The 71,921-nt window shown below is 46.3% G+C and overlaps 2 protein-coding genes across 2 annotated transcripts in view; both read left to right on the plus strand.

Moving 5' to 3' along the window:
* Nucleotides 1-20,423: 20,423 nt before the first annotated feature.
* On the plus strand, nucleotides 20,424-52,767 carry FAM180A (family with sequence similarity 180 member A). Its single transcript, XM_015429345.1, has 3 exons — nucleotides 20,424-20,499; nucleotides 47,177-47,277; nucleotides 52,414-52,767. The coding sequence occupies exons 1-3, from the start codon at nucleotides 20,424-20,426 to the stop codon at nucleotides 52,765-52,767; spliced, it is 531 nt and encodes a 176-aa protein (XP_015284831.1).
* Nucleotides 52,768-71,910: 19,143 nt separating this feature from the next.
* SLC13A4 (solute carrier family 13 (sodium/sulfate symporter), member 4) overlaps nucleotides 71,911-71,921 on the plus strand; it is an 81,289-nt gene continuing 81,278 nt past the window's right edge. The window contains exon 1 of the mRNA XM_015429315.1: nucleotides 71,911-71,921. This exon is cut by the window's right edge and continues 40 nt beyond it. Coding sequence (XP_015284801.1) covers nucleotides 71,911-71,921 — 11 coding nt within the window.

Genomic DNA, 71,921 nt, shown 5'->3' on the forward strand with positions numbered 1-71,921 from the left:
CCATGCTAAACTCCATAGTAATGCTACCTAGAAATATTTGCGTATTTATAATGAAAGCAGAGATTCTCACACTACTGAGATATTGATTAGAACACTTAGATTCAAGTCCAGTAGCACTTCAGAAACCAACAAGATTTTCAGGGTATAGGTTTTCAAGAGACAAAGTTCCCTTCATCATATACAAATAGGAATGGAGTCTTTATATTAGGTTTCTTTATATCCCAGTCAGAAGATAGGAGGGGTATTGTAGAGCAGGAAGTCAGGATGCAAAGGTACAATGCATATTATCCACTTAATTGCAGCAGAGGGGATCTGCTTGGGGGCAGAAACTATTAGAGTACCAAGTTCAGTGCTTACATGGTGTAGTCGTGAGGTATATGGATTGCACACAGCTCTGCTTATATACTAAAACACTACCTGGAAATGCTTTTACAGAAGGTCTGGTATGAGCTAGAAGCTGAAAGACTCCAAAGAGAAGATGAGACACTAATAGAAGCAATAGAGAATATATCCCATCCCATGCTTGACATATACAAAGATGCCTTTTACTCTTCCTGAGGGTGTAGCTATTAGCAGTGTTCTATATATATATATCCAACTACATACATATATATATAATGATGGAAAAACAGGTGAGCATTTGCCATGTTTCCATTACATTTGCTCTCAAACTTGAAGGTCAGGCACGAGGAGACTGGGGAAATGAAGACAGCACAGGCATTAAGGAAAATCTCAGCCCACACCCACCCCAGCAATGTGAAAGGATTTTTCAGTGTTCTGCCATTAGTACATAGCAACACCAAACTGTCCAACAGGACCACAAAGAACAGACTTTCACTGAGAGCTGGTTAAAATGAGCAGTCCCTGAAAGCACATGGTAGTTACCTTTGAGCGTGCACAGTCAGTCACGTAATTCATGCTCCACATGAGAAGTACTGCTTATGAGGGCTTAGTGCTTGCATTCTAGTCTGCACACTTCGTACTTGTAACACTGGAATACACAAGAGGTGTGAGCATTCTGTGTCTCTTTTCACCTTTCCACACTTCTGGCTTCAGCACTGGTTTGCAATCAATTTCGGTCTCCCGGTAGATCCAAATTGTCATTGTGCATGCATGTCTGTAATTTTGTCCTGATTGAAAAAAGTAGTGATTAGATGCTGGAGCAGTTCTGTGAGAACAAGATGAGTTTACAGTTTTACTTTATTTCCCATTTGAGCCACAGTTCCTGTCTGTGTGCCACATGAACTAACTCATTGAGTGTAGAACCGAGGAGCAGGAGATAAAAAAGGTCTCATAGTGGACAGTCTAGGGATTTCCCCTAGTCTCTTTGGTAAAGGCCATAGAAATTAGGGAAGGCAGCCTCAAGTATCATCTGGAAGTGACATCACATCCTCCCCAAACTCCACCCTTCTCAGGCACCCCTCCCCCCAAAAAAATCTCCCAGCATTTGCAGAGACAATGTTGGGAACCCTATGCTCCAGGTGTGGGTGAGTAGAGACTAGCAGGAATCTTTCAGTATTCATTTAATTTCTTAGGACACCCCAGCAATTCTCTCACAGCATGCGAAGACACCCCAGCAAACACTTAAAAGAATTACCGCTCAACCCTGACAACTTAACTTCTTTATGCTTTGGCTTGTTGCAGAACATCTGGGTCTTGTTTTGACTGTAAAGACCTCGGGGAGGGGATTGTGCCGCTTCTGGTTTCTGTACAGTACCTCGTGTGCTGTTGGCATTACTTAAATGTTTAACTCATGACTGCAGTATGATGTGATGCTGTGCCTCCACTTTTCGCCCTCAGCATCTCCAACTCCTTCAGTGACCTGTGTTGTGCCCCCCTCAACTTTGCTTGGCGGGGAAAGGAGCGGGATATAAGCTGAATAAACAAATAAATAAAACTGAGCTAACAGCCCCGGTGGTCGCTAATTCGGCTGCAGGCTCTCTGCAGGCCGCCTTTTTCTCTGCTCCCCAAGAGACACAGCTTAGACTGGCTTTGTATTGTCCAACTCTGTTTTCTTGTAGTAGATCCAGAGGTCATTTCAGGGGGGAACGCGGGGGAATGCAGTTCCCCCGGGTGAGGTGCAGGGGGGTGGGGCACATGACAAAGCCCCGCCCCCTGCTTCCGGCCGCCCTGCTTCCAGCCCTCGTTCAGCCAGGAGGAGGCAGGAGACGAGGGAAGGTAAGTTGCTTCCTCCCTGCCTCTCCCCACCGCTGCCTGCCTGGGGCCAGGGAGGGCCTTGGCGGGGCTTCCTCGCACTCCCGCTGGCCTTGCAGGTCCACCGCCGGGCCCCTGATGTCAGGGGGTGTGGCATATGTTAATGAGTTATGCTAATGAGTTCCCCTAGCTCTTTTTCTACGAAATGACCCCTGAGTAGATCCCTCACCACCTTCTTTTCTCTCGATCACAAAACTCACACATCCTGCATGTTAGTATTTATTGAAGAGATACTTGGATGCCTTCTGAAGTATTAACAATCAATCTCCTCTGCTGCGAAAATTTCAGCACGGCCTTCGTTGACTTTGCAGGCGGGAAGGCAGGAAATTCTTTGCATTGTTGACCTTCCTTTATGGTTTTAGCAGCCACTGGAGGCCCGGAGCTGCTGTCTGCTTCATTTGGAAACATGTTCCCGTCCATAATGACACGAGATAGCAGCATTTTTGCTCTTTTTCGGTTGCAGCCTTGATGTTTAGATTGGCTTTCTGCCATGGGATTCTTGCTAGAGGGCTCCTGAGGATCCAAACTAACAAATCTGAGCTTCAAAACTCAGAAGGTTTCCTTATCCAAACAAGAGTACTGTAAGTCTCCTCAGCACAAGAAAATGCATGCCACACCTAGGGATGCAATTGAATTTCCCTGGTTCAGCTTGAGGATCTCCATTTTGATTTATGTTCGCCCTTGTGCAAGAGGAACCCATCAGATTTCATTTTCTCACCATTTTCTGTTTCCTCACATCAAATGTCTCTTATGAAACTTAATACTTTTTATTTTTATTTCTGTATCAGCCATATATAAATTACACATAAATGGAATATAATATTTCAAAAGATCTTGAAGTACTCTTTGATCTTCCATTACTCTCTCAGAAACAGTTCAAGCTGTAGCAACGAGTGCCCTTTCAGTTACATCTGAGTAAGATTGTCTTCCTTTCTACACTCAGCCCACATGGTCATTCTAATTAATGCAACCATGGCCTTGAGGCTTGATCACTGCAATGTGCCTAATGCTGGCCTGCCCCAAAGACAAGTCAGAAGCTTCAAATGGTACAAAATACAGAAGAGTATTTACTGATGGGACCTAGGTGCTATGAACATTACCCCTATATTTAAACAATTACATTAGTTGCCTTTTGATTCTGGGCTCAATGCATAGTGTATGTTACCATTAAAATCTTTTATAACCTAGGGCCCACATGTCTGCAGGGTAACCTCTCCTCATATGGTATGGCAAGCATGGTGTAGTGGTTAAGAGCAGCAGACTCTAATCTGGAGAACCGGGTTTGATTCCTCACTCCTCCACATGAAATCAGCTGGGTATCTTCGGGCCAGTCACAGTTCTCTCAGGACTCTCTCGACCCCACCTACTTCACAGGGTGTCTGTTGTGGGGGAGAGGAAGGGAAGGTGATTGTAAGCCCCTCCAAGATTCCTTTGAGTAGTGAAGGGTGGGGTATAAAATGAACTCCTCCTCCTCTTCTTTTTCTTCTTTTTCTTCTTCTTCTTCTTCTTCTTCTTCTTCTTCTTCTTCTTCTTCTTCTTCTTCTTCTTCTTCTTCTTCCATTGTAGAGCAACTGTTTTGTATGTAGGTCAGGGGCATGCACTAGAAAAATCATCACTTTAATTCCATATCATAATTTAAGAGATGGAAGGTGTATTGGTTTTAAGAATTCTCAGAAATGCTGTTGTCATATTGTGAAGACTCATCAGATTCCATTCCTGTTTTCCTTTAGTCTTTGTTTCAGGAGTTGGGATGGATCAGTGTGGCAATGGGCTATGTGGGCCTTACCTTTCTGGGTGCAAACCAGAGGTCATTTCGGGGGGGGTCGCGGGGGATCGCAGTTCCCCTGGGTGAGGTACGGGGGGCGGGGCACATGATGAAGCCCCGCCCCCTGCTTCCGGCCGCCCCGCTTCCGGCCCTCATTCAGCCAGGAGGAGGCAGGAGAAGAGGGAGGGTAAGTTGCTTCCTCCCTGCCTCTCCCCACCCCTGCCTGCCTGGGGCCAGGGAGGGCCTTCGCGGGGCTTCCTTGCATTCCCGCCAGCCTTGCAGGTCCACCGCCGGGCCCCTCATGGGGCTCGGCAGTGGAGCTGCAAGGCCGGCAGTGGCAGCCGGGACCGTTGGGGGCGGGGTGTGTGGCCTTATGACACACTTCCAGTGATGTCAGGGGGTGTGGCATATGCTAATGAGTTATGCTAATGAGCTCCCCTAGCTCTTTTTCTACGAAATGACCCCTGGTGCAAACCATCTCCCCACTGATGGAAGACTGATCCAGTTTGTATATGGCCAAAGAGCACACTCAACTAAGTGGGCTTGTGCATTGGCCCACCTGAGAGTCTGGAATAATCCTGACTCTCAGGATCATAGCAGCACTTCACGCCTGGTTGAGCTGGGGTATAGAGGAAGAGGAACTTGCTGAAGGGTCAAGGATGGGCCAAGTGCCTTGACCTGGATAGCCCAGGCAAGTTCAATCTCATCAGATCTTGGAAACTAAGCAGAGCCAATCCTGGCAAGTACTTGGGCGGGAGACCTCCAAGGAATACCAGGGCCAGGACACAAAGGCTGGCAATAGCAAGCCACTTCTCTGAAATGTGCCTTGCCTCCAATTCCAGCCATGACTTCCAGACACACACTCACACATACACACGCACACATACACATATACACACAGGGGGGAAAACCCCCCAAAAAGGATGGGCCAAGTGACCCAGAGATGAGAAGAAATGGTGAGGAAACGTCAGGATGCATGGCCGGATGGCAAAGGGTCACATTCTTAGAATTTATTCCACTGGGAGCTATGGGGTATAGCCAACCTCAGGCTCAAAATAGAGAGGAAAAGGACATTACTTCAGAGAGAAGAGGGCAGATAAGCCTTAGGAATTCCATGCCCCTGTCAGCAAAGTGAAGGACATGGCATTGACTTGCTGCTTTCTGACACTCCCTCCTTTGTCCTCCACTCTCAGTGTTTGACAGTCCCCTCCAGCTCCTGCTCACAGTCAATGTTTTCTCAAACTTACTGACAGACAGACTACAGGGACACAGAAGGGTATTTCATGCCCGTAGGCTTCTTCGTGGTTCTGGTGTGCGGTGACTGGAGAGCCTGCCTCAATCACAAACCCTTATTGCAAGCAGCTGTACGCTGGTACAAAAGGCTAAGCAAGAGCCATTCCTGATAATGAGATTCAACAGCCAATAATCTGTTTTTCAAATAACGTCTGTTCCCTGGCTGGCTGTGAGTCATTTTTCTAAGGGGTGAACAGTTGCCTTTTGGTTAAGATGTCTGAGTGAAAGTGTCTAAAGGGGGGGGATTATTTTTCTAATCCCCCTTTCTCTGCTGATGTGACAGAGCTGTTGGTATTGGAAGGACTATGGGAAGCGTGGCTGATAGAAGAGGTCAGGAGTGAGGAGTCCGTTATCTTGGGTCGGGCTTCGTTTTGACTGGCTATAGAATCAGCTCTCAAGATTTACCGGATTAAGTTATATGAAACATTCCTATCCCGCTTTATTGCCTCAGACTCAAGGTGGTTTAGGATTGCCAGCCTTCCGGTGGGTTAATACAAATGGGGGGGGGGGGAACTGAGAACAAATTACTATAAATCTATATGTGTCTTGTATTCTGCAATTAATAAAGATGTGTTCATACAATCTATGTCAGGGGTGTCAAACATAAGGTCGGGGGGGCAGAACCGGCCCCTCCAGGGCTCTTATGTGGCCCGCAAGCAACTGGTGTAAGCCAGAGGAGCTGCCTTTTACTATTGGGTAGCCCCATAGCAAGGGCACCCCACTTCTAACCTGATCCAGAGACCCACAAAATTCAGGCCAAGGAAGGCACTCTTGGTTCTGAAACACAGAGCTAGCCACAGCTCTGACAAAGGAGTCTCCATTTTCAGGTGACAGGCAGCCTCAGAGCAAGCCCCCTCCACCCAGCAGAGATTATGGTTATGGAATAACAATGAGTTCTAGCAGGTAAAGTATCTACATTTCTAAAGTCTATTTAATTCTTTGTCTGAATACTTATCTTTTCTACTCTGTCCCTCAAGGTACCGGGATAAACCAATTAAACATTCAAATTATTAATGATCCTTCCTGGCCCTAATCAGGGACGTCTCCCACCTTTTGTTTACCCTGGCCAGGGCCATTAGTGGTCAGATTATCCACTTAACTAGCTGCCCAGCACCTGGCTTCTATTGTTAAATCCAGACCCTGCCCCTCTGGAAACTCATTGGTTACATCTAGGCCTTGCCCATCCTGATGCCCCACACCCCTGGGACTCATCATTGGTCCAGGAAATCTATTGTTCTCACCTGATAGGCCACAATCCATGGACCTCTGCACATCTGAACAGGTTGTATCACCCCTCTATAAGCTACCTCTATAAGCCATCAATCACCTCTGCTTCCTTATAGTTCTATATTGTGTGTCTGTGAATGTTGTGTATTATTGAGTGAAGTGTGTCAGTAAACTATCATTATTATTAAGGAAGTCTGCCTCAGTCTTTCATTGGGAACCTCGGAAACAGTGCCATCCTCCGTAAACATAGACGGAAGAATCCCGATAATAATAACTGTACCAATTGTTTCCATTAAGGAGCAATTTGGCTAACACTGGTTCAAGGGAGGGAACAGGAGACTGCTCGGAGGGGGGGTGTGTTGAAGCCACTCCGATTGTTCCTTCAGCATGGCGGAACAACCTCATCTGCAACAGTCAAACAGAACCCCTTCACTTTAGGGACAGCCTCACTGGTAAGTTGGAGCCACCACAGCCACATTCATGCCTCTCCACTTAACTTGCAGCTCCAGGGTCCTGAATGACTGAATGACTGCAGGGATCAATCTTTGCACATGGGTGTGTGTACAGGCAATCCTCTGTTGGGCCCTTCTGGCAGCCATTTCTGCTGCAGTAATAATGCCCCCCCATGTGGCAGCTCTGCTTTGGGCTGTGAGGGGGGTGTTCTTTGGCAGTTTCTTCCACACATCGGGGGCTTAGTCTTGCCACCGGGCATGCAGCTCAGCATCCGGGCCTCCCTCTCCCATGGGCCACCCCATACATGGCTCGGCCCAACATAGTGACATTTCTGTCAGATCTGGTCCTCATAACAAATGAATTCGACACCTTTGATCCATGTCAATGTAATTCGTACAAAATAGTTCATACAAAAATCAATTCCTATATATATCCCATTTCCATTCAATGTCTCAGCCTGCTGGCCTGTCACAATGTGAATTGAGATATTACTCTCCTGAAAATTGTGCTTGTGAGAACATTGAATATTCATATTGGAGTGATAGTATTGCATGTGTGGGCAATGTCCTATCCCCTCTTTGAAAAGGCTTTTTGGAAATGGTTTGATAACAGGCCGGCAGGCTCTGTCAGAGGTGGAACAGAAGTGTCCTCTCAACAGTGTTCATATATGCACTTTTGAAACTGAACAGAAAACTGAATCATCTGGAAATATTCATCTGCTATATTTTGAAATTGTTGAACCGGAAACATGTATATGACATAGGCACTTTACTCTTTGAGACATTGAATGAGAATGGAATGTGTGTGTGTGTGTGTATTGATTTTTGTATGAATTACTTTGTATGAATTACATTGACATAAAGTGTATGAAATTAGTATTCCATTAACACCAGAAACATATTTACTGAATATGATACCGGACACAATAAAAGATCATAAATACATAATTATATATATATTAACAGCAGCCAGAATCCTTATAGCAAAGAAGTGGAAATCTAAGAATATACCATCCATAACAGAACTTAAATACAAGATCCTAGAAGTAGCAGAAATGGGTAAACTAAATATAACCTTACAAAATAAATCAGATAAGCTCTTTTGGGACAGATGAGGAAAAATTTATACTTGGCTGAAGATGAAAAGGATAAAGTAAAATGAAAGAATACTAGTAAAAGATTTTTGATGTTATATTAGAAAGAAGAATTTTGTGATACAAAATGTATGAATCTTAAATGAATATGTCATTATGAAAAATGAAAATAAATTTACCCCCCCAAAAAGAAAATTTTTTAGGGGGCACTGGCTAAGAGTTGGACACGACTGTGCGACTAAACAACAACAACAACAAACTGGCTAGTCAAATTAAAGGAATACCTGGCTCCTTCCCCACACCTGCTGCTGCTTGGGGGGCCCTGGGCTGGATGGGAAGTTGTGAGGCCTTGCCAGTAAGTCAGGGGGCCTAGCCCCAAGATGCCCCACTGTAGCTAAGGGCCTGGGTCTGAGCATTGTAGAACCTGACGTTTCACCAGTAGCTGTGACTGGCATCTTCAGAGGTATGACACAGAAAGATGGAGTACTCTCTGTGTCGAGGTGAGAAGAAAAATGGTAGGCAGGTAATTTATATCTACTCCAGAAGGTGGGGTTTAGCCTTAGTTTAATCTTAGCTTCTAGGGAGAGTTCAGGATTGATTTGATCTAGAATCCACTTATTTGTCTTTTTGGTGACCCACGGTATATGTAAAACTCTCCTCTAACACTGTCAGCTAAGCCTCTAGCTGCCATGGAGTGAGGGGGTGCCTCTGGAATTTTAAGTTTCTTTTCTTTGTGCCTTCTGTGGTTCTTTATCTCTGTAACATGAGCATTTGGCCTTGGTGTCTAGCACCAGCTTTCTCTTGGGAAAACAGGCCCGTTAGCTTTGGCGGGCTTCAACCTATTCTGTGATTGGCTCCAGGCCACCAGGGGACCCTCTTGAATTATGTATATCAGCTTGCTTTGCGTGCTTATTGCCAGTTCTAACACGAGAGATGTACAGACCGTCTACATACTTCAACGTTTCAATCAACTTTACTTCTTTGCACGATAGTTATTAAGAACTGATTGCTGCAGGAGTCTGACACCACATTTCAAATGAATGAACTTTCTTCATACCAGTTTTCTTCATTGTCCAACTTTCACACCCACACACAGTAATGGGGAACACTATGGCATGAATGATCTTGAACTTGGTCAACAGCAACACATCCTTAAGATCTTTTATTTTCATGCTTTTAGTCTGAAGTCGAATAGATTTAGATCTTTAAGAACAGAAGAACAGAAGAGAATAGGGCTGCCAAATTGGGCCGGGGGCCGGGGAACCCCCCACTTTGGAGGCCTGATTTCTGCCCGGGGGGGACCCTGCCCCCAGCGTGCCTACGTCACTTCCGGGTGACGCGCACTCACCCGACGCCGGCCGGGAGCCCCCCGCTCCCGGCGAAGAATTATTTGGCAACCCTATAAGAGACGCCAATGCTGGATCATGTCAATGGCTCATCCAATCCAGCACTCTATCACACAGTGGCCAAAAATACCAAGTGCCATCAGGAGGTCCATCAGTGGGGCCAGGACACTAGAAGCCCTCCCACTGTTGCCCCCCAAGCACCTGTGAAGCCTGCCAGCCTTGAGGACCTTCTGGTAAAAAGGTGGTCCAGAGATATAGACTGTGGTCACACATGCCAGTTGAATCGGAGGGGAAGAGAGGCTATTTCCTCTGGAGGAATTTGACATGTGGTTGTGAGATCACACAGCCCTTTGAAGCTGCGGGCGCAGCCCGTCACTGTGTGATCAGACACAACTTTGGGTGAGTCATTTTTTTGTGTGTGTGCTGTTTGTTTCCCTTGTGCATAAACGAGGAATTGAGGAATCGCACCTCTGCACTGAGGTCCCCCTATGGAGTATGAGAGGATGTGCCTACTGCAAAGGGGGGGGACACAGAACGGAGTCGGGATGGCCTGGTCACATCGTCCCGAAGGCATGAGAGCGTGCTTGAGCGATCAGACAGGGGAAAGTCTGTCTCTGGCCCATTGGCAATCATTAGGACCAGACTTTCCCCGGTGTCTTTTAACTCCGCTTCCGTGGCAGAGCAGCACGGCTGCCAATGATTGCGGGATGCTTCCCAGATGTTGCTGTCTGATCGCTCCCTTTCGATCCATCAGGCATTCACAGCTGAGTCGGATCTAAAGGAGTGTGTGATCGCAGCCATAGTAAAATGAATAATTTGGACTTGACTTAACTGCAAAGGAAGGAGCTGCGGTGGCTCAAGTGGTTAAGACGCTGAACTGCAGGCTGTGGAAGGTCAGTAGTTCAGCAGTTCGAGACCCAAGTTGCCGCATGACGGAGTGAGCTCCCGTCTCTAGTTCCAGCTCCTGCCAACCTAGCAGTTCGAAAGCAAGAAATTGCAAGTAGATAAATAGGTACCACTTCGGTGGGAAGGTAACAGCGTTCCGTGCGCCTTGGTGTTTAGTCATGCTGGCCACATGACCACGGAAACGTCTTTGGACAGCGCTGGATCTTTGGCTTGGGAACGGAGATGAGCACCGCAATCCTAGAGTCGGATTCGACTGGCTTTCGAGCAAGGGAACCTTTACCTTTACCTTTTTTAACTGCAAAGGAGCTGAGATCTTCCACGATGATCTGTCAGACATAAGAGGAGTAAATCCACACTAGCCTGTGATCAATTAGCTTCAGCTGTGGTGTTGCATCCATCATTCCACAAGAAACTAGCCCATGGTGAGTAGGAAGTGATAACATGGCTGGGTTAACTTGGGAAATCTCTTTCTTCTCCTTGCTGATCTGCGTCTCATTGGTTCCAGTATGGGTGGCTTGTTTTTTGGGAATTTGATCAAAGCTAGTCTATTTCTTTGCAAAGTTCCAGCCCACATTGTGAACAGAAGCAAATACAATACAATACACAAACACATCAAAGTGCATCTGATATTAAAGAAAGATAACCCACAGGGTTGCTTCTAAACTGTTTGTTATTCAAATTCCCCCCTGGATCTCAGAGTTCCAGATCTTTTGGTCTTGCTGTAGAACTGATGCACTTTGTCCCATTCTTTAAAAGAAAAAGAAAAAGTCTGAATTTTATACAGAATGCTCTTTTTGGGCATTTTGCTGTTGCTTTAAATTCCCCTGGGCCGCATTCTGCCTCCTCAGGACCAGTGCATAGGAGTGGTGATAAAATACTGCCAAAAAAAAAAAGCAGTCTCAGTGTGAACATACTGCTGGATCAAAATGAATTTTATGTGTGGTGTTTTACCAGAACTGATGCCCATCTGAACATTGATAAATCATTGCTCAAACAGACTCCTGATGCCATCAGATGGGCTAACAGAGGAGACTACTTTTTTTGGGGGGGGGGCAGAGATTTAGGAATGTGCACAAATGCACCAGCAAGACAGGAGAAGGGAAGGTGCACATGTACTGAATGTTACAGCCAAACCTCGCATGCTGTGATTCCAGAGTTAATTTTTTTAAAGTCCTAGCATTTAGAAAGACAAAACTTTTTGACCTTTTGATTTATTTAGGGCCACTGAAATCTGTTGAAACATCCCTGATAAAATCAGGCTTTCCAAACCAGTGAATGATAACTGTGCTTTTGTGTCTATGTGCAGGACAGATCACAGCATGGACCTCCATTCCTGAAAATCTGGCAAACAGTTTGTGCATATGGACAGAATGCCAAGGTTCTGTCTTTGGTAGGTAACATCAAAATGCTAAAGAAAAATCTCTTGGGGGAAATCTGAGAAATCTATCACAGGCTTTTAAGAAATTATTAGTCTTGATTTATGAAATACTCTTCTATACAATTGCCAGAGCTAGTCAGTGTTTTCCATCTATGCCAACGCTCCCCAAATTGCCTACATGTAGCTATATTAAATGGCAGCAGAGGAACTGAAGCATTCAAGACTTCTTTTTAAGAGTCTATTACTTACTGTTTATGCATTCTTAAAACCACAATGCCCATGGTGCAGTGTGACCATGAATTAAAATATTTGCTTGGGAATGAGAGATGTGTTTATGTAGCTTTAACGTAATAAACTTCATGATGCATTCACTTAGATCCCATGGAGGATTTCTGTAGTCAAAAAGGAGATCCTAAAATGCAGCCCAAATGCTGCTTCAGGGGGGATGGGAGTACAGAGGAGGAAGGAACCAGTAAAAATCCCCCCTTCCACCTGTGAAAATGCTCTGTGGTACCCTTTGTGTTTGTGAGTGAAAATGTGCAAGAACATATGCATGTTGTAGCCCAATGAAACTTAAATAGATTAGCAGGTCTTGCAAAGTTAATAGCTGGCCTTTCTTGCTGAGATCTTGAAGCAGATTACAAAATATGAAAGCAATCTTTTCATTTTCTAGTATTTCCCCCCTTCATGTTTCTAGTATTTCCAATGTGCTCGTTTTTATGCTGGTTTTACAATATTTTTGACAACTGCTATAAGTTACATACCCCATAGACAGTTTATATGCAAACTAATGCAACACACCATTAAAAACTGAATATATTTCACTGGGGAAAATTCAGCATGAGGAAACTGTGACATGAAAATAAAGACTTTCAGATAACATTTGCAATAGGGAGAAACGAATTCCACCTGGGGATTTCTGCACTGAACGATGGGAGGTTGCAATTTCCAGTAGTTTTTAACCTAATGTTTCTTTGAAAGTATGCCTTATGGGTGTGATATGGAATACCCTGAATTAACATTACATGGCTTGTTGGGAATGCTGACGTATCCCCGTCACTGTTATTTCCACTAGTAGTGTGTAAAGGGGAAGTGTTTCCTTCATTATATTTTTAGAAATTATAACCTCGTACAGCGTTTCCTTTCATTGAAATGTGCATGCCTCATTCAGGATCCCCCAAAGAGAACTGCATACTGCATGACTAAGGGGAGTAGTCAAGCAGCAGCTGAACTGAGAAACTGAAGGCTCATTCACTGAGGGTGTTTCCAAAGTAGCTTTTGGCCCAGGATCCAGCTTGCCTGTTTACATGACATTGCCAAGGCTGACCGAGAGACGTGCACAGCATGTGCTGGCAGGTTCCTGAAGGCAAAAGTCCAGTCTAACCCATGTTGACAGTATTGGCAGGGCAAGCCTAAGCAGAGTTACGCCCTTCTAAGTCCCCTGAAGTCAATGGGGCTTAATGTAATAATTGGGTGCCATCAACTCAAAAGCAACTCATGGCCATCCCAGGACCATGGGATTTTCTAGGCAAGAGATGAGCAGAGGTGGTTTGCCATTGCCTTCCTCCATGTAGCAGCACTAGTCTTCCTTGGTGGTCTCCTATCCAAGTACTAACTATTTATTTATTATTTACTAGGAATAAGGCTCGTTGTGGAAATAAATACAATGAGCTCTAGAAAGAGGCTCTGGGAGAGTCCCAAGGCCTTGGGCACTCAGCATCAATTTGCTGTACTGACCTACTCAAACCCCACCCTCTCCAAATTCCACCCCTGAAATCCTCAGGGATTTTCCAACCTGGAGTTGGCAACCCCATCCCCTTCCCAGCTAACCATCAACCTACCATTATCTGGCCCTCTGACTGCAGTTGACGTCTGCCCTCCCTCCTGGAGTTCAGTTGCATTTCTGAGTGATCTCCACCCTTCACCTGGAGATTGGCAACAATGGTTCCCCAGGAGAAAATGTCTGGTTTGGAGGGTGGAATTTATGGCATTGTACCTGTCTGAGGTCCCACCCCTCCTCAAACCTCACCCTCTCCAGGCTCCACCCCTCAAATCTCCCAACCTGGAGTTGGCAACCCTATCTCCTTCCCAGCCAGGCATCAACCTGCCATTATCTGCCCCTCTGATTTCAGCTTTCCATCTCCCCCCCTCCCTCCTGGAGATCAGCTGTAATTCTGAGTGATCTCCACCCCTCACCTGGAGATTGGCGACAGTGGTTCCCCAGGAGGGAATGGCAGGTTTGGAGGGTGGAGTCTATGGCATTGTACGTGTCTGAGGTCCCACCCCTCCTCAAACCTCACCCTCTCCAGATTCCATCCCTCAAATCTCCAGGAATTTCCCACCTGGAGTTGGCAACCTTATCTCCCTCCCAGCCAGTCATCAACCTACCTTTATTTCCTTCTCACTCTTCAGCTTTCCATCTCCCCCCACCACCTGCAGCCTCTTTCTAGAAGAAAAAGTAGTCTTTCTCTGCAATGGGGACTAAAGCAGCTTACATCATTCTCCTCTCCCCCGTTTTACTTGCACAACAACCCTGTGAGGTAGGTTAGGCTGAAAGTCTGTGACTGGTCCAAAATCACCCACTCAGTTTCTACAGCAAGAACCTGGATCTAGCAGACCCTGCTCTGAAGTAATGACTGCTATGCCTAGGGTAGCCAACCTCCAGGTGGAGCCTGAAGATCACCAGGTATCATAACTGAACTCCAGGCAGTAGACCTCTCCATCCCCGGAGGAAATAACTGCTTTGGAAGGTGGGCTTTATGCCATTCTGTTCAGCTGAGGCCTCTCCCCTCCCCAAACCCTGGCTTCCATAGATTCTACCAGAAAATATCCAGGAATCTCCCTACCTGGAGCTGGCAATCCTAGTCAGGACTGGCCACAATGAGTTCCTCACAAAGGCCTGCAAAGGGTTTCCTTCCTGTGTCTGAACCAAGCTTGGTTGCCTACTGTGCTGAAACAGGCTCCAGTTTACAACTCAGCTGGGTGCGCTGGAGTCTATATTGATGCTGCCTTGCCCCTTGGGACAGTCCCTCTTTTCCGGCACTTTTTGACCTGGGGCAGCTGGGAACTGTAGGCCAGCAGATGAGGAACCCCCATTCAACCCAGTGAGTGATACCCCTGCAGGCCCCTCTCTGGAACTACAGCTCAATTAAACCTTATGGGGGAACATTTTAAATAACCAATCACAGATGGCAGCCATCTTTCAAACAGGTTACACCTACCAACAGCCACTGAGGGAAGAGTTAGTCCCACACAGGACGCAAGCAGGAAAAGTGTCTTCATCAAAAGAGAAAGCCATTTGGCACTAATTCTGACAGGGCACAGTGGATGAAGGGGGAGTGGGAGGGGAAGAGGAGCAGACTCAGCACCCGGCCAATGGCACGTGAGTACTCTTGAGTGGCAGCTGATGGGCCAATGACTGAAGGAGAGCATGGAATGTTGCCACTCAGAAATAGAATTATTATATAAGAGAGATTTATTTAATTTGATTTGTATCCCGACCTCGCAGTGTTCCGTGCACCTTGGTGTTTAGTCATGCCCAGGGCTATTTTGGGGCAGGAACGCACAGGAATGGAGTTCCGGCTGGCTTCCAAGTTGGCCACACCCGGCAGGAACTCATTAGCAGAGCAGGCCACACCCAACGGCAGAAACTCATCAGGATTGGCTACATTAGGGATGTGTGGCCTAACATGCAAAGGAGTTCCTGCTAAAAAAAAAGCCCTGGGTTTTGACAACAAACAAGATAAACAGAATAAGAAGCAAAAGGTGGGTGTGGTTGGATGACCAGACTTCTGGTAACATGGGGTGTGTGGCCTAATATGCTAATGAGCTGTACTGTCAGGTGTGTGGCATAATATGCTAATGAGTTTCTGCTGTTGGGTGTGGCCTATTATGCTAATGCGTTCCGGCTGGGCTTCTTCTACAAAAAAATCCCTGGTCATGCCGGACAGCGCTGGCTCTTCGGCTTTGAAACGGAGATGAGCACCGCAACCCTAGAGTCGGACTCGACTGGCTTTTGAGCAAGGGAACCTTTACCTTTACCTTTAATCCCTGCTGAGGCAGGAGATGGCCAACTTTGGTTTAGGCTCCAAGTTCAGGGCTATTTAGTCTGCTCAATGGGGCTTAGAAAGGTATGCTACTTTGGATTGCACTGTTGTGTTCAAGGATCTGAACACGAGTAGGCAGGGATTTCTCCATTCTTGATCATAATAATTCACATTTTGGTAGTCCCTCCTCACTGGGCTTCATGTAAATGACATTAGAAATCCTTATAGTGACCTGCAAGATAGGCCAGTGTTCAAGGCTGTTTACTATCTGTATGATTTTCTCTGGGAGAAAAGTTTGGGGCAGGAGAACTGTGAAAATACTATGAGGGAAGGAGTTTTTTAAACCTTCCCCAAGTCCCTCCCATGGTTATAATTCTGTTATAATTAGCCACCACCACCATCACCCCAACTCTGATGGAAGGATTTCTATCAACTGAGCATGATTTTTTCATCTCCTCCCTTTCTGACGCAGCTAAAAAAAATCTCTAAAATGGTGCTCCAGAGGGGGAAAGTAGCCCCAAGAAAACCTCCTTCTTCGGAGGTTTTCAGACAGAGGCTAGATGGCCATCTGACAGCCCTGTGGATTCTGTGGACTTAGGCAGATCATGAGAAGGGAGGGCAGGGAGGGTTGCATCAGTGCTTAGTTCTTGTGGCCCTTTCATACACACCCAGGGAAATGCTGATTGCCATTTTTGGGGTCAGGAAGCAATTGTTCTCCAGGCCAGTTTGGCCAGGGATCCTGGAGAGTTTGGGGCTTTTTTGCCCTCTTCTGGACATAGAGCAGGGGTCACTGGGGGGAGGGGTTTGGGAATTTCCTGCATTGTGCAAGGGGTTGGACTAGATGACCCTGGAGATCCCTTCCAACTTTATGATTTTATTCTATGATTCTAAAGCAGGGGTCTGTAGCAGGAGGAGGAAATTAGGGGGGGGGGAATATCCCCACATCCATCAGCAGAAATGTGAGACGGGATCCAACCACACCATATCTAGCCGTGCCTTAATTATTTGCATTTATGAAATCAGTGGGGCATCCTGATCTTGGATCTCCCATCTGAACCCATCTAAGTACTAACTTGTTAATGAGTTTTTCATCCTGCTTTTCCATTGGCATGATCAATGTGGCTATAAAAAAAGTCAAAGTCACACAAAGGAATGACAGAATCACAAAAGACACAAAATAGAAAAGTGAGGGCTTGCATCTTCCTCTGCATGGGCAGTGTTATGTCTTGAGAGACATAATGGTAAAGCATAATCTAGCTTCACTCATTATGCGGATTGTAAATACTGACCAATGGTGTGCATTCTGGAGGGAATGGTTTGGATTGGACGTTAACTCTTGATTGTGATTGGATGTAATGTAGCTAATGTGATTGGATGCTGTAAACATTGTAGGTGTGGCTATCCCAGCCAGAATTGTATATAAGTTGCCGTTTTTGCCTATGGAATTTGTCTAGCTGGTCTAGTCCTTACCAGGCTGAGCCTTTATGCTGTTCTCACTGAAATAAAGCTGAAATCACTTGTTGAACTGCTCCTCTGAGTTAAGTCTCATACTTAACAGGCAGTCTTAGCCAATGGGCAACCAGGGCAGCTGGCCTGGTCTTCATGCTGGGGAGGGGTTGAATACACCCCAAATGGAGACCAGGGCAAAAGGACACCAGGGCCCTGTCTGGGGCTCAGGAAGCTGGCTCGAAGCTGACCCATTCTTACTCTTGTGTGACTCTGGGGTGGCATGGAAGGGACCCCATGGGGCTAGCAGTGGTTTGAGAGGCCCATCCTGGATTTTTGCCCTGATCCCCAGAATTACTAAGACCTCCCCTTTCTGGCAAATATAGGAGAGCTAGCTTTGGTCCTGTCTCTGCTGTGGTAGTATACATTCATCATCCTGGCCACTGGGAAGTCAACCATGCATGGGCAGACCTGCCATGAGGAATTCTAAAAGCATGTGGAGGAACATTCCCCCCCTCTCCCTCACACCAGTCTTTTCCTGCCCTTTTCTGAAAAGAGTGGGAATTCTCCCTTGGTTCTTTCTCTGTCACCATGCAGAGAGGTTGCCTGTTTTTATAACTCTGGCTCTAGTCTTGACATATCTTCATCCCCCCCCCCCAGCGAGAAATCTGAAAATTTTTAGTCTTTAGATCTTTTTTGTTGTTCTTTGGTTTGGGGGGGGGGGGCTATAGCCCAAAAGTGTATCTTTTAAAAGTGTGGAGGAACGTGATGTCTCCAGATACCCTGTTTGTCAGCACTTCACATCCAAATAGGGCTGCCAAGTGGGGGTGGGGGGCAAGTAAACCCCCGCTTTGGAGGCCCGATTTCTGCCGCCGCGGAATCGGGCCCCAGGGGGAACTCTGCCCCCCAAAGCGCAGCATCACAGGAAGTGACGTGCACATCGACCACGTTGGGGACATGGCCTGGATCGTCAGAGGGAAAACTCTATGGTTTTCCCTCCGATGATAGTGGCCACGCCCTCAACGTGGTCGATGTTGCACGTCACTTCCTGTGATGTGCTGGCGACGCGTGCATGCACATCTGGGGACAGCTCCCAGAGCCAGCCAAGGCTCCCCCGCCGGTGAGTATTTTGGACTTGGGAACCCTACATCCAAAGCCAGTCAAAACAGGGCTTCTCATTTCAGGTCAGGTCTTTGGAGAAAGGCCCTCTTTGAAAGATGGGCTATCCCACCATCTGAGAAAGAACCAGACTGACAGACCAGATCTGCCCCAGTTCCAATTCCATCTTTGGTTCCGGCGTCAATTCTGCTTCCATCAATTCCGACTGCCTCTATGAACAGTCCATCTCACAGCCTCTCTGAATAAATCCTATTTTAGAAAGAATAGATGAAGTTATGTGAGCTTTACTTCAAGGGCATGCAAAGCATAAAGGAGCAATCTAGATTTAAAAAAAACAAATTAGAGCCGGTATCCATGCAAAAGTGACTCCATGCAACATATTTCTGTTAAAAATTCACCTGTCCAGTTGCATTCCTTCTAGTAAATGAAATGTATATATTGGCAATTACACAAAACCACGGTTTTTAGGACAAAGCAGTATAAACTGGTAGAAATCTTGCAGGTTTGAAAGAAACTGCAGGAGAAAGATTAATACTAAGGGGTTAAGTGTTGTGAGAATTGTTGTTGTTGTTGTTCAGTCGCACAGTCGAGTCCGACTCTTCGCGACCCCGGGGACCACATCACGCCAGGCCCTCCTGTCTTCTGTCGTGCTCCGGAGTTTGCTTAATTTCATGTTTGTTGCCTCAATAACACTGTCTAACAATCTCATCCTTTGCCGTCCCTTTCTTCTTTGACCTTCAATCTTTCCCAGCAACCAGGGTCTTCTCCAGTGAGTGCTCCCTTCTCATTTGGTGGCCAAAGTATTTGAGCTTCAGCTTCAGTATCTGGCCTTCCAGGGAGCAGTTTGTGAGAATTAATATGCCACAATGCTGAAAAATTATTGCGTGCTTCAGCAGTAGTGAGGATGGCACAGATATGATCAAAAATCATTGGAGTCAGATACACCTGCAAATTATTTTCAGTGGAATTCACCATAAACATCAGGATTTAAGAGCATACCTTCCAATGGGGTATAAAATGTGAGAAACATTCTCAGAGCATCTGCCCCCAAAATAGACACAATCCAGCCAAAGTTATGCATCACCTGTGTGGTGTAGTGGTTAGATAGTTGAATCACTCAGCCATAGGAGCTTGCTGGGTGACCCGTCACACACTCTCAGCCTAACCTACCTCCTAGGGCTGTTGTGAGGGTAAAATGGAGGTGAGAATGACATAAGCCACTCTGGGTCCCCATCGGCAAGAAAGCTGGGGCAAAAGGAAGCAAATAATTTCAGTCTTATTGAATTTAACAGGAAAGAATTGAGCCTCAAACTATTTCTGTCCCATTGAAATAATTGAAATTAAGATATGTTTAACTTTGGCTGGGTCACACTGATTTTTTTGGACTGCCTGCTCTGTGAATGTAGATGAATTTCCAAGTGATCTTGGCTGACAGTCTTTTCCAGTGTGCCTGCTTTGTTATTAAATCTTTGTTTTACAAGAATGTACGTCCCAGCGAAGGATTTCCATTGGTACACCTTCCACCCAGTTGTGACCTGATTGGCAAATGCCTCATTCAGTGTTCTCTGTAAAACAAATGGCTACCTTAAAGCACGGAACACTCTCTCAACAAGTGTGCCCCGCTCCCTCATGTACACATCCAAGAAATGTTAATATGTCATTTCAAAGCGTAGCCTTTACCGTGAAGACATGCTCAAATGCATGCATAATAGAGCACAGCCCAAAAGATCAAGGGTTTAATAGTGTTCTTTAACTATAGCTACTTGTGTCTGTTGACACAGGGAAATTCCAACTGGCCCAAACGCTGAATGGAACGGAGCTGCAAAAATGTAATGATATTTATTTCCACAGCTGCCAGCAAACTCACATGCGTCATGAGTCATTCCAGATGTGGGATATAAAGCCGCGCTCGTCTGTGCAAATGAATTCCTGATCCCAAAAGAGAATTGGTTTCGAGTGAGGTGCCGCTGCTTTGATAAAAAAATTGCCCCCAGGAAAGCCAGCAAGATCTCCTATACCAGTGTGTGTGGGGGGGAAGAGGATAAAAATTAGACACCTGTCCCAGGCAATACAAGGCGGTTGGAAAGAAAAGATTTATCCAATAGGAAAGATCTGTATCTCTCTTGGAAAATCAAGGATGCACTGGAAGACTGTGTTGGTGCTCTTGTTATATTACAATGCTCATGCCGCTGTACCTCCCAGGTGGAACCGAGGTAAGAGTTACAAATCTGAATTGTTTATGGCAGAGAAAACAGAAGTACAGAAGAGAGATTTGCAGAAGAGAGATTTTATCAAATGAGTATTTCCATTCACTTCTAAAAGACCTTGGGGGTATATGTGTGTGTGTGTGTGTGTTTTTAATCCTTTCTCATCCATTTACTGTGGGCAAAGGAAAATTAAAACTGATTCTTTTCCATCTGGAAATTCAAACTGTTGAGGTCTTAGGAATGAAGTCCCATAAACGAGGGTTGCTAATTTACCTTGAATGTTTCACATGGACACTCAGGCCATGTTCACACAAACAGAAACACTGCAGGCTGAAGATCTTAATTCACATACAGTTATGTGCTTTGGAGCGGACTGATATGGAAAGGACATAAACACATTGCGTAATGTAAGGGTCCATGGTTTGCTTAGAAGGCAGTGAGACTGGGGATATAGGCAATGGGCCATCTTCCAAACGTGCATATTGTCACTTCGCATTCTGCCAAGTGTTAAAGACAGCTGTACCATTCCCCTGCTTTCCTGGATAATGATTTTTCCTTGCAGGTCTGACACATCTTAACAGCTGCACACTGTGACAGGTAAACACCTACTTAACAATCATCTATGAGTCCCTTTAAAAATTAACCTAGTCACACAGGAGCCATATTTGGCTGCCTCTGGGGTAACAAAAATAAACCAGCCATGTACAGCAGGGTGCAGGTTCCTCAGGAAAGACCCATGCTGTTAGCTTTTGCCTACGTGGCTGAGTTATTTTAATATTATCCCAGCTGTGCTACTCACAGACAGTTCCCACATGGCTAGGATAACCTAATGCAGGATGGATGGGAGGGGAAAGGGTTTATATGTTTGCAACAAGGTTGTGTTCACCTGTTGACGTTGTTAGGATGATGTGGCAGGGCTTGTACTGTACCAAGCCATGAATATATTTTTAATGCAAATGCATAGTCTTTTTTCAAATGATTATTGGGGGTTTTCCTGTCATTTCAGACAGACCTGTTTTAGTAACCAGCTGCTGGCAGGATTTATTTACCTGTTCAGACAAACCCACTTGCGTCAGGTTAACAAAGTGTGGTTGGGCCGCTTTTGAGGAAAACTGCTTTTTTCCCATTTCCATCCCCTTCGTTGTGCTTTTAAATTCCTGTGGTGTGCTGTTTAAAATGTCCATAGCACTTCGTACAGTGCTGCTTTTTCCCCACGCCTTTTCACCGTGCAATATTCCTCAGACCTTTTTTCAACATTCTAAGTTGAGTGCTATAGTGTTAAACCACTATAGCACTTCAGTGCTATAGCAGCACCATTGAGATGCATTGAATGCATCTACTCCATTGAAGTGCTACAGCACTCATCTTAGAATATTCCAAAAAAAAAAAAAAAGTCCGAGGAAGATCACATGGTGAAAAAGAGTGATGGGAAAGCGGCACTTTTTGAAATGACCATAGTGCTTCAGAGACGGCTCATTAACAGAAAGAAATTTGCTGTATGAAATTCCCGTCCTTGTATCGCTTTACTCAGAATTGGAGCAGCAATGAACAACATCTGGTTTAGAATGGTAATGTTAAAAGGGCCACTGTAAATCTTTAAATGGTGATGGAAAGTGCTGTCAAGTTGCTGTCAACTTATGGCAGCCCTGTAGGTTTTTCAAGGCAAGAGATGTTCAGAGATAGTTTGCCACTGCCTGCCTCCACATCACGACCCTGGAGCCTGGACTTCCTTGGTGGTCTGTCTCCCATCCAGATACTAACCAGGGCTGCCCCTGCTTAGCTTCTGAGATCTGACAAGATTGGGCTAGCCTGAGCAATGCAGGCTAAATAAATAGGAGTTAACAAATATATAACAGCTAGTCCTGCCTTGCAGTCTAAGATTAGTGCCTTTGGAGTTGCATTCATCGTAGTGATTTTCTGTGTGTGGTTATGAACACTATAGGGACTAAGTATTTCTAACTTAAGAGAAGATGATGTTGTGGTTCTTCTTGGTATAAATTCAGAAATGTATCAAAGCATAGTTTTGAAGGCACATAATGTGATAAGTGCCGATCTCCCTGTCACAGAATCCTAAATTTCAAATGGGGAGCATTCATATTACTGTATTGCTAGCCAGTAGCAGTTTGAGTGGGAAAAACAGGTTAGTACTTGCTACAAAATGTAAGGCATGTAAAGTTGTGCCAAACAAGATTTTTCTAGGGTGGCCAAAATGCTTCTTGGCTTGTTACATGAGTTATCCTTAAATCCTGTTTTAGCAATGCACATGAATCAAGACATTTTGCTGCTAGTTTTATTGCGTTTTTATTGTATTACTGCTTGTCAATTTGTTGCTGAAAGTCAACTCACAGACATTTATATGGAAAGTTGTGGTCATGGTATCTTAAATAAATGCATGGCACGACTACATCATGCCTGGCTATGGTAGCTGATGACACTAGAACATGATCCCCTTTGGCAGCACCACAGTGGAAGTCTGAATTGGCTCATACTGGAGTGGATCCTTCCCCTATCCTACCATTCCACTGAGCAAAATCTGAGGCCTTCAGCCAGGGTAAGGAGTAGGGATGAGCAGGAACTGGAAAAATGGGGCTTGTGTCGGTTCGTGGTTTGTAGCCGAACCACGAACCAAACCAGGAGGGGCAATAATGTATCTCTGAGTCCCTTTAAACCACTAATTTCTGCTCTACCCACAAACCCCCATGAACTGCTTTAAATTTTAATTTTTCCCTATTCATGGTTCGCAAACCGAAGTTTGTGAGGGATCTACCATCACAAACTTTGGTTTGTGAACCACGAACAAGGCAAAACTCATGATGAATTTTGCTTCATGGTTTGGTTCATGCCCATCTCTACTAAGGAGCCTTCCTTCAACTTAAGCTGGACAATACTTTTACGGTTAGAAGTTAATATGCAAAGCTACAGACCACAATATACTTTAGATGTCATATTTTTGTTTAGTCCTGATTCAGCCTGGATTGAGCTCCCACAAGAAGAAGAAGAAGAGAAGAAGAGATTGGATTTATATCCCGCCCTTCACTACCCAAAGGTGTCTCAGAGCAGCTTACAAACTCCTTTCCCTTCCCCTCCCCGCAACAGACACCCTGTGAGGTAGGTGGGGCTGAGAGAGCTCTGACAGAAACTGCTCTTTTTCAAGAACAGCTGTTATCAGAGCTACGGCTTGCCCAAGGCCATCCAGCCAGGTGCAAGTGGAGGAGTGGGGAATCAAACCCAGTTCTCCCAGATTAAACACTACACCAAACTGGCTCTGTACAAACTGTACAAACTGTACACCAAACTGGCTCTGTACAAACAAGATCTGTACTGCTTTCTGTGTGAGCCAAAAATAAATCTGAGCAACAGCTCAGGCCAGTGTATATTGTTCTCCCCATCTCCATTTTATCCACGCAACAACTCTGTGATGTAGGTTAGGCTTAGCGCTAATAATTGGCCCAAGATCACCCAGTGAACTTCATGTCCGAGTGGGGACTTGAACCTGGCTCTGCCTGAACCCAGTCCAGTAGCCTCACCATAATCAAACCACAGTGACTTTTAGCAATCCCATTACTAGAAACAAAGTAGGGGCTAGAGTTACCCTGAATGAATTTGTTCTACCTTCTGGTGACCAAAAGTATTCTGATCAGCCTGTAGTCTCAAAAAGACCAATAGCAATAATATTTATTGTGACAAAGCAAGAGACAGTGTGGTGTAGTAAACAGATAATCAAACTAGGGAAACCTGAGTTCAATTCCTCACTTAGCCATGAACCTTACTGTGTGACTTTGGATCAATCTTTCTCATCCTGTCCTACCTAACAGAGCTGTTGTGAGAATAAAATAGGGGGAAAGAATCAAGTATCCCATGGTGACCTCTCTAGGAGGTCACTGGGATTACTGAGGATTTGATAAGTACTGAATAAAGGTATGCCCTGGGGAGTGAACAGTTTTTTAAAGTGTACAATACTACAGTTTACAAAAACAGTCCATACATGATCCATCTTTATTTATGTGCAACACCTAGGGGTTCTGAATGAGGTTGCAGATCCACATTGAAAGACTCATGCAGCCTGAGCAGTGAGGACCAGATGAATGTCAACTGTATGTGCAGAAGGCAGCTCCATCTATATACTAATAGTGAAGTCGCCCCCTTGCGTGCGGATACCTAAATCCGTGCATCGGGGGCACCTGGGGGGAGGGAGATTTTCGTGCACACTTGGGGCAGTCCCCAGGTGTGCACAAAAATCTGAAAATCTGAAAAAAATATCAGGGAATACTTAAATCCCCCCAAAAGTGACAGAGCGTCCACTGTGCATGCGCAGGGAACACTCTTGGAACGGCTTCGGCAGCGGCAACAGGAGGGGAGGGGGTGGGGGAAGGCTTGGCCGGCTGGTGGCTGTAAGCCGCAAATCCCTCGCCGCCACCTGGGGGGAAGGAGAAAGTTTGGCGAGTGGAGCTCCGGCCTCGCTGCCACTGCTGGGGGGGCTGAGGGGGGAGAAAGCTTGGCGGCCGACGAAGCCTCGCTGCTGCTGCCAGGGGAAGAGGGAGGGAGAAAGTTCGGCGGGACGACAAGGCCTCGCCGCTGCCACTTGAAAGGGGAAGGTCGAAGGGGGGGGGGGGGGGGGGGGGGGGGGGAGGGGGGGGACCGGGGGGGAGGGGGGGGAAGCTTACCTGCTCCTGCTCGTTCCTCCTCCGCCTGCTCAGTTTGGAGCTCCCCCCCACGAGTTTCGCAGGTCCTCTTTCTTGTCTCTGTCTAATAGCCAAGGTCTGTTTTCCGTGCAGATACTTATTTCCACCAACAGAGGGATCACTCTCCCCCAACAGCTTTTTCTACAAACCAATCATTTCCTCCACAAGAATTACCATTGCCAGCCTCAAGGTGAGGGCTGGAGATCACCCAGTATTACAACTGTTGTCAAGGTGACAGAGATCAGTTACCCTGGATAAAATGGCTGCTTTGGAGGGTTGAGTCTATGGCATTATACCCTGCTGAAGCTGCTTGCGTCCCCAAGCCTCACTGTCCCAATGCTCCACCCCCAAATCTCCAGGAATTACCCAACCTAGCAGCCCTAAGGTGAATTGATCTCTTTAGCTTGGAGGTCTGTTGTGATTCCCAGAGAGCTGCCACTGCTGCTGTGAGGGGAAAGGAAGCAGGTAGGTAGCTGGGAGTACCGCCACTGCCGCTGCTGCTGTGCGGGGTGGGGGAGGAAGCAGCAGGAGGCTGGGAGAGTGATGGAGGCAGAAAAAGAAAATGATGGTGTGGAGGGCAGAAAGAGAGAAATAGTGATGAAGTGGGGAGGCAGAAAAAGAGGATGATGGTGGGTCAGAAAGAGAGAGGAAGTAAAATGCATGGAGAAGAGACAGAGGGTAAGAAAAGGGGGCAGAAGGGAGAAAGAGGGTGAGAGAGGTCGGGGAAGAGGGGAGGAAGCAAAGGTGTGAGGAATATGATAACCATCCCACAAGTGTCTTACAGGTCTCAATTTGTGTTCTTATATTGCACTTACTGGTTTGGGGTGAGAATATTTAACTAGCAAGAATTTCCCTTCTTGTTTCCAGTGATTTTAAAAATGCCACAATGTTGAGGGGCGGGGGAGAACTCCTTGGAAGTTCTTTACAATGTGCTATTCAGTATGACGATTCATTTTTCCTGGTGGTTTATACTGAAAATGTGTGGGTGAGTTTTCAGTCATGAGGGTTTGGTTACTTTGAGGTTACTTTGGTTAAAACCCCAAACCTTTTGGTTAATAATGCCCTATTTCACTGAATCCCTCCACTGTTACTTGTCTCTCACTCTGTGCTTCCTTTAGTAGAACTTTCCTTGACTGGAAAAGGAAAATTCCTCTTAGCAGAGTTTTTGAGACTGGCTCTAAAATCAGAAGCTTTCAAGGGAACATTGGCAAATATTGAGTACAAGCTATATTTATCAGTGTGGGGAGGGGGGGAAATCATTTGGTTGGCTTTGGTATTTTGAAACCCGTCTGTTCTGCTAAAGCGAGCTTGGTTGCTGAAGACCAGCAGTTAACAGCATGTGGAATCTGAACTTTTGAGGGGACCAAGGTCATGGTCACATGGTCATTTTGATCGGGTTTCACAACTGCTCCCTATCGCATTTAAAAGGGCTGATCAGACAGCCGATTCTGTCTCCCGTATCGAAGCGGACTTACCCCCACAATCCTCCCGGTTTTTTAGTGTGTTTTCCAACACTGAGAAAATCAAGTACTTTCCTACTAGTACTGTGAATCAGCAATTTCTCCTATCTGGACAGCCATCTCTCACTATGAATGCGATTAGGTCATTTGTACATCCTTCTTGCGGTAGTTCCCCCCCCCCCCAGCTTTCACTGTTGTGCACATGACCAATCTGCGCTGAATATATTAAACACATGAACGCTCAGGTGCACGTAAAACAGCGCTCAGTTACATGTTGGTAGTTCATTTTGTTCTCTGTGAAAAAACACTGCATCCAAGTGGGAGCCATGGTATGCACATGTGCATATGTGTATATGCGCATATATGTGCATGTGCAAAGAAATTTTTCGTTAAAAATTGTGCCGTCTCCAGGGACAGTAATGTCTTTTCTGTTGCTCCATTTACTTTTTGTGCTCTTCACAGTGTGATCCCAGCCAGTCAGGGATAATGTACAAATGTAATGATGTCACAGCCAATGGAGCCAACTTTGAGTGAGGGCAGAAGTATTAACTCATGACCAAAGCAACGGGGTTGACACTCCCTACTTAGACATACTGCACTGCTCATGACACAGCATAGAAAAAGAGGAAGTGTTTAGTCCCTTGCCAGGGAAGCACACTGCTTTGTTCCTGCTCTTCTCAACCCATTCAGAGTGAGGGCAATGAGTGACCTCATTAGTCCTAATTGATGACATCACACAGGCATATTTGATTGGCTATATGGCACCATGAATGTCATCATATTTGTGATGGGGTGTGAAGACAGCAAACAGTGATACCTGAAACGACAGACAGGAGATACAAAATGGCTAAAAAATGGGACAAAAATTAAAATAGTTTGTGCCCTGACCTGGATAGCCAGGCAAGCCCAATCTCGTCAGATCTTGGGTGCCAAGCAGGGCTGACCCTGGCAAGTATTTGGATGGGAGTTCTCCAGAGAATACCAGGCCCTGGAGGCCAAAGGCAGGCTATCAAGCCACTTCTCTGAACATTCTCTGTGCCCCAGCAGGAGTCGCCAGAGGTTGCCTTGACATCCAGGCAGACACACATGTGAGCATGCACACACGCCATACACACACACACATGCCAAAAAAATGTAAAATTAAAACAGAATGCTTGGCTTTTTGATCCCCTGAAAGCTCGTCTTTTCCCAAATATTTGCTAGTTAAAATGTGGTGCAACATTAATTTAAGTGTTTTTTTTTAATTGGATGCCTTTGTTCTACTGTGTGGTTCTGTTTATAAGCAGCCAAAGGGAATGATCATGACCCGTCAACACTTAATCTTAATCTGTTGATTTGGGAAAATCAGGGCTGGGTATCTTCAGCACAGCTGTCTGTAAATGCCAAGGACCATCAGCACCAGCAGTTTATGTGGCATTATGAGTCTGTGGTCAGTGACATTTTAGAAACGGGAACATGTGCAAAGTGCTAACGGCAGCTAGTTGCTAAAATTCTGGCATCATATTTAATAAAATACAGAAAAAGAAATCAGGAATGTAGCAAACATTTTTCACATTTTTTACTTGTTTATCCTCACTAAGTTAACCAAATATAATAGTGTTTTTTTCCCCTCGGATGTTTCAGCCTCCTCAGAATCTCTGGGTAAAGGAGCAGAGACTCAGGATAATGGGCCAGATGTATGGGGGGGGGGGCTTTCCTCACTAGTGTGAGAACTAAGAGTTGCAGGATTTTTTAAAATTTATTTTATTAAAACATTTATATCCCACTTTTCCTTGTAATTCAAGGCAGTTTACAATAATCTTTGCATCACAGAATCATATACTCACTGAGTTGGAAGGGGCCATAGAGGCCATCTAGTCCAACCCCCTGCTCAGTGCAGGATCAGCCTGGAGCATCCCTGACAAGTGTTTGTCCAGCTGCTGCTTAAAGACTGCCAGTGAGGGGGAGCTCACCACCTCCCTAGGCAGCCGATTCCACTGTTGCACAACTCTTACTATAAAAAAAGTTTTTCCTAACATCCTTCCTGCCTTTAATTTAAACCCATGATTGCGAGTCCTCTCCTCTGCTGCCAACAGGAACAGATCCCTGCCCTCCTCGAAGTGACAGCTCTTCAAATCCTTCAAGAGATCAATCATGTCCCCCCTCAACCTCCTCTTCTCCAGACTGAACAGTCCCAAGTCCCTCAGCTTTTCCTCGTAGGGCTTGGTCTCCAGGCCCCTGATCATCCTCATCGCTCTCTTCTGCACCCGCTCCATTCTGTCCACATCCTTTTTGAAGTGAGGCTTCCAGAACTGCACACAATACTCCATTTAATACATTTTAGTTTAGAAAACAAAAGTAAAATAACAAACCCCAAATCTCTCCTTTTCACCCATTAAAGGATCCCTGCCAATATAAATCTTCTTGAAAGCCCTGGCAAACAGGTAGGCCTTGTAGCGCCTCCTGAAGTTCTCCAAGGAGGCCCTCCTCATCCCTTTAGGTAGCCCATTCCACAGAGCTGGGCTGGGCTCTAGTCAGTGCCAGACTGGCCACCCTAAGCAGTGGGAGAGCCCACAGATGGCTACCTGATGACTGTAGTTGGCACACAGGGACATATGGAAGAAGATGGTCCTTCAAATATTTGTTTTGGCTCAAAGTGTGGTGTATTCAATTCAATGTAAACTGTATGTGAACTTCGTCCTGGGCAAGGATCCTAATTCCTCAATTCCTATTGGTAGCCCAGGAAGAGCCGACCAATCACCTAACATCCAGTTCCCTGAGAGGGAATGTCTGTGATTGGACTTTATCTTTACAATCCTATTGGTTGATATGTACAGTAGGGCGTGGCTACATTAGCCCGGTAGAGTTTAAAAGGAGCTCAGCTGCAATGCAAAAGTTGTTCTGGTTGTTCTGTTCTGGTTGTGTTAAGCGTTGCTCATTAAAGCTGAATCACTGGCTGAAATCACTCTCTGACTCTTGTTAAGTAGCCAACTTAACAATTGGCGATGAAGGTGGGATCCTAGAGTGGATAGGCAGCCCTGCTTAAATCAATTCCACAACGGACGGGGACGAGCATCGCGTCATGGCCAATCAACCGCAAGCACCACCAGATCTGGTGGAAGCGCCTGCCATGATGGCCAACAGCCAGAAGTTCGAGGCATTTGAACCCACAACCGAGGACTGGGACGCCTACCTGACGCGTTTCAAGCTCCACCTCGAGGCCAATGACATCACAACGGAGGCGAAGAAGCGGGCCACCCTCCTGAGCTCTTGTGGCAAGAGCGTCTTCGATATTGCCCGGTCATTGGTCTCCCCAGCAGACATCAAGACGGTGCCATTCAAGGACATCACAGAGAAGTTGAAAGCCCACTTCTCACCCTAGCCTTCAGAGATTGCCTGCCAGCACGCATTCTACAAGCGGAGCCAGGCGGCAAGCGAATCAGTAGCTGACTACGTGGCGGCTTTGCGCAAGGCTGCGCGTCCATGCAACTTGGCGGACATCGATGAGGCCCTTTGAGACCGGCTTGTGTGCGGCATGAGGGACGAGAGGCTACAACAGCGTTTGTTTGCCCGCACCACCCTGACCTGGGCTGTCACATACTCTGAGCCCGTCGCCACAGAGGCAGCTGACAAGTCTACCAAAGAGGTCCGTCAGCGGCTGGCGCTGACAGAGCAGCATGTTCACCACCAAGGTTCCAGCTACGAGAGCAATGAGGCGGACGATGACGTCCACGCGGTAAAGGCGGGAGTGGACAAGCGGACCTGTTGGCTGTACCTCCTTGCCAGTCAGACTCCACTCTGCCCTATCAGGCATCGTTCCTGCACTTCTAGGTTCCACCTCTTTTATTTATTTGCTTGTTAGTTGGATTTGCATCCTGTTTTTACAACAACTCTCTCTCCAAATGCCTTACATCAATAAGGGAACAAGTCTTGCCCTCAGACTTATAGTCAACTGGCAATTTTTAAAAAAATACTGACCTCCTATTTCTGAGTCTTTTAGCCCTTTTTTGTCTGCCTTCACAACAAATTGTGTGTTGAGTGTGGCCCTTGAAGGACATGCAAATGAAAGGAGGGGCAGATAACCTGGACTTTTTCAAAGCTTCCCCTCCCCCTCCCCTGCTGCTTCATGACTTTCCTATGTGATAGGAACCATCAGATAGCCCATGCACCATTTTTAAATTGCTAATGTTTGTTTCCTCCAGAGTACTGGGGCCAAAGCTTCCAGCCAGAGATTCAGGTTTTTAATCCCAGTTTAGTCATAGATTCATTTTAACAGCTTTCTGAATTAAAACTGTATTTCCTCATGTTTTTTTTACACAGTGAAGTTCCACCCAGTCATTTCCCTCCTGAACTAGATAGCTGTCTGCTGGGATGGATTGGCACACTGAGAGCCAGCATGGTGTTGTGGTTAAGAGCGGCAGATTCTAATCTGGAGAACCGGGTTTGATTCTCCATTTCACTTCCACATGCAGCCAGCTGGGTGACCTTGGGTCAGTCACAGTTCTCTCAGAGCTCACTCAGCCCCACCTACTTCATAGGGTGTCTGTTGTGGAGAGAGGAAGGGAAGGTGATTGTAAGCCACTCTGAGACTCGTTTGGGTAGTGTAGATCAGGGTATAAAAAGCCAGTTTGGTATAGTGGTTAAGAGTGCAGACTCTAATCTGGGAGAACTGGGTTTGATTCGTCGCTCCTCCACATAAAGCTGCTGGTGTGACTTTGAATTAGTAAAAAGTTCTTTCAGAGCTGTTCTCTCAAGAACAGTTCTCAAAAGAGCTCTCTCAGCTCCACCTACCTCACAGGGTGTCTGTTGTGGGGAGGGGAAGGGAAAAGAGGTCTGTAAGCTGCCCTGAGACTCCTTCGTGTAGTGATAGGTGGGGTATAAATCCAATATCCTCATCGTCTTCTTCTTCTTCTTCTTCTCAGGAGCAAGCAAAACTGAGCTGCAGTGCTGGTAGCCATGGAGATCTGGCTGCCAGTATTTCCCCAGGGCAGTGGTCCTGACAGTGGTCCATTTGAATCTCTTTGTATGTTAAAGGGCCAGTGTACCCCTGGCTGTCTATAATTAGCATTTATCGGTACTGGCTTGAGTGGCTAGTCTTGCCGTATTCTGAAGGTTCTATGTGTGTTATTGCCAGTGGCTAAAAATAGGATGTGTGTTCAACAAAGTAAGGATGATAAGTGAATTCCCATGGTTTATATCTCATTACTCTTCAGAAATTTCACACTGCACTAGGTGTCACTCCTTCTCCCTTGTGATCAAATTAGTTATAGAATTCTATAGAATTTATAGAATTATAGAATTTATAGAATTAGTTAGAGAAGAAGAAGAGAAGAAGAGAGTGGATTTATCCCCCGCCCTTCACTACCCAAGGGAGTCTCAGAGCGGCTTACAAACTCCTTTCCCTTCCCGTCCGCACAACAGACAACCTGTGAGGTAGGTGAGGCTGAGAGAGCTCTGACAGAAACTGCTCTTTTTCAAGAACAGCTGTGCCAGAACTATGGCTTGCCCAAAGTCATCATAAGAGACGCCAATGTTGGATCAGGCCAAAGGCAATCCAGTCCAACACTCAGTCACACAGTGGCCAAAAATACCAGGTGCCATCAGGAGGTTGACCAGTGGGGCCAGGACACTGTTGACCCCCCCCCAAGCACCAAGAAGACAGATCATCACTTGCCCCAGAGTCCCTGCCTATACCTTGTGGCTAATAGCCACTAATCGACCTCTGCTCCATATGCTTATCTAGTTTCCTTTTGAAGCCGTCCATACTTGTAGCCGCCACCACTTCCTGTGGCAGTGAATTCCATGTGTTAATCATCCAACAGGTGCAAGTGGAGGAGCGGGAAATCAAACCCAGTTCTCCCAGATTAGAGTCCGCATTAGAGCATGCACAATTTGCTGCAACTGTTAGTTCTTTCTGTGTATCCTCATCATTTTATTCAGGTTCTTGACTGATGGTCATGTGTGCCTTGATAAAACACTGCAAAATTTTAATTTATTTATTTATTTTATTAAATTTATATCCTGCCCTACCCCACAGAGAAGGCTCAGGGCGGTCACAACAGATAAAACACAATAGGACCCCGGTCACATGGGAGGTTTTGGCCCGGAAGAGGGACGGATCACACCGCAGCATCTAGGAAGTGGTGCGCACCCGTCCCCGATCTGTCCCTTCAGGCCAAAAATGCGCATTAACCCCCCCCCCGGAAATAGTAGCAACAACCTCAAACGCCGCAGCAAGCGACGCCGCGGGATCGCCGGCGCGCCCATCTTCAGGAGCATTTGAGGCTCCCGGCCGAACTGCACATGCGCACACATGCACAGCCGGCTGCCTCGCTCTCCCTTCCGTGGCTTCCCTCCAGTATCTGATCGTGCCGGGGAGCAACTGCGCGGCGGCTTAAGGGATCTGTCTGATCCCGCTTCCACGTGTCTCTTTTGATGCAGCTCTAAAAAGCTGCACTTTGGCTGCATCAATTTCCCCCGTGTGACCAGGGCCTAAGTGTTAAAAACATTATCTAAAACCCAATTAAAAACCGCTCAAACAAGATGACAGTTAACAATAAGATTTAGGCATCCATGATTTCTCCAGCAAGATGTTGAATTTAGCACTAAGGCTGATATTTGGAAAGAGGAGGCTGGGACGGTAGGATGTCTGCCACTTCAACCAAAGGCCTGGCAGAACAGCTATGTTTTACAGGCCCTGTGGCACTGTAACAAGTCCCACAGGGCCCTGATCTCAACTGGGAGCGCATTTCACCAGGTTGGGGCCAGAGGATAAAAAGCCCTGGCCCTGGTTGAGGCTGAGTGGATGTCTTTCTGGCTGGGGACTAATTAGGGCTACCAAATCAGGGCGGGGGGCGGGGAAACCCCCACTTAGGGGGCCCGATTTCCACCGCGGCGGAATCGGGCCCCGGGGGAAACCCCACCCCTGCGTGCACGTTACAGGGAAGTGATGTCATGACGCCGGGCACACTGGGGGCGGGGCCACAGCCATTTGAGGGGAAAACATAGAGTTTTCCCCTCAAATGGCTGTGGCCGCGCCCCAGCGTGCCCGGCGTCATGACGTCACTTCCCTGTGACGTGCATGTGGCGCGCGCGCACACACACCGGGAGCCGGGCTGGAGTCCCCTGCCGCAAGGGTAAGTGCCATTTGGCAACCCTAGGACTAATAGGAGATGTTGGTCTCCAGAGCACATATGGGGCACATACAGGGAGAGACGGTCCCGTAAGTATGCTGGACCCTGGCTGAATAGGGCCTTAAAGGGTATTACCATAATCTTGAAACAGATCTGGTACTCAATTGGCAGCCAGTGCCGTTGGTGTGGCACTGGCTAAATGTGCGCCCACACAGACGTCGCCATCAGCAAGCGTGCCCCTGCATTCTGCACTAGCTTTAGTTTACGGATCAGGTTCAATATATGATTGTATCAAGATTGCTTTTTTATTTTTGGCTATGTTTTAACGATACTCACAAGGACATATGCACCCCAGGAACAGCATTAGGAAAAGTCAGGTGTAACATCCATTCTATTCAATGATGATGCACAAGGGCCCTTTTGTTTGTTTTTGTTTTTCTGTGTTGTCATCTTGAACCTTCTCATTCCTCTCATTTGTATTACTGATGTTCCAATTTGTCTCTTTCCTGCTGTTTTTTTTAATACTATCTATGCATCCTGTGCTATTACTGTGCTAAAATAACATACCCATAAACTTTAAAATGTGTGAAGTGAATGGGAAAAAGTCAACACAAGTAAACAGAAAATGACACATACACACACAAATAAAAGCTTTGCAAGTTTGATTATTCACACAAGGGAGAGATGCAGTTGAAATGATGATTTCTGAGTCGAACTAGCATGGCATGAGAAATTTGAAAGCACCCCTCCTTGGAAAACAATACTTTTTATTACCACATACGCGCGAACACACACAGAAGCTCTTTGTCAAGCGACACACGGTTTTGGCTCGCTAAATGGATGACAGTCTTTTCCACAGCTCTGCCCCAAGAGCACAAAACCAGATCACACCCAGCTAGACTTGGCACTCAGCAAACCTTCACAGACTAGCTATTATCCTGATACATTAAAAAGTGTGCTGCCTTATAAAGCTATGGAGGAGTTCAATTTTTACAAAAGTCATTGGTATTTATGCAGCATTACATTCGCTCTGCCTTTTAAGACTCAACAGCAGCTTTTTCTTTCCTTAAGCACTGCCTAGAAAACAACCAGCTCTTATTTCCAAGATGGTGTGGTTCTAGTGAGCCAAACTTTCCATCGGCTTCCACTCTAGTCTGTTATTTCCCCACCCTTTCTTTCCAAGGAAAGAAGATGGTGGGGAAGGGAGCAGTTCTTGGAGAGTCATGTGTCCTACCCAATAGGGAGTGGTAGATCCATGAGTACTCCCTGCTTCTCCAGGATTGCACCTGCCCACCCACCACTCAGCAGGGCAACGTGGGACTAGCTTGTCACATCATGACCAATGTTCCCTCTAAGCTGTGGAGTCTTGTGAGCGAAAATCCTACTTTGTGAGCTACGGGCACTGAAGTTGTGAGCGAGCCATTTGGTTGCTGCATAAATTAGTTTGCTTTGAGGCCATCCTTCCTGAGCTAGATCAAAAATCTGTGAGCTGGAGGCTAAAAAACTGTGAGCTGGCTCACACCAACTCAGCTTAGAGGGAACACTGATCATGACCAAGCAGAAATTTTGTATCTAATGCTCTGACTGGCTGAAAGAAATACCTTTTAACTTACTTTGCATTATCTGGAAAGGAGCTGGACGTGGTTAAATAGGCTGGGTCATTAGTTCGGCATGGTTGTAACTTGAGTAAGCAGGAAGAGTGCGAGTTATGTGCTTATGATAAGAAAATCTGGCAAGCCTCCTGAAGCATCACTTGATGGTGGAGGTTTCCTAATATACTTTCCCATGGCTGAGAGGGAGGGGTGGGGGTGGGGAAGGAACACCCCAGTCCTGGGGCTAAAACCAGCTGATTCCTATTGCTGTCCATCATGGGGGCCTCAGCTCCTGTTGACCCACAATTTGATGTGCACGCAAGGAAAAGGAAGTTGTGAAAGGAAACCTTTGGGCCAGGGTGGGGTTGCTGGCATCTCTTTGAGCAGCCCATTAAATAGGATAGCCAGCCCTAAGGAGGTGAGTGAGTTTAATACACACTGTGCCTATCAGCTGTTATTAAACATCTTAATTGCAGGGGGAGGGGCAATGCTCCCCTTGCAACTAAACAGTTTCTTATATATCAATGTTAGCTGTATAAAAGGTTTCAAAATTTAATATTTCATCCCCCCCCCTCTAAATCGCAGCTATGCATAATTTGGAAAGCTGGTGAGGTAGTACTCTTTAAAAAAAACTCCCTTGGCTTCTCTATTCCTTTTAAGGATGTGTCATTTGGAATGAACCCTACCTGGCTTTTTAAGGGGTGGTATAAGGGGTGGTGGAGCTGCGGTGGCTCAAGTGGTTAAGATGCTGAACTGCAAGCTGTGGAAGGTCGGTAGTTCAGCAGTTTGAGACCCGGGTGCCGCATGACAGAGTGAGCTCCCGTCTCTAGTTCCAGTTCCTGCCAACCTAGCAGTTCGAAAGCAAGAAATTGCAAGTAGATAAATAGGTACTGCTTTGGTGGGAAGGTAACAGCGTTCCGTGCGCCTTGGTGTTTACTCATGCCGGCCACATGACCACGGAAACATCTTTGGACAGCGCTGGCTCTTCGGCTTTGAAACGGAGATGAGCACCGCAACCCTAGAGTCGGACTCGACTGACTTTCGAGCAAGGGAACCTTTACCTTTTTTATAAGGGGTGGTAACGTTCTAAAATAGTCATGTCCACCACCACCACCCTTTTGCTGTCAACTCCTGTAGCGTTTTCAAGGCAAGAGATGTTCAGAGATGATTTGCCATTGCCTGCCTCTGCGTAGCAACCCTAGTATTCCTTGGCAGTCTCCCATCCAAATACTGACCACGGCTGACTCTGCTTAACTTCCAAAATCTGACAAGATCTGGCGAGTCTGGGCTATCCAGGTCAGGGTTGTGCCCTAGTTTGCTCTAAAGCCCTTCTTCTTGCTGATTGAGAAGAATCCTGGCAGACTGATTGATCCAAAAACTGGAACAAAATGCATGTAAAACCTCTCATTGGGACCAGGCACATTAACATAAGACACTGTGCCAAGCTTTCAAGCTCACCTTAGCTCTTCATCAGAAGGGATATTACAAAATTTTAAAAGGTATAAGAGTCGTGGGCAGAATTCTCAGGCCATGGTCTTTCAGTCTGATCTTATAAGGCATTTGCTGTGCCACGCCAGCAGGAAGTCAGTTTCTTCACTTTATTGCAGCAGTGTAGATGTACAGCATAATCGGGGTGGAGGGATGCATTCAGTCAACATCACTGAATTTTTGTTCTCTCCCTGACATACGAAAACACCTAGAAAATGTTTCAGTCAATAATGATGATTGTAAACCACTGAAATCTAGCTCTTGCACTCGCTTTCTGGGAAATTCTAGAACATGACAGGAGGAGGAGAGTTGGTTTTCATATTCTGCTTTTCTCTACCCTAAGGAGTCTCAAAGTGGCTTACAATCACCTTTCCCTTCCACTCCCCACAACAGGCCCCTTGTGAGGCAGGTGCGGCTGAGAGAGTTCTGGCCCAAGGTCAACACCCAGCAGGCTTCATGTGGAGGAGCAGAGAATCAAACCCAGTTCTCTAGATTAAAGTCTGCTGCTCTTAAACACTACACCACACTGGCTCCCAGAGGAGACTGGTTTATAAATCTATAACTGACTCACAAAGGTTCTGACCCTGATCATGGTTAGGGTGTATACACTAGGGCAATGCTCCCTCTAAGCTGTGGAGTCTTGTGAGCAAAAATTTTACTTTGTGAGCTACGGGCATTACAGCTGTGAGCAGCCGATTTGGCTACTGCATAAATTACTTTGCTCCGGAGCCATCCTTCCTGGACAAAGACAAAAATGTGTGAGCCGGAGGCTAAAAAAACATGAGCTATCTCACACTAACTCAGCTTAGAGGGAACACTGCACTAGGGATGGGCACAAACTGGGAAAAAGGAGGTTTGTCCCGGTTTGTGAGGTCACACAAACCTTCGTGACCCTCCCCATTTATCGAACTGGTTCCATTTGTGAAGTTCATGATGCTGGCAGTGACTCCCCAAAACCAGTAGAATGGAATGTGGAAGATCTCCCTTCCCAGAAGATCTTTCCTCCCTCCTTGCTGCTGGTGGCGACTCCCCAACGCCAGCAAAATGGAGGGGGGAAGATCTTGCAAAAGCCATTTAAAGGGAAGATTCCCTTTAAATTGTGTTTGCAAGTTGCAAGTGAAGTCAAGTGAAGTCCAAGTGGCGAGTTCACTCACTCATGCACGAACCACGAACATGAACTGCACAAACCTCTGTGAAAAACTTGGAGGTTCATTGTGGGTGCGATCGCATGATCCTTGGCTCACAAACCACGAATAGGGTTATTTTGTCATGAAATTAGGTTCGTGAGCCAGTTCATGCCCATCCCTAATGTACACCTCATGCTGAGATCCGTGCTATAGAAGGCCAAGCTACCCAGGGCTTGTGGGTGGAGGGATCAAGTTTTGCCTTTACAACAGCAACACTTCTAAAGTGCCCTATTTTATTCCGCCCATGAATGATTATCAACCATAATTTGAGTATATGTGAAGCTGCCCTATGCTGAATCCAACCAGAAGTCATCCATAAAAGACATTATTGTCTACTCAAACTGGCAGCAGCTCTCTGAGGCAGAGGCCTTTCAGATCACCTACTGCCAGATCCTTTAACTGGAGATGCTGGGGACTGAACTTGGGACCTTCTGCATGCCAAGAAAATGCTCTATCACTGAGCTATGGCCCCTCCCACAATGGGATTAAATTAAGATGGGTGTAGTGGTTAAGTGTGCGGACTCTAATCTGGGAGAACCGGGTTTGATTCCCCACTCCTCCACTTGCACCTGCTAATTGTGACCTTGGGTCAGTCACAAGCTCTGGCACAGCTGTCCTTGAAAAAGAGCAGTTTGTGTCAGAGCTCTCTCAGCCCCACCCACCTCACAGGGTGTCTGTTGTGGGGAGGGGAAGGGAAAGGAGTTTGTAAGCCACTCTGAGACTCCAAGTGAAGGGTGGGGTATAAATCCAATCTCTTCTTCTTCTTCTTCAATGCTCTTACGGGCCCTGGCCACTGAGTATCAAACATGCTTTAGAGTGTAGAACAGACCAGTTTGGTGTAGTGGTTAAATGTGCAGACTCTAATCTGAGAGAACTGGGTTTGATTCCCCACTCCTCCACTTACAGCTGCTGGATGACCTTGGGCAAGCCATAGTTCTGTCAGAGCTGTTCTCTCAAGGGCAGTTCTCTCAGAGCTCTCTCAGTCCCTCCTACCTCACAGGGTGCTCTGAGACTCCAAGTGAAGGGAGGGGTATAAGTCCAATATTCTCCTCCTCCTCCCCCCAAAGTATCCTATACAAATTCTGCTTTGCATATGCTCTCCATACTTGAATAGTTAAATGTTTGCTTGTTAGAGAAAATTTGAGGGCTGCATTTTGTACCCAATGATATTTGATTTCACTGCTTAATATCTGACAGGTTATGTGTTATGGAACTTGACCACTGACATACAACGGTGTGTTGTATTTCACATAATTTTTGACAGTACTGATAGCTGATTCACAAATAATTAAAAGCCAGACTTCTAAAGATTTTCTGTATCAACTTATCCATCCAGCCGGGTTGCCAAGAGACCTGGAGAAAAATATCCTGTCTGTGTAACAGAGGCTTAATTGAATGTTATTTGCCAGGTGATGTTCAACTGCCCGTTTCCACATTTTAAGCTTCTATTAAAGAAGCAGGACATTTTTTCCCCCTTCAGACTTGTTGGTAAACTGCTTTCCAGGACTCTCTGGCCCTCTACCATAGAATGCGTATATATTCCAGTATATTCTGGGTCATAAAGTGTTCATTCACTCCTCATTAGTACTGTTGGACCCCACCATTGCCCATAATAAATTGAAAGCACCTACAAAATACACCCAACTAAAGTGAGTCACAGTGGCATGAATCTAGGGTGCCAGCTCCAGGTTGAGAAATACCTGGAGATTTTGGGGGTGGAGCCTGAGGAAGGTGGGTTTTGGTGAGGGAAGGGACTTCAGTGGGTATAATACCATAGAGTCCACCTTTCAAAGTGGCCATTTTCTACAAGTCAAATGATCTCTGTTGCCTGTAGATCAGTTATAATAGTGGGATATCTCCAGCTACCACCTGGAGGTTGGTAACCATACATGAATCCACACCAGCAACCCTCAAGTGGAAGTGCTGACTCATACAACTGGCACTTCCCTGGGATTCCTATCCACTGAATTCCATGAGTCTGCCAACATACCCAGAGAGTCCTTCAGATAATAGAGGAGAGATTTGAATATAAGAATCAAGACTTAGTCATACTAGTTTGGGGTGGGGTGGGAGGGACTTAATGTGGGATACAAAGATTTCCAGAAAGTTAATAGCAGCTCTGTGGCTCACTGCAGCAATCCACAATGGTACATGAAAACATAGCAAGCAGGGAAGGGGTAGGAAAGCAAGTTAAGAACTCAGTTCCCTCATGAGTCCTCACAGGTTCTCTCTCTTGTGTGTGTGTGTATAAGAATCTGCCTATTTTAAGGGCTTTCCTTCATAGCCCATAATCGGATATATCACAACAATCCCACCCCCTCTGCACAGATTAAAACCATGCTGTATTCAGTCAGGTACACCGTAGAGAGTACCCCAAAAGGACGGGATTGATTTATCAAGGAGAAATGGGATAATTTCCCTCATTCTATTTTCATGACATTCTTTTTCCTTCCAAATCTTTGTTTACACTGTCTTCCAAACAGCCAAACCCCAGAACATAGTTTAAGATCTCTCAAAGGGTGTTTTTATGTATGATTTTAGTGCTGACAGAAGATGAAGATGAAGATGTTGTTGATCTATATAAACATTGAGAAGTTCAGCAGAATCCATTCAGGCTAAGAATAAGACCTGATGACATTGTTGGAATATGTAAGGTCTATAGTGCAGCCTTATAAAGAACATCTGAAGATCACCCTGCAGGGGGACAGCTGAAGGACTGCTAGTTAGCCTAGCTAGATTAGGGACTGCCCACAGTTTCAAATTATCTCCTTCCTGTCTCCTGATTGGCTTTTTGGAGACTTCCTGCTCCAACCAAGCCTTCCCCCTTCGTTCCTGTCTCTCACAGCAGTTAGTCAGTTAATTAAGCCTCTCTCCCTCTTCTCTCTTCTATTAGAGTTTATTTCTTCTTTAATAAACCAAGGCCCCGGTCACACGGGCCGGATATCGCGGGGGGAGGGAGGCGTGGCTGTTTGCCCCGGAGCGAACTACCGCATGGCCGCCGGATCAAATGTCCCGCCGACGTCCCGTGATTCGGGGGCAGGTGCCAATCATACATCAATCCTGTGGAGTGGCAAAGAAGCGGCGTGGCGGGGGTTGTTTTTTTAAAAAAAACCAAAGTGTGTACATGCGCCGTTGGGTGCTTGTGCGCATCCCGCGGAGACTTGGGGGAAAAAATCCTTTTCGCGATGGGACATGGGCGGGCGCCGGATGCCACGAGCTACCACAGGAAACGTGATCAGACACCCGCCCTTGCCCCACGGTTTCCGGAAACTAGCACCTTGAAAGTACTAGTTTTTTACGGCGCATCTTCAGCGGGAAGCCTCGGGTTCGCCATGGGAGAGCTACGCTTCCCAGATGTTGCGGTTTGATCGCGCCCGGAAAATCTGCTTATCTTCTGTCTCTGTAGCGTGGCTAATGCTCCGTGTGACCGCAGCCCAAGTTACTTTCTTTAAACAGTTGGTGCTCTGTTTCTCTGCATGTTTAAACTCTGCCAACAGACATTGTTAAAAAACAAGATTTTGGAATGGAAAGAGGTAACTTGGGGCTCTAAGTTCTGAAACTCAAAGTTGTTGCTATCAGTAGCCATGAGATACTAGAGGAGACAGCCTTGCAGTGGAGGAGGAGGAGGAGGAGGAGGAGGAGATGATGATTGGCTTTGTACCCCGCCCTTCACTCAGAGTCTCAGAGCAGTTTACAATCTCCTTCCCTTCCTCTCCCCGCAACAGACACCCTGTGAGGCAGGTGGGGCTGAGAGAGCTCTTTGAGGACTGCTCTTGAGAGAACAGCTCTGAGAGAACTGTGACTGACCCAAGGTCAAACCCAGTTCTCCCATATTAGAGTCCGCACTCCTAACCACTACACCAAACTGGATCCAGATGGCAGCTTGGTCCTCTGCAACATCTTTCACTCAAGTGCATTCCAGAGAGAAATCCTTTTAAAGTTGTTTTCATCCCTGCTTATGGAGATGACATTAGTCTCTGTCTTCTGGATCTGAACTGCCTTCCCACTCAGTACAGCTGGACATCTCCTCTGTAGTTTTCTAGTACAGTCTTTGATGTCTAAAGATACTTTTCCAGGACTTGCCTTCACACATCTTCAAGTTATTAAGGAAACAAGGGCCAGGTGCCCAGAGGGTTAGTAGACTGACTAACATCTGGTAAGGCAGTTGAACTAGACCAAGAAAAGCTGAAAACAGGTTGTGTGTGTGTGTGAGAGAGAGAGAGAGAGAGAGATTAGGCCTAGATTCTGTTGAGCTGCTCCAAATCTGAAATCAAGGCTTTCGAGTAGATTTGGATAATACAGTTTCTATCCTTCTATACAATTGTTAATATTTATTTTATTTATTACATTTGATTTATTAGGCTGCCCTTCCCTGCAAGCAGGACTCACGTCGGCTTACATCAGAAGACAAATACAATAAGTAATAAAATTAAGAACAACTTTAAAACACTTAAAGGCATCAACAATATATCAACATATTATCCAAGATGGCGGGGGGGGATTCAGAATCCACCAGCCCCTTAAGGTGGAGGGGATGTGGAGGAGTAGGGGGGAGTGGCCCGTTATGGATTAGAAACCTCCTGTCTTGAAGAAAGTCATAACGACTATTTGTGATGTGCGCTGGATGCCTCATTAAATAGATCAGTGCATATTGTAATGACAGGATAGTTTTACAGAAACTCCTCCGGGGAGAAGGTGATGGCGAGTCACATTAATGCTCCATGCTGTTCTTTGATACTGAGCAAGTCCCTCATGTTGCTCGCTCTGAGTCAGCGTAGGAGGAAGCTGAGCCAGCAGAAAAGTTCTGACATGCATTTATAATCACTGTGCTGAATTCAGCCTGCATTTCTTTTTGCATCTCAGCTTATATACTAAATCGTATACATTCAGGAATGTCCATGGTCTGGAAGTTAGCAGAGGTGCATTGAGAGAAGTCACCGAGGAAGTGGAAGCACATGGGCTGGGAAGGCATTCAATGTTCACAAGGTGGCTTTGGATCAGTCACTTTCTCACTGCTGAACCTCAGGGTTGGCTCAAGGGTCTCCATGCCCTGGAAAAATGACACATTGGATGCCATCAGCCCTTGCCACCCCTCTGCAACAGGGCACAGGCAGCAAAAAGTTGGTGATCCTGTTAAAGACAAGAGGGGTGGTGTGGTCAAAGCGATGGCTCAGAAGGATGCAGCGAGTCATGGGAGAGATGCAGAGGGTCACATGTTATCCTGGGCTTTCACTTTACCATAACTCTGTTCACATGCTAAAGTGAATGCATGTACCTCCTGTCTGTACAGGTGCTAGGGTTGCCAGGTCTTACCTGACTGCTGGTGGAGGGGAGGTCCAGAATTCTCCCAGGAGTCTTCTCGCAACGTGAGCACTGCAATAATGCTACCCAGAGGTGACATCATCATGGAGGGCACATCAGGCGGGACGCTCTAGCATTTGGGCAAAAAACTTTATGGTCACAATACAGTTTTTGCCCAAATGCTAGAGCGTCTCCTGCATTACGTCATCGCACCAGGCACATCGGGCAGACGGGCAGCTTTGGAGGGCCCGAAATCAGGGGAACCCCACCCCCATCGGGGGGATGGCAACCCTAACATGTGTACATCTCTTGGTAAGAAAGAGCCAATGTATGCTCACTTTATGAACCAGGGATCAGTACCTGGATAAACCTGGTGTTTGTATCACACAGTGAGCTATACACATATTGACTGTAACATGGGGATTACTCAAGGCACATACAAAGAACTTGTATGTAACTTACGAACAAGGCTACAGTTTTTCCAGGAGGGGTGCCGTGCAATGCCCTTCCATGGCAAAATTTGGACCCTCGGACTCTTCCTAAGCCGACAGACACAGAGGATGCTTTGCTCCCATTTGCTCCAGCTGCCACCTTCACAGTAGAAGAGAAAGCGTAAGAATCTGATCTCTCTTCCCTGCACTCCCCAAGCTCTGCTGAATACATGGGGCAGTTTTCCAAGGAAGGGTGCTTGAACACTTATTCATTTTAGAGCTGTCAATTGGGATCCCTGCCAGCAGTTGTTTTGGCAAATAAACATAGTAATTGCGGGGTGAGTGAAGTTTTAATTACTCAGCAATTAGCACTTCAGGATTTTAATGGCGAACATTACTCTTTCTTTTCAGGAGCAAAAGGTGTCACAGTTAGGCAGGAGAAGCAGAATATAAACAGAGAGTGGAATCTGAATTAAGGGGGACATAGGAAGAGGCAGAGGTTGGAATGCCAGCCCACCTTGCAGGGCTGTTGTGATGAATAACTCCTTATGGATGGCCACTGTGAGCTTTCTGGAGGAACGGTGGGATGCAAGTATAATAAACCAGTTGAATAAATAACTTTTCTAGTTAAGAGTGATTGCCTAGTGGCTGGAGTCAAAAGGTGAAAATAAAATAGATGAAGACAGAACCAAATATGTCATAATAGGGCTCTAGCATGGAGGAGTCTGACAAGCCTGCACAAATGCAAACACGGTTCCAGCTAGGGTTACCAACCGCCAGGTGAGGCCTGGAGTTCTCATGGAATTATAACTGCACTCTGGACTAAAGATATCAATCTGCCTTGAAGAAATGGCTGCTTCGGAGGGTAGGCTCCAGTACATTGCCTATTTGCTGAGCTCCCTCGCCTTTATAGACTCTACTCTTCCCAGGCTTCACACTCAAATCTCCAAGAATCAACCAAGCTGAAATTCCTAGAGATCCAGGGAAGAGCCTGAGACATCTTCAGGCCCCAGCTGGGGGGCTGGTAACCCTAGCTCTAACTGTGTCTGCACTGACCGGTCAGATTCCTCCAAGCTCCACCCCTCCAAGCTCCACATTTGGCCCTGTCTTCATCTAACTTACTTTCAACCTTTGGCAACCCTTGTTCCAGCAAGAGTGAATGCTGTTACTGTTATCCTGCACCACCTTGTGGTTAGAGATCATAATGCGGAGCTAAAATGGCTCCTGCTGATACAGGAGTTTGGGTTTTAAAAGAAAATGTGGCTTACCGTCCACGTATCTTACAAGGACAAAAATCAGACATGGGGTGGCAGAAGACAGCTTGATAACAAGGGGTTTGGGTAAACAGGATCTAAGTAATGTTTTGAGTATAGCAGAAGTTATGGGCTTCCTAGTCTCTAAGGCTGTAAAATTAAGCAAAAAAAGTAGGATGGGTATCAGGCTACGTTGCTGGGATCAGGGAACATCTTGGAGTGGCGGTTCCCGATGGCACTCAAGGAGGCGATGGTCCGTCCTCTCCTGAAAAAACCATCTTTGGACCCGGTTGAATTGTCCAACTATCGGCCGGTGTCCAATTTGCCCTATTTGGGCAAACTGATTGAGAGGGCGGTGACGACACAGCTACAGGGCTTTCTGGATGACGCTTCTGTCCTTGATCCATTCCAGTCCGGCTTTCACCTGGGCCACGGGACAGAGACAGTACTGGTTGCCCTTACTGACGACCTCCGGAGGCATCTGGATCGAGGAGGTGTGGCGGCACTGTTGTTGTTAGACCTGTCGGCCGCATTTGATATGGTTGACCACCAGTTGCTGTCCCACTGCCTCGCCAACGCGGGGTTACAGGGGCTCACCCTTCAATGGCTTGTCTCTTTTCTCCAAGGTTGGGGACAGAGGGTGGCGCTAGGGGAACAGCAGTCCCGGAGGTACCCGCTCGAATGCGGTGTGCCTCAGGGGGCAGTGCTTTCCCCAATGTTGTTTAACATCTACATGCACCCTCTTGCCCAGATTGCCCGGAGGCATGGGCTGGGGTGTCATCAATATGTGGATGACACCCAGCTCTCTCTGATGTCAGGTGGCCAGTCAGACTCCCACCCAGAAGATCTGAACCGGGCTTTACAGGCCGTGGCTGGGTGGCTCAGGCTGAGCCGGCTGAAACTAAACCCAGTGAAGACGGAGGTCCTGTGCTTGAATCAGGTCGGTTTGGGATTGGGGAATCCCTCTCCCGACCTTCCATGCCAGCGTCAGAAGTTAGGAGTGCTCCTGGATCCCTCCTTAACTATGGAGGCCCAGGTGGCAGCCACTTCCAAGTCGACCTTTTACCATCTTAGGCTGGCTCGGCAGTTGGTTCCCTTCCTCGACCGTGATGACCTGGCTACAGTGATCCATGCGACAGTCACCTCAAGGCTAGACTACTGTAACACTCTCTACATGGGGCTGCCTTTGTTGCAGATCCGGAAGCTGCAGCTGGTGCAGAATGTGGCGGCCAGGCTGTTGATGGGTCTCCCGAAGTGGGAGCACATCCGGCCTGGGCTGAAAGCACTGCACTGGCTGCTAATAGCATACCAGATCCATTTCAAAGTGCTGGTGCTTATGTTTAAAGCCCTATATGGCCAGGGTCCGACATACCTGAGGGACCACCTTTCCCCACATAGACTCCTAAGAGCACTTCGGTCTGGGACACAACATCGCCCGGTGATTCCAGGCCCCAGGGAGGCAAGGCTTGCTGTGATGAGGGCCAGGTCCTTCTCAGTGGCGACTCCTACCTGGTGGAATGAGCTCCTGGAGGAGATCAGGGCCCTGCGGGACCTAGTACAGTTCCACAGGGCCTGCAAGACAGAGCTCTTCTGCCAGGCTTTTATATAGGAGCCGCCACTACCACTACCACCACTACCAACTGTGTTGGCAACAAATGGAGCAAGGAGATGGCCTTATGGAAGATCTGGCCACAATACAGCGCCGGGCTGGTACTGCTGGACTGGATAGTTTAACATACTGGACACTACCTACCTCCATGAAAAACCACCTATCTCTAATGAATGATCACCTTGTTTAAATTTGAGCACTTTATTTGTAATAGTCATTGGTTTACTGTTTTTACCTTGTTTTTATGTATGGGCATATTTTGCCCTCTTGTAAGCCGCCCTGAGCCTGTTTGCGGGGAGGGTGGGGTATAAATACAAAAATAAATAAATAAATAAATAAAATTGGTAGGAACTGGGGAATGGTTTTGAAAGATTTGCTAGGCTTTACTAGAACAGGGCTCAGACCTTGTTTTGTACACTAGGCAGAAACTCAACAAGGGTAGTTTGAATTTCCAGCTCCATAATTTCTGCCTGCTGGGAAACTCTGGAAAGCACAGGAGCCCTTTGGAGGAAAAAACAAAGAGCACATTTGATTCTGACAGTGTCTTTCTCCCATGCTTCCTTCTCAGCAATGCTTTTCCCATCTGCTCAACGCGTGAAGAGGTCCTCGGCCACTCATCTCAACCCCGTCCTTCAGAAATCTCAGGAAGACGTGGACCTTCTATTCGAGGTTCAGTATGTGTGAGAAAACTTCTCGGCTCTCTCTTTCTGTCTCTGTAAAAATAATACCAGCAAATCTGGATAAGCACTGAAATGAACAACACACGTGAAAATGGGCAGGAAGCAAACAGGAAAGGCTAGTCAGGCTTTGATCCACAGACTGTATGGATCCTTCAGGGGCAGCGAAGTGAGCTCACTCCACAGTGTGAAAAACATGCATTTGTTCCTGTTCAGTCATATGTGTATCTTTAGCCTAAGATACGTGCTTCCTATTTTATGCCAATATTTATTTATTTATACCATAGTTTTCTCCCCAATGGAGAGACAAAGCAGCTTCAAACTTTGTTCACTCTGCTCTCACGTTATCCTCACACCACTCTGTGAGGTAGGTTAAGAGAGACAGTAGAGAGATAGTGACCAGACTAAGCTGATAGTGACTGGCCCAAGGTCACTCAGTGAGCTTCCGTGACATGACCTGGCTCTCCTAATGCTGTAACATAGGGATGCCAGCCTCCAGGTGGGACCTGGGGATCCCCTGGAATTACAACTCATCTCCAGATGGCAGAGAGATCAGTTTTGGAGGGTAGGCTCTCATGGCATTGTACCCCACTGAGGTCCCTGTCCTCCACAGGCTCCATCCCCAAATCTCCAGGAGTTTCCCAACATGGATCTGGCATACCTACCCCCCCCCATCCCCTGCTGAAAAAAAAGCACTTACCTCGCCCCCCCCCCCCCCCGGTTCACTAGCTGCAAAGTATTTGATTTGGCCACTTCTTGAGCAAAAACCTCTTTTTCACTTTATAGAGGAATGGCCTGGGCAGTGGGCACTATATTCTGTAGCCGATAGCACCTTCTGCGGGTCTTTCCCACAGAATTTCAGAATAAAGCGCACATGCAGAGCAACTTCTGAAAATGGTCCAAAGCAAACTTGCTTTGAAAGAAATCCCACTGTCATCAGTGGGATTGCTGAGTATATATAAGAATACATGAAAATACTTGAAGCCATCTTATACTGAATCAGACCCTAGGACCATCAAGGTTGGCCTTGTCTACTCAGATAGACAGTAGCTCCCAAGGGTCTCAGGCAGAGGTCTTCCACATCCTTACTACCAGGTCTTTTTGACCAGAGATGCTGGGGAGTGAACTTGGGACCTTCTGCATACTAAGCAGGTGCTCTACCAACTGTGCCACAGCCCCCCCCCCCACTTATAAACTTCATGTAACATCCCCTAATCTATGATTGTGCATGACTGTCACCCACCCTGAAAGCAGAACCATCAAAGCAAGAGTATCATACCAAATTAAGGTAAAGATTTCCCTTGCTTGAAAGCCAGTCGAATCAGACTCTGGGGGCGGTGTTCATCTCAGTTTCCAAGCCAAAGAGCCAGCGTTGTCCAAAGACTTCTCCGTGGTCATGTGGCCGGCATGACTAAATGCTGAGGTGCACAGAACGCTGTTACCTTCCCATCAAAGCAGTACCTATTTCTCTACTTGCAATGTCTTACTTTCGAACTGCTGGGTTGGCAGGAGAGATGTACAAATATACTTTTCTTTCTTTTTTTGCTTCTTTTAGATTTCACACATATTTGTTCCTGAGCATTTTCACCCCTTCATTTTTACTGGCTGCCTTCCATTTAGTTAATTTCTTTTGCATTTTTTTAATGCCATGTGTATTCCATTTGGATGTTATATGCCATTTGTACACTATTTATATGCAAACATGGTCATGTAATTGAAATTTGTTGTTCTGGCCAGAATCAAAGACAACTGCAGTTTCATTCTGAGAATCAAGGAAGCATATTATTATTATTTTTTTAAAAAACCCTCTAGCTTTCCAATTAAACCAGTGTTATCACAAAATCCAATAACATCCAGCATTGTGTAGTAGTCAGAAGCTTGGACTATGACTCATGGGACTTGGACTCAAATTCCTATTCCGCCGTGGTTCTCATGGGCTGACTTTGGGCCAGTCCCACTCTCTCCACCTAATCTATCTCACAGGGCTCTTGTGAGGCTAAAATAGCTGAGAAAGCCATGCACACGGCCCAGAGCTCCTTGGAGGAAGGACAAGGGGGAAAGCGATAGATTCAAAATCCAGTCCCCCCCCCCATCCCTACTAAGTAATAAGAGCATTGTCGTTTTAGCAGTCGGCCATAATAACCACAGCATATGTGCAAAGAAATGGAACTGTGCTTCCCAGGGTCTCCAGGTCCCCACTGGGGGGGTGTCAAATGCAGGTTGGGAAACTCCTGGAGATCTGGGGATGAAGCCTGGGGGAGACAGGGACCTCAGTGGGGTACAATGCCAAGAGTCCACCCTCCAAAGCACCCATTTTCTCCTGGGGAACTGATCTCTGTAGTCTGGAGGTGAGCTGTAATTCCAGGGGATCCCCAGGTCTCACCTGGAGGCTGGCATCCCAAGTTTCTGTCCCCAACCAAAAACAGCAATTTTGGTGGCAACAAACAACAGGCATGGAGAAGTTGCTCCACAGAGGCACTTCCCTTAATGTCTGCCTGATGGGCCAGCCGTTGAAGAGCAGCTCTCAGACAAGAATAGCAAGCGAGCCCTGTGAGTCACTGTATACCGACAGGCTCAGTGCAATCACCACTCCCCAATAACCAGAACCCTTTCTATCACAGAGCAACATCCTCACTAAGGAAGTGGGGAGGGGCCCTTTTGGCACTGAAAGGTCATGATTCTAAGCAAAAGGGGATCTAAGGGTGCCAAGTGCCCCTCCGTAACCACTCTCAATTTGATGGACTGGAAAACAAGCAAAATCTAACCTTAATTCTTTTGGAATTATGGCCAAGATTCAGGATTCCTCAAAACACTAAAGTCCTCATTTCCACCCTTTTAGCAGCAGCAAAGCATGTGCTTGCTTCAAATTGGAAATTACAGACGCTCCCCTCGATGCATCAGTGGTGCCAAAAGGTATGGGGATATATTTTTTTTTTTACTGGACAAGACCTCAGACTGGATGGCACAGCAAGATAGGTTACCACTACTAGTATTATGACCAAATGGTCATCATGGCTAGATGCTTTTGCTGACCCAGAAGAACACCCTTATTCATTCGCACATAGGGCTGCCAAGTCCCCCCGGGGGGCGGATAATCCCCCGCTTTGGAGGGCCGATTTCCGCCGCCACGGAATCGGGCCCCGGGGGGAACCCCACCCCGGTGTGCACGTCAGCCGGATGTGACGTGATGACGCCGGGCATGCTGGGGGCGGGGCCACAGCCATTTGAGGGGAAAACATAGAGTTTTTTCCTCAAATGGCTGTGGCCCCGCCCCCAGCGTGCCCGGCGTCATCACGCCACATTTGGCTGACGTGTATGCGGCGTGCGCACGCTTTGCGCGAGCACGCGCACTCAGGACGCCGTCCGGGAGCCCCCCGCCGCGAGGTAAAACAGACTTGGTAACCCTATTCGCACACCTTGTATCTTTACCATTAAGTAGTTGAAGGATCTCTAAAACTGGTTTGAACTCCATTTATTTTCACTTTTAATTATTTGAATAAAAGCTCAACATTGGCAGATAACTTGTAATGGCAATCCTTGATTCACCACAAACTTAATGATCACTTTGTAATTGCTTTACTAAGTACTGCATTGTATTTTATTTTAATCTTCAATCAACTGTTTAATGTTTTAAAAAAGCAAAACTGTACAAGGTGATGAGCCAGATTTCAGTCCAGTGGCTCCTTAGAGGCCAACAAGATTTTCAGGGAGATAGGTTTCTGACAGTCCAAGCTCCCTTCATCAGATATACCTTTGTTAGGTATGTCTGACAAAGAGAGATTCAACTCTCAAAAGCTTCCGATGTTTGAAAAAAGCAAAGAACATTCTGCAGGATTTGTCACACCCTGGACATTCCCTGTTTGAACTGCTGCCTTCGGGCAGAAGATATAGGACAATTAAAACAAGGACAAACAGATTAAAAAATAGTTTTTATTCGAGAGCTATTACTGCCTTAAATGCTGTATGAAATTGGAATTTGGGTGACATTAGTGGTTTTAAGTTGCTATGTGAACCTTAAGGGAGTTATGAGATAGTGGTGAATGGTTGTGTGAGTGTATATGAATATTGTTGTAGATCATCGAAATGATTGCATCTTAATTTCATTGTACTATGTACAATGACAATAAAGTATATTACTACTATTACTGTTATATTTTGAAAATCTTGCTGGTCTTTAAAGTGCTACCAAACCAAATCTAGTCCTTCTACTGTAGAACGATGCAGCTACCAACTGAAATGGTACGAGGTTCCATCACCTGACTCTGAGGCAGCCTTGTAGCCAGAATTTTTGGGTTCGTAGGGCATGGGGAAACTTTGTGGGGCAGCAGAGGAGGAGGGAGGGAGAGGGAGAGGGGTGGCTGCACACCTGCCCTGAACTCCAAGCAGCAAAATCGCTGCTTGGAGTTCATTGAAGGCGTGCAGCTGCCAATCTCCCTCCCTTCCTGCAAGATGTAAAGGAGCCTCCAGCTGATTGGCAGGCCATGTGCTCCCGCCAATCAGCTGGAGGGCCCTTTTAATGGCACAGGAGGGGAGGGAGGGGAGAGGGGCATTGGCTGTTTTGGGGCGTGCCTCACATATGAGGGGGCGGAGCCCTGAAATGCCCCACTGTAGCTACGGGCCTGCTCTGAGGCCCTAGTTTACACAAAAATAAACGAGGTGACAAATATGTGTCTAAACTGTTCTGCTTCAAGCCACAGGTGTAAACTTACACCATGGAATATTTCCCCACGAACACAGGAAACTATCACGTTTGGAAGAAGACTAGGCTAGACTCCTACTCTCTGCTCGCTGCCGTTTTCTATTGACAATGTGGAGAAGTGTTCCAGGTACTTGTCACTCTCCACTGGGATCGCCAGCATCTCAGGTCCTTGTGCCTGAGCCTCAGCTTTGGGGGCAATTGCCAAGTGGCAGGTTGAAACCTCAGGGTAGCCTACACATTGGATGGCTCCAGTCTATGCCTGCTGGCAGAAACTACTTCACATACAGGTTATAGATGGGAACCGATAATCCAGCACTGACAGCTCAACAGTCTTTTGCATTTAGCACACAGTTAATCTCCATGGTATATATCTTTTTTTTTTACTTTCGAATCTGAGCGTAAATCCCTCTCTCTCTGTTTTTGTGCTAGTTTCTAACGGAGCTGGAAATCAACAAAGATCTGAAGATCTCTGTCAAGGACCAGGAGCTGGCTTCCATGAGGGTGGCTGAGGCATTTGACACCCTTTGCAACGACGTTATCCCCAAAAGCATCACAGACATTCGCAGGCTGAATGCCAGGCTTTCGGGCTACCCTGGGATGCTTAAAAAAGAAGATTTTGAGAGGACAATACTAACCATGGTCTACACAGCATATCAGGCTGCTCAGTCCCAAGGACACCAGAAAGACACCTGGGCGGAATCCTTTGTCAGCCTCTACAAGGTCCTGAAGCACGACTTGACGTTCCCATCCAGCCAAACACCATCCTCTCAAAGGACTTTATAGATCGGAACTTCACTCTCATAGCAGTACGCATCACTTTCTTTGCGGTGTAAAAAAGAAAGTGTTTTTAAGACCCTACAGGCAGGGAGACTTTCTTTATTCTCTGGCTCCTCCTAGAGGACACCTGTAGTAAGATCTTTTCTACAAGAAAAACTGGTTGCATTCATTCCTACTAAAGCTAAAGACAGACCAGGGCCGAGTTCAGACTGGCAGCTTGCCCCGATATAGGCGCATGTGAGGAACGTTTCACAAGCAGATTAAAGGGGCCGTTCACACAGGCACATCTGTCCAGTGTTCCCCACCCGTACTCAACCCGTCTTGTAGCACTTGCCTCCCGGGTTTAAAAGATACCTGGTGAAAGTGGTAGCAAACCCTGGAGAGCCCGTTTATCCCGCTTCATTCCGCTTCCCAGAAGTGTGAATGCTAACCACTAGAAGCTGGGAACAGTCCGCGTTAATAATGTGCACCGGCTGTTCATGCTGACTGACCTCCTAGCCTCACTCTGGCACCAGGAAGGTGCAGGTGATTGCCTTGAAGAGGGGGTAGTGATGTCGCTGGATGTACCTATGGCACACAGCAGCCGGATCCTGCCCTATTTGCTGCTGCACCTAGGTGCCTAGGCATCTGCTGCAGGGAAAACGCCGCTTACAGCCGCGCCTCCGGGCCAACAGTGTGAACGCACCCTCACGCCTTCTCCTGGTATGCTCCTGCATCAGTCCGCACAGTGTGACCTGGAAAACCCGGAACAGTTTGTTCTGGCTCTTTTTTGCAATGACTCCTTCCCACTTCAAACTGCCAGTCTGAACTCAGCCAAGACTTCCCTGGTCAGCATCTATGTTTTGCCAATGGGCCACTAAGTGAAGAGTAATAAAGCAAGGCCCCAAATCAAGAAGCCTGAAGACCAGTTCCGTTGCACTAGCTGTCCCTCCTTCTCCCCCTCTTTCATGTCTATTGCCCCCATTAGAGGGGAGTGGTTGCTTTTTCCTGCAGGAAATGTTTTTCAGTAAGCGGACAACCCTGTATAAACTCATATTTTCTATCTGTTACCATTCCCGGTCAAACGAGATTCACTGGTTTTGTACTGTTTCAAAAAGTTGGGGACCTTGACAGACCGGAGATAACAGTGAGCCAAAAGAAAAAGTGTGCTCTACCTTTGACTCAAAAAGAGGCTTAGATAGCTCTATGGAGGAGAGGTCCATCAGTGGCTACTAGCCAAGATGACTAAAGAGGACCGTCACTTTCAGTGCTAGGAGGGAACATCAAGGGAAAGCCTTGGCTTATGTGCCCTCCAGTTGGCCTTCTGGAGCAACTAACTGGTTGGCCACTTTATGAAATGGGATGCTGAGTTAGATCCAGCAGGGCTCTTCTTCACTCTCAGATAGAATGAAGAGTTGTTCCAATAAAGGAACTAAGACTAAAGGAACTGGCGAAGGTGTTTCTATATTCTACGTGCATCAGGCATCACTGTTTTCTGATTAAGCTGCTCAAGTGGTTAAGATGTTGAACTGCAGGCTGGAAGGTCGGTAGTTCAGCAGTTCGAGACCCGAGTGCCGTATGATGGAGTGAGCTCCCGTCTCTGGTTCCACCTCCTGCCAACCTAGCAGTTCGAAAGCAAGAAATTGCAAGTAGATAAATAGGTACCACTTCGGTGGGAAGGTAACAGCGTTCCGTGCGCCTTGGTGTTTAGTCATGCTGGCCACAAGACCACAGAAATGTCTTTGGACAGCGCTGGCTCTTCAGCTTGGAAATGGAGATGAGCACCGCAACCCTAGAGTCGGATTCGACTGGCTTTCGAGCAAGGGAAACCTTTACCTTTAACATATTTCCCTGGTTCATGACTCTTGTTCTAAGGCATTTGTATGTACTTTAAAAATTGAGTTGTTAGTTTTCTCTGAGGAACAAAATAAAGGAGAATATTTTGGTGATAACTGTCACCCAGCAGTCAGGGCCAGTGACAGAGGGGAACTGGAGGGACAAAATTCAGGGGGCCTGAGTCAGCTGCAGGGCCCCTAGAGCCAGCATCATGCGGTTTTTATGGAATGCATTAAAAAATATATTCTAATGCAGTTCTGACTGCAACAATTAGGGGTGCAGGGAAGGCAGAGCACAGCAAAGAGTCCGGCCTTTCTGCTAGGGTTGCCAAATGGGCCCGGGGGGCAAGGAATCCCCCACTTCCGAGGCCCAATTTCTGCTGTGGCAGAATTGGGCCCCGGGGGGAACCCTGCCCCCAAAGCTGCGTTCCCGGAGGTGACGCAGCCACATTGCTGACGTTGGGGGCGTGGCTGAGCTCGTCAGGGGGGGGAAACTATATGGTTTTCCCCCCGACAAGCTCGGCCACGCCCCCAACGTCAGCAACATTGTGTGTCACTTCCGGTGATGTTGCGGCGGCGCGCACACGCATACACGAGGAGCTCCCGGACGCCAGCTCGGCTCCCCTGCTCTGAGGGGTAAGTCGAGTTGGCAACCCTACTTTCTGCAACGTTTAACACAAGGCTGAGGGGAACTGTATGCTGATTTTGCTAAACCTGTCAATCAAGCCTGCACTGGAGCAAGGGAAGACCAGCCAGGACAGGATGCAGCCTCCCAAAAAGGTCGATATGGTTTGCTCTTTCCTTTAGTTCCACCCAACTCCTGCACAGCCAGATCTTGACAAGAGGCAGCCTTTTTAGTGTGTGGTAGCAAAAAAAGAAAGGAAAAAAAGAAACTTTTGTTGTCTTTTCCTACATTTCTCTAACTCTTTTCCGCATCTCCTCCTTCATTTTGTTCTCTTCCCTTCATGATCTGCCATTCATCTAGCCCCGGTATGCATTTTTCTTCCCCCACCTTTCTTTTTCAGTCTTAATGCCTCCTCACCCATCCTGATTTGACAACTTAGAATGTATTTAATGGTAATATAGAAGCAAACCTTTGTTAATATTATGGACAGAAGGGGGAGTTACTATCTCCTCATAACCTATCAGAGTAGTAAAAGGATGCTCCCCCCCCCTTTAACATGCATGATAATAAATGTTAATCTGTCTCAGTGGTAACAAATGAGAAACAGATGTTATAATTTATTTATTTATTTACTTTATATCCCAACTTTATCCCAAGGGGAACCATTGTTCTCCGCTCCTCTGTCTTATCTTCGCAAAAACCCTGTGAGGAAGGTCAGGCTGACAGGACGTGATGGGCCCAAGTTCACCCAGCAAGCTTCCATGGCATGAGAGGGGATTCGAACCTGGATTTCCCAGATCCTAGTCTGACACCTAAACCACTACACAACCTTAGTTTCCACTGCAAATAGCATGGGGGGGGGGGGTCCAGAGATAACCTAGGCCAAAATATTGCAGTTCCTTTCATTTTGGTCCTGGAATGCCCATGTCAGGGCTATTTTGGGGCAGGAACGCACAGGAACAGAGTTCCGGCTGGCTTCCAAGTTGGCCACGCCTAGCAGGAACTCATTAGCATAATAGGCCACACCCAACAGCAGAAACTCATTAGGATTGGCTACATTAGGGGTGTGCGGCCTAACATGCAAAGGAGTTCCCGCAAAAGGTGGGTGTGGTGTGGCTGGATGAGCACACTTCTGGTAATATGGGGGTGTGGCCTAATATGCCAATGAGATGTGCTGTCATGGGTGTGGCCTAATATGCTAATGAGTTTCTGCTGTTGGGTGTGGCCTATTATGCTAATGAGTTCCTGCTGGGCTTTATCTACAAAAAGAGCCCTGCCCATGATCATCCTAAAACTCGTGGTCCAATTTTGATTTCTCAAGTTTTATTTTCTGATGAGTTATGCCTGCCACAAAGGGACAAACAGATTGACATGTGGATCCTTTTATTATTATAGATGCATGCTGATCGGGGTCATGGGGGTGGGGGATCAGATGAAATCTTTGTCTGGGGCCCGTGGTGGCTCTCAGCAGCCCTCTCAGGACCAGCTTAGCTCCAGCTTGGTTTGGATGAATGTCTGCAAAGTTTCTCCACTACAAGTAAAGCAGTGATTAAAAGGCCTGAGAAAGAATGTGAGCATGCAGACACATCCTGGGGCAGTGGCATTTCAATCTGAAACCTGGTCAGCGTTTGTTTCGGAGCTAGTGAAGGTGACAGACTGCAATAGAAGATGTAATGTTGCACTCCTCCTATGCGTGAGACAAACACAATGAATCCTGAATGAGACATGGGATTAAAAGAAAAATCATCACCAGTATGCTGATAAATTAAAAAGGCACCTTTGCAACAGAAATTTTAGGTAAACTCTTTCGCACACATATGACGGGGAGTCAGCATTTACCCTCTCAACATTACGCCGAAGGTCTAGTAACACTAATATTTATGCATATTTCCAAAAACAGTGGACTCACAGCCAGTCCAAAAGGCCCAAGCAGTGTCAATGCCCTTGCATGGCTCTGAGCCTAGAACTCTGTGTGGGTTCAGACATCTGTTCCGGCATAGTCAGAAACAACAGATCAAAGCCTCTACTAGCTGTGTAATTATACATTCCCTGGCTGCTTCCATCTAGTACTGGGCTGACATTGTATCATGGGCCAGATGAGTCTCCTAGAGAGTGGATAGGTTGATTTAGGTCACATCAGATCAACCAATCACAGAACCAGCTACAGGCTGCTGACCTTGTTTAACCTGTTAAAAAAAGGGAGAGGGACATGAACTACAATGGAGTAGGGCCAGATTCACTGTGGGTGACACAAGGGGATAATATTTTGGAGAGATGACTCAGCTACAATCATATCTGTCATCGTGTAGTACAAATCAATGTAGCAGAATGGTTGTCCTCATTAAAGGAGTCTTATGTTAAAGATATGAAGGTGCTGTCCAGACCAGTTTAGAGCTGTGGGCAGGGCTGACAGCTCTGGGTTGGGAAATACCTGGAGGTTTTGGTGGTGGATCCCAAAGAGCATGGGCTTTAGGTAGGGGAGGGACTTCAATGGGGTATAATGCCATAGAGTTCACCTTACAAAGCAGCCATTTTCTGCACATGAACTGATCTCATAGAATCATAGAACCATAGAATAATAGAGTTGGAAGGGGCCATACAGGCCATCTAGTCCAACCCCCTGCTCAGTGCAGGATCAGCCTAGAGTATCCCTGACAAGGGTTTGTCCAGCTGCTGCCTGAAGACTGCCAGTGAGAGGGAGCTCACCACCTCCCTAGGCAGCAGATTGGAATTCCTGTAAAAAAGTGTTCCTACTATCCAGCCGGTACCTTCCTGCCTTAATTTAAACCTATGATTGTGAGTCCTCTCCTCTGCTGCCAACAGGAACAGCTCCCTGCCCTCCTCTAAGTGATACCCCTTCAAATCCTTCAAGAAAGCAATAATGTCCCCCCTCAACCTCCTCTTATCCAGACTAAACATTCCCAAATCCCTCAACATTTCCTTATAGAGCTTAGTTTCCCGCGCCCCCCCCCCCCGATCATCCTCATTGCTTCTCCTCTGTGCCCGCTCCATTCTGTCCACATCCTTTTTGAAGTGAGGCCTCCAGAACTACACACAATACTCCAGGTGCAGCCTGACCAATGCAGTGTACAGCGGGACTGTGACATCTTGTGATTTGGATGTTCTGCCTCTGTTGATACACCCCAAGACTGCATTAGCCTTTTTTGTTGCTGCATCACACTGGCTACTCATATTTAACTTTCAGTCCACCCTTACCTCAAGATCTGGTTCACACACACTGTTACTCAGAAGTGTATGCCCCACCCAGTATGTGTGCTCCTCATTTTTGTTCTACATCTGGGTAACAAAGTCTCTGTCACTTGGAGATCAGTTGTAATCCCAGGAGATCTCTGGCCACCACCTGGGGGTGGTGAGTGGCTTTGATGCTTTAGAATTGCAGGGTTTAGAAGAGACAAAAAGGTCTCATCGAGTTTGACTGCCTGCTCAATTTTTTTAATTTAACTTTCGGCTTATATACCACTCAAACCCTGAAGGGTCTCTGAGCGGTTTACATATGATTTATAATACCTATCTAGGGCCACATATTAACGGGGGAAGTGACTGCCTACCAGCACCCAGGCAGCAGAGCGGGCTCTTGTTGTTGTTCGGCTCTTATTCCAGCGGGCTTCGGGTGTTGATTTTTTTCTGGCATTCTTCCTCCTGGCGCCTTGGAGCTGGTCTTAGTTCAGCGGCTTCCTCTGGTGGCTTCCTCCTAGTGCGCGGCCACGTGCCGGCCGCAGCCTCGGCTCCTGTCCTGCTGGCTCCGCCGCGCCGCCACATCACCGCACCTCCGTGACTCCGCCTCCGTCCAGGCTCCGCTGCTTGCTCATGCTCACTGGGTTGCCAGGGCCGCCCCGCCGTCGCTGTTTCGCCGTCGCCGCTGTCGCCGTCTGCTGCACGCCCCCCGCAAGGAGGAGGGTGCCCCCTGCCACCTAGGGCAGGTACCCAATTTATCTACTCGCAATTATGCTTTACGCTTACGCTTTCGAGCCGCTGGGTGGGTGGGAGCTGGGACTAAGACCGGGAGCTCACCCTGGCCGTGGTGGGTCTTGAACAGCCTTAATGGCTGTTCATTGATGTTACAGCAGGCCTTTTACTGCCTGCACCACCGCTCAATGCAGGTCTAACCATCTGTGTTTTTGAACGTTATTGCAATGGGTTTTTCCATTGTGTCCATTTTCTTCACTGGTTTTCCCGATCCATTTGTTTCCTTTTTATGGCACCTTGGAGACATTTTTACACCAGCATCTGACGCAAAGAGTTGTGCTTGAAATTGTATGAATTTAATGGACATAATTCAGTTTGAAGAAAGAGAAAATGGGTTCAATTTTTGTGGAGGAGACCAGAAAAAAAATGGGGATTTTTAAGTTGAGGCGGGGAAGCTGCAAATTTTGGTAGCACCCCTCACTGTGAACTTCTACAGTAGACTGTTTGTGGGATGTACGTATTAGGGTTGCCAGCCTCCAGGTGGTATCTGGAGTTCTCCTGGGATTACAACTGAACTCCAGGTGACAGAGGCCAGCTCACCTGGAGAAAATGCCCACTTTGAAAAGCAGATTGTATGGCATTATACCTCCTTGAGTCCCTCCCCACCCCAAACCCCACCCTCTTCAGGCTCCACCCCGTAATTCTTCAGGTATTTCCCAATGGGAGCTGGGAGCCCTATCAAATATTTTGGGAATATGGCAACAGGAGCCATATCAGCCCAGGCTCTCCTCCTGCTTGGCATTTGTGGCATTTCCCAACCCAGAGCTGGCAACTGTATTGCTGGTGTCCTCCGGAGATGCTGTCTCTGAAAGCCCTGCTGGGTTGATCAGAATGGTGGTGAAGATAGGCTGATGATCCTGCCTTGTTTGATGGGATTGAGTTGATGGCCTTCTGTCCATTGGAGTCTTTAACAGACCAGCAGCTTCATGGCAAGCAAGGCCTTAGGTTTTTTTAGCACAATTTGCCACACAGTGAGAGGTCTCTCTTACAGTCAAGACAGAGTGCTGTTGATTTAACACCGAGCTTTGCTTGCTTTCTGAATAATACATATACAAACAAAGCATAAAACACCCCGGGGCTCCCTGTGGATCAGTGATGCTTAGAAATAACTCATTTAGCTCTCCACTTCCAGTTTGTAAAACGAAGTCTTCCCAGATTTGTTTTTGCCACCCACCCTTTCACTGTGGCTTACAAACTACGGCTGTGCTACCTCAAGAGTTCTATTTCATTTACTAAAGAATCTTTAACGAAGGCATAAAACAGCGGGACTTTAAGCTATGCTTTCATTTGTGGTACATTTATCAATGATCATAAGTAATGAGACTGACAGAAATACATATATTTGCAAGGCTTTATTTCTAGCGTTAGACCTGATATTTAAAACAAACAAACAAAAGAGCTTCTCCCAAGAAGGGGTGCACAGACAGATAGACTTGCAGTTCCTTTGGAGGTTCTTTAATGTCCAAGGGGCCCTGTTTTATCCCTTCCTAAGTTCTTTTAAAAACAAACAAATCTGACCTGATTATTTTTTTTTACAAAAACATGAAAGTGTCTGTTTTTCACTTATTTTTAGCACCATTTTTAAAGGCATCAGGTTTAAGACATCTATGTTCAATTCAAATGTGTTCTGTTGTATGAAGTATTTCCTTTCGGCAGGGCTTTCTTTGTAGAAAAAGCCCAGCAGGAACACATTAGCATATTAGGCCACACCCCATGCCTTCCCTTGGCTTGCCCGGGTGCCCCGCGGCTGCAGGGTGCCCGGAAAAGCCGGCCCTTCGACAGGCTGGGGAAGGCATGGGGAGACATTTAAATGCCTCCCCAATCCTTCTAGGGCCCCCCTGGCCCGCCCACCTCGGAGTCGCTGGAGGGGGACGCTCTCCAGGCCTTCCGTCTGTAGCCACACAGAGAGGTTTTGGCTGTAGTGGGTGTGGCCAACTCTGAAGCCAGCCGGAACTCCGTTCCTGTGCGTTCCTGCCCAAAAATAGCCCTGCCTTTCGGTATCTGAAATATACATGGGCTGAAATATACATGAGATATATATGGGCTGGCATTATCCTTTAGGTTTCCCTTTCTATGGTGGGTTTTTTTTAAAAAAAATCCTATGGTTAAAAAACCCTTTCATTTTCTGTAACGGAAGTTCTATCTACCTCCTTAGTGTTGCCAGCCTCTAGGTGGTAGCTGGAGATCTCCTGGGATTACAACTGATCTCCAGGCAAGAGAGATCAGTTCAACTGGAGAAAATGGCCACTTTGGAAGGTGGACTGTACGGCATTATGCCCCATTTAGATCCCTACCCTCTCTAAGTCCTGCCATCCTCAGGCTCCACCCCCAAAATCTCCAGGTAATTTTGAAAAACCTTGACCAGGCAACCCTATATCCTCCTCTCAATGTCAGCAGATTTTAATTCTGTCATGGCAATGGAGTCTTCCCCCCCACACACACACACACCCAGAATGAATAGTACTTGCTTGTTGACAATGTTTTGGGTGAAAAATAAAATCATTTGCTTTGTGTCACCATTAGGTTGGACCCAAACTAAAATGGGAATTTCCCATGATTCCCCCTTCCTTCTGTAGACTCCCCCCTTCCTCGGGGTCCCCTATCCCCCCTGGAGTAGCATTTCATGGAGACCGGAAGGCTGCTGTGGGAGGGGCCAGGCAAGAAAGTTCCATTCCGTCATTGAAAAATTTAGTCAGGATCCAACTCAGTGTCTATCCTATGGAAAAGTAATATAGGCTCCGGTCACACGGGCAGGAAACTGCGGGGGGGAAGCGTGGCTGTTTGCCCCGGGGCAAACTAACACGCAGTTAAGCGATCAGACCTCCTGTGGAGGTTCTGTGGAGGTACCGTGGAGCTTCAGTGGGTAGGGAGAGGTGCCGATCACAACACACGCCTGCGCGCAACGAAGAAGCGCGCGGCGAACTGGTTTTCTTTTTTTGTGTACACTACGAATGTGCATGCTCCGTTGGGTGCGTGTGCGCATCCACGGAGACTTGGGGAAAAAACAGCCCTTTTTCGCAAGGGGACATGGGCGGGCGCCAGATGCCACCGGAAACGCGATCAGACGCTCGCCCTTGCCCCGCAGTTTCCGGAAACTAGTACCTCCGAGGTACTAGTTTTCTGCTGCGCGTTTTCGGCAGGAAGCCTCGGTTGTGCCACGGAAGCGCTACGCATCCCAGATGTGCTAGTGAGATCGCGCCCGGAAACTCCGCCTGTCTTCCGTATCTCTTGCGTGGCTAATGTTGCGTGTGACCGCAGCCACGGATTAGTTTTTAAATGTTAATACAGATCTTAAGTGGAGATGTGGCCTGAGCCAGTGGAATCTGTTTTGTCAGTGATCAGTAGGAAGGTAAAATTCTCCAACAAATCTGCTCTGTAGAATGACAGCTCAGACAAAGAAAGCAGGGACTTTTGTTTTCCAAATTTTGTGTTTTGGAACTAGTGAGGACATGTAAGTAAATAAATGCCATCTGTCATTGCCACTACCACTTCATTCGTAAGAAAGACTGCATAATCTCCTTTCTGAAATTACATATTTTACTGTCACTCTAAACCACATTATGAAAAATAAAATTCCTTGATCTGTAAAACCATGATCTATATAGCCTTGCCAGGCTGCCCATCACAGCAACCTTCTGACCCCACTGCCCTGGGTCCCATTCTTATGCACATGAGCTGTGGGAGCAAAATAAGGGGCAGCATCATAGAGTTTTAGGGGATTCCTAGAGTGATGTACAACACCATTGCTCCCACTCTCCTCCCCCCAAATGCTTCTCTTCTCAGACCTCCAAATTTCTATTGCTTTACAATAGAGCAGCAGTCCCCAATCTTTTTAATCCTGTGCATGCGTTTGGTTTTCTGACACAGGGCGGTGGGCTCAATTACAAAATGGCTGCCACAGGAGGTGGAGCCAACCACAAATGTCACGGGGCAAGGTTATATATATATATATATGAGGTGCCAGAACTTTCAAGAGGGAAATTAGGTTTTCATGAACTTTTAAAGATTTTTAAAAGAATTTTGTCGAAGAGGTTCCAGAACTCCGTTCAGGTGCATTCCCCTAGAGGGAAAAAAAGCCCTGTTACTCTAATAGTAATTCCTCAACATTTCAAGCAGAAGCTCTGTTCAACAGGATGCCTTTTAATCTACACAGCCAATCAGAAGCCTTGAGGGGCAAACTTCCCACTTAACCCATCCCACTTTCTAAAAGCACTTGGAGGCCACCAGGAAAGGTATTGGCGGGTACCAAGGACCGGCAATGCAATTATTAATGGTAGATAATCCTACAAGGCAACGTAACTTTATGGGAAAATAGTATCCATTCTTTCACTATCTCTCAACAAACAAAACAGTACATAATGCTATACCTAAAAAGTATACAGATTTTGCTTTTTATTGACTGTATAAATGGTGACTAATATTGAATTGAAACAAAGGTTCCTATGTAATCATTGATACTTGTTTATTGTTAAAATTTCCAATTTTAATTGATTTATGTTCTTTATAAAACAGAAAAAAATGGATTAATAAAGTGTTACCAAAAAGAAAGCGATGTGATGGCAGCAGGGCTGAGTCTTTAAATGTGGGCCTGTACAACGAATGGGTTGCATCCAAACAGCTTTTGCATTCAGTCTCACCCAACCCTCACTATAGCCCCATCCTACATGACTTTGTCCATGCAGGTCTCATGATCTGCTGCATAGCTTTTTAGTGGTCAGAAGGGCCAGTGTGGTATCATGGTGAAGAGTGTTAGGCTAGTATCTGGAAGATCCAGTTTGAGTCCAGTGGCACTTTTAAGTCCAGCAGAGTTTTATTCAAGGTATGAGCTTTCGTGCTCCTGCACACTTCCTCAGATGCAATGAAATAGAATTTACCAGTCCATACATTTACCCGTCCAAAACAGCAAATTAGCATACAGCGTAATGAAGATGTTTTAACAGAGGCTAACAGAAATAACAAGCTATGTTTATAGGGTCACAGTTTTTTGGATTTAATTCCGGGGGGAAAACAGTGAAGCAAATAAATATGTCAACATTGGAGATGGATATGTTAAATGTGTCATTCTTAATTGTGGAGTGCTAAGAGTAATTACCTGAGACCTTGTTATGTTTCGGGGAGCTGCAGTGGCTCAAGTGGTTAAGACGCTGAACTGCAGGCTGTGGAAGGTCAGTAGTTCAGCAGTTCGAGACCCGGGTGCCGCATAATGGAGTGAGCTCCCATCTCTAGTTCCAGCTCCTGCCAACCTAGCAGTTCGAAAGCAAGAAATTGCAAGGAGATAAATAGGTACCTCTTCGGTGGGAAGGTAACAGCGTTCCTTGCGCCTTGGTGTTTAGTCATGCCGGCCACATGACCACGGAAACGTCTTCGGACAGCACTGGCTCTTCGGCTTTGAAACTGAGATGAGTCAGACTCGACTGGCTTTCGAGCAAGGGAACCTTTACCTTTACCTTGTTATGTTTCATCTGTCTCCTCTCAAGTATGGAAGTAACTAATAGCATCTTTTTCTTTCAGGTGGGGTGATTTGTAGTACAGTGCTGTGTCTCCTCTGTTACCAGACCACAGAAATACATTCCAATATACTATTCTAATATTCATTGCATTACATTACAATCACTATTCTAATCTACTATTCCAAATAAGAAATACACTAAAATAAAGAGGATGTATAGCCCTTCTTGGTGAGAATACAGATGTAAGGACAGAATAGATTTAGCATATGTAGTGAGTAAGAAACTCAATGTTCCCTCTAAGCTGAGTTAGTGTGAACTAGCTACAGTTTTTTAGTCTCCGGCTCACACATTTTTGTCTTAGCTCAGAAAGGATGTCTCCAGAGCAAACTAATTTATGCAGTAGCCAAATCGCTCATTCACAACTTTGATAGCAGTACTTTACTTTCCATTTCCATTTCCACATAGTAGATTTTTTGCTCCCAAAACTCCACAGCTTAGGAGCATTGAAGAAACCAATATCCCTCTGGGGGGGGGGGGGTTGTTTTGAGTGTTGTAACAACTTGCAATCTCCTGTTCTAGTCTGTTCCTGAAGTTCCTTTGCAATAAAACAGCTACTTTGACGTCATCCACTGAATGTTCTGGAAAGCTGAAGTGTTCTACTACAGGTTCTCTCAGTCTTGTGATTCTTGGTGTCAGATTTGTGTCCATTTATCCTTTGGCATAGGGTTTGAACTGTTTGCCCTATGTAGAGAACTGAAGGGCATTGTTGGAATTTGTTGGAAGGGCATGTGAATAAGCCTGAGATAGTGAAGTTGATGTTGTTAGGTCCAGTGATTGTGTTGCCTGGGTGTATGTGGGAGCAAAGTTGGCATCTGGGTTTATTGCAAGCTCTAATAGCAGTGTCCATGTTCAAATTAGGTGTTGCATTATTTTGGGTGAGGGGCTGTTTGAGACTGGGGGGCTGTCTATGCTCAAGAAAGGGTTTGCCCCCCGGAACTTGTGAAAGAGAACTGTACTTATCCAGTAGAGGTTGTAAGTAGAAGCTGTAAGTTGCTGATGATGCATTGAACTGTTTTGAGTTGAGAACTGTATGTGACCACTGGTGGTGTTCTTTGGGGCCTGTCTTGACCTTGGGTTCTTGTGAGGATAAAAATGGAGGAGAGGAGAATGATGGAAGCTGTTTTGGGTCACCATCGGGAAGAAAGGTGGTTTATAAATTAATCAAATAAATAAATGGGCCCTCTACTCTCTTTTTCACCAGCAGAAAAGCTGATTAGATCCAAATCAATGTCTATAGTAAGATGTGCTTTAAAGGACAAAAGAACATGCAGGCAGGAAGGGTGGGAACCCTAAGCTAAGGATGGAAAGTGTGCGATCCAGCAAACTTGCTAAAGCTCAGCAGTTAATGCCTGGATGGGAGGTCTCTTGGGAACCTTGAACTGGATCCTATCACTTTCTTGGATCCTGTGACACCTCTCCACCAAGTCTTCCTCCAACAGAAAAAGGCTATCTTCAACAAAGAAAGAATTTTCTCCATCAGAGGAAGCCTTTCTCTGTTGAAGAAAGACAGTAGAAGAGGGTCATGGGATCCAGCTTGGCAGAAGGGAGTCATAGGATCCAACCCCTTATGTACGGTATCTTGACTTCCATGATAGAAGAAAGATGAGACATACATGTCATATACTCCATGCACAAATTTCACTCCCCCCACCCAAACAGTCTCTCCCCAATTATTTTTCTACCAATGAGGGCCACTTCCAGTACGGCTGGCAGGGAGCTGACCTCATGGGATGGTTTGCAAGGTGAAAAAGTAGTACATGCTATGATGATAGAGAGATGCAGGATCCTTTCATTAGTACTGAGAAGGGGCTGATCTCAGAGAAAGCTTCCTTTCTCTGGGAATGGAACTACACACTTCTCAAATTACAGGCTTCGGGGAGATGAGTTTCCCTTTACAAAGACAGATTTGCAGGATGGGGATGACTGCTCACCTGCTAGGAAGGGGAAAGATAGATGGCTATTTGGATATAGTGAATGAGGTGATAAAAAGTTGGGAGGTGCACCTTAATTCCATTGGAGAAAGGGTACACATTGGGATCCAGTCCCAGTTTAATGGTAAACATTGAACCCTCCCAACTTAGACAGGGAAGGTTAAAAGGTCTGAACACCCTGTCAGTAGTACGCAAGGGGCCAGGAAACAAAGGAAGCAGATGGAGTGACATCTGTCTTGACCACCTTCTATTTTCAAAATTCCTACAGACTTACATCCATTCTGAGGAAGGGAATGCCAAGGTAATACCACTGACTGTACAAGTTAACCTCATAGGTTTTCTTTTCTTTTATTACCTCTATAATACTTTGTAGTGTTTTAATATGGTTTCTCAATGCTTTGTGCTCTAGAGAGTGTATTTTAGTGAATAAAGATCTTTCCCTTTTTAAAGATCTCAGACTGTGGTCAAAAACCTCACCTGTGCCTTGGACTGCTCTTTCTACCCATAAACCAGAAACTCCTGACTGAGCTACAGACAGTTAGTCGGCCAGAGGGGATAGGGTTGCCAGGTCCCTTCACCCTGTCAGCGGTGGGATTTGGGGGGTGTTTCGGAATGTTGCCAATGCAATGACATCACCCAGTGATTCCATTGCATCGGTGAGGTCACATGGTGACTGTCCTTATCCAGTAGAGGTTGTAAGTAGAAGCTGTAAGTTGCTGATGATGCATTGAACTGTTTTGAGTTGAGAACTGTATGTGACCACTGGTGGTGTTCTTTGGGGCCTGTCTTGACCTTGGGTTCTTGTGAGGATAAAAATGGAGGAGACGGTCTGGTTTAAGAGCAAACCTCTGTGGTTTGGGTCCAAATTTACCATAGTTTTGACCTCAAACCAGAGTTTCACATGCAATGTCCCCAATGTGATGACATCACTTCCAGGTGACATCATTGCATTGGGGGCAGGGTTTTCCCCACTGGCCAGCTTGCTGGCAGTGGGCAGAAGCCCCAAAAAGCAGGGGAATCCCTGCTGGGACCTGGGGACTGGCAATCCTAGAAGAAGAGGAGGGTGTGGGAGACAGAACGCACACATATCCAAACACTTACCAGCCCTCTCCATGACTCAAGCTGTGAATAGAAAGAGGAAGGGCATAGCTCGAGTGTTAGCATGCTACCCCAATACAGCAGGAGAGAGGGGGCACCTCTCAGGCAAAGACAGCAGGATAAAAGGGGAGGAGAGGAACAACTCTTTTGCAGATAGAAGAAAGGATTCACCTGCCAGCCCCTGTTGTGTTCAAACCATACAACTACCCACTTGTATTTACACATTATTGGGGTAGACCTATATTGAAAGGCATGGGACTGCCATTGCCATGTATGATTTGGTCTAGAAACCAAAGGACCCAAAGAGTCTAAGGGATCTTTGATGCTCAAAAGCTAATACCCAAAAAATGTGGTTGGTCTCTAAGGTGCTACCGAGCTCACATCTAACTGGCAACCAACATGGCTGCCCTCTGAAACCAGCGTCATTGGTCTAGAGACTGTACCAGTGCAACATGAAGAAGGCACAAAAAGAGTGCAGGGCCCTTGCCAGTCAACCTCTCCAGGTGTGGCCACAACTTTTCAAGGTGTGGCCAGATACTCCCAAACTACATCGCAAAGGGGAGTAAGCAGTTTTCATAGCTAAGGAGAGTGCTGCCTCTCAGCAGCTGAGCTAAGGAGAATTTAACCCCTAGGCTGAAGGAGCTGGCCATCCCTGTCCCCTTAGATCTTTAATTACCCTCCCATGCTCACACCCCTAGTAGCTTCAGGAGGACTTCTTTAATCATAAATATACCTGAAAATAATCTCAGAGTCCTCAAACAGAAACTGCCACATCACAAAGTAAAAGTCTTTCTTTTTTTCAAAATCAAAATCAGTGCTGCAAGAAATGGACAACATCTACTGGTGGTCCCTGGCCCAAAGGAAATCCGCTTAGTCACAACCAAAGCCTGGTGGAACATTCTCCCAAGTGAGATCAGGGCCCTGTAGACTTGTTGCAATTCCACAGGGCCTATAAAATGGAGATGTTCTGCCAGGACTATAGTTGAGGCAGCAGAGATCGAACTATACTGGCCTAGCTTCCCCTACTTGGCCTTGTGTTATTGTTGCTGCTTTTCTGCCATTTGCACAGTATTTGGTTTCATCTATGGCTATGGGCATATATACTGAAGGTTCTTCAGGAACACTTATTAACTTGTGTCTGACTGCCATCTTGTATTTTGTGATATTATAGGTTTTTAGTATTGTATAGATTAATTATTTTAAATTTATTGTTTATATCTATTGCTGTAACCCATGCTGAGCCCTACAGTGCAGGGAAGGTCATACAAAACAGATCTTTCAACACACCTGAAAAAGCCTAGGGTTGCCGCCAGGTCTTGGTTGGGAAATTTGTGGAGATTTGGAAGTAGGGGCTGGTGAGGGTGTGGCAAGGGAAGGCACCTCAGTGGAATATAATGCCAAAGGCACAATTTTCTCCAGGGGGATTTATTTCTGTTGTCTGGAGATCAGTTATAATTCTGGAAGATCTCCAGGCCCCACCTGGAGGTTGGCAACATTAAAAGACCCAAGTTGCACGGAAAATCTGAAATAAAAACTACATTGGGAGTTCAAAAGCACTCAGAGTAATAGTAGCAGCACCTGTACCTTTAAAAAACCAATGTCCTGGCCTTGGCCCCATTAATGGATTATAAACAAGAAGATTTAACAAAAGAGATGGATGTGGCTTATAGGATTTATCCAGACTTTATAAAGAAAAACAAACTCCCAGGGGAAATCTACCTAAAATTCACGAAACGATCTACCAGAGAACTGGTGCTAAAGTCAACAATGGGAAAACCTTAAAAATCAAGAATGAAGATGTAAAATTTTTGAAAGATATCCCCTTTGAAGATAGAAAATGGAGGAAATTCTACAGGATGCTCACTCTCACTCTGTAAAAAAAGAGAATATCATACAGATGGTTATTCAAGGAAGGGCTGAGCTTCAACTACCAGGACAAAAAAATATAAAATAGACTCTGTTCCAAAAGCGGAAAAATTTATGGATCAAATGTTTAATATAAAAAAGAAGCAGAAGGAAAAGAATTTAAAATCAGATGGGGAGGAGGAGGAAGAAGAAGATGAATCCTACTCACAGGATTCAACAAGCCAAAATTCCACGTCATCAGAAACATCGGATTAGGAGAAAGGAGAGTCTGCTTCCAAACTCCAGAAAACGAAGAAATGCAAAAAGAAAAGACTCTAGAACTAAGACAATAGCACTAAAAGCAGTAATTGTGTTAAGCTATTAAATGTGTAATATCATAACTAAACCAAAACTTTGTATAACTTGTAATATTATGTTTAAAAGCATTATTTTTTTCAGCTATTCAGATCGTGACATGTATTAGACTTCCTTTCCCCAAATCCAGTAGATGAAATAGATTAGATTGGTAGTTTTCCTTTCCCTATCAAGTAGATATATGTATTAGAGCTCCTTTACCCACTACCCATAGTACTAGTGTTAGGGTATTAGTATCCCTTCCCCCATCCCATAATTGTAGTGTGTAGAAAATGCAAAAAATAAAAAATTCCCCTTCGGGGGGCCAATCCCCCCCAAAAAACTAATGTCCTCTCAGTGGCCAGTATAAATGAGGGGAGGTTCAGAGCCGTTTTGACCTTTCAGGGAGGACCTTTCAGGGAGGACGCATCAGGGTTGGCAGCAACCACCAGGTGACCTGATACAATGCAACTTGCATGACTCACTTGTGACAGGCTGCTTGCTACTTTACAACAGCAGCCAGCCCACAAAAAAACAACAGCAGTGTGATGTACTAGCTGGAACTTCAAATTATGTTCTGGGATAACAGTGTTCAAATCACCACTCTGGCATGGAAACTCACTGGATAACCTTGGCAAGTTACATGTCCTCAGTCTAACCTACCTCACAGGGTTGTGAGGATAAAATGGAGGAGCGGAGACTGATGTAAGTTTGTTTGGGTCCCATGTTGGAGAACGATAAGGTATAAATGAAACAAACAAACAAATAAATAAATAATGCATATTGTTGAAAATGGTTTAAAGATAAAAGATAGGTTGGTTGGTAGGTGGGAAGGACAGAAGGAAGCAGGGAAAGGTTGCCAGAAGGAGGGAAAGTGGGACTAGCATGGAGTGCCTCTTGCAAGTCCTTCCTGGTTCCCTACGGTGTAACTTGGCCCAGCTGGCACCAAACAACTGGACCATAGTTTTCCCAGGTAGAGGCTGCCAGGAGAAAGGAAGGAGTCAAAACTGAAGACTGAGAGGTAGACAAAGGAAGGCCCGGGAGGGGAAACTGGCTGATGAACCTGCGAGCGACTTGTATCAAACTCTTCTTTTGACACATTGCTGGATTAATTTTTTAAAAATTGCCAGAAGATTAATGTTTATTTTTGGGAAATATTGTGTCAGCCAACCTGATTTCTTTGGAAGAAGTGCAAGGCAGACATGCTATAAGAGTAGGTTTGTCAAACTCCAGGTGGTAGGGAGAGATCTCCCGCTATTAAAACTCGTCTCCAGGCAATAGAGATCAGTTCACCTGGAGAAAATGGGTACTTTGCAAGGTGGACTCCATGGGATTGTCCCCTGCCCTCCAAACCCTGCTCTCCTCAGGCTCCATCCACAAAACCCCAGGTATTTCCCAACCCAGAGCTGGCAACCCTATCCAATTGGGCCCCAGAGATTTCCCAGAATTACAACTGATCTCAGGACTGCAGTGATCAGTCCCCCTGGAGAAAATGGCTGCTTTTGAGGGTGGTGTTAGATCGTACTAACAAAGGACTCTTAGAGTGATTCAGCAAGTGATTCAGCTTTATTGGAAGTAACGAACAAGCACTCAACTCAGTAAGAAACCAGAACAGAAAACAGTGGGAGCTTATGCTCCTTTTAAACATAACCGGGCTAATGTAGCCACGCCTATTTACAAATAACAACCAATGAGATTGCTAGAATAAAGACCAATGGGAGTCTTTCCCTCCTAGGGAATGGTATCGTTCTGATTGGTCGCTGTTACGAAGCGACCAATAGGAAGTTCGCTCAGAGGAGCCCTGGTCTGGCTTGAAGCTTAACATTGAATGTAAATGGGCCGATTCAAGTGAGGATTCCGATACATTACAATTCCTCCCCCCTAAGTTAAGACAACACCATCGTTTAAAATATTTACAGTTGATCGATAATACATACATTAGTCAAAACCAAATACTTTATTGCAGTCATAATCAGCCAGGTACGATGGCGCTCGC

Source organism: Gekko japonicus, unplaced genomic scaffold (genome assembly GCF_001447785.1).
Source record: "Gekko japonicus isolate JY-2015 unplaced genomic scaffold, Gekko_japonicus_V1.1 scaffold804, whole genome shotgun sequence".
Taxonomy (NCBI): Eukaryota; Metazoa; Chordata; class Lepidosauria; order Squamata; family Gekkonidae; genus Gekko; species Gekko japonicus.

What these genes read in the sequence shown, in the direction of transcription:
- FAM180A (XM_015429345.1), top strand. Translation starts at nt 20,424, where the DNA reads ATGCACTGGAAGACTGTGTTGGTGCTCTTGTTATATTACAATGCTCAT. An exon ending in ACCTCCCAGGTGGAACCGAG is followed by an intron (nt 20,500 to 47,176) that starts GTAAGAGTTACA and finishes CTTCCTTCTCAG; the next exon opens with CAATGCTTTTCCCATCTGCT. An exon ending in ACGTGGACCTTCTATTCGAG is followed by an intron (nt 47,278 to 52,413) that starts GTTCAGTATGTG and finishes TTTTTGTGCTAG; the next exon opens with TTTCTAACGGAGCTGGAAAT.